We start from the raw sequence: 66,800 nt of genomic DNA on the forward strand, positions 1-66,800 counted from the left end.
AGACACCTTTCCCCTTAGAACATACGGGATGTTTTCTGTGGACTTCAGAGATGAGGCCACTTCGGAGTCACTTAATGCTGGCAAGGTGAAGGTCCATCTTGACTCGACCCAGGTCAAAATGCCAGAGCATGCGCGGACCATGAAACTCTGGTCGCTCAACCCAAACACGGGGCTGTGGGAAGAGGAAGGCGATTTCAAATTTGAAAGCCAGAGGAGGAACAAGAGGGAAGAGAGAACCTTCCTAGTGGGAAATATGGAGATCCGTGAGAGAAGGCTCTTTAACCTGGATGTCCCAGAAAGCAGAAGGTGCTTCATCAAGGTGAGGACTTATCGGAGTGAGAGGTTCCTGCCCAGTGAGCAAATCCAGGGGGTTGTAGTCTCAGTGATCAACCTGGAGCCCAGAACTGGCTTTTCATCTAACCCCAGGGCCTGGGGCCGATTTGACAGTGTCATCACAGGGCCCAATGGAGCCTGCCTGCCTGCCTTCTGTGACGATCAGTCCCCTGATGCCTACTCTGTCTATGTTTTGGCAAGCCTTTCTGGAGAAGAACTAGAGGCAGTTGAGTCTTCTCCTAAATTCAACCCAAATGCAATCGGTGTCCCTCAGCCTTACCTCAACAAACTTAAATACCGTCGGACAGACCATGAGGATCCACGGGTTAAAAAGACGGCTTTCCAAATCAGTATGGCCAAACCAAGGCCCAACTCAGCTGAGGAGAGCAATGGGCCCATCTATGCCTTTGAGAACCTTCGGGCATGCGAGGAGGCACCACCCAGTGCAGCTCACTTCCGGTTCTATCAGATTGAGGGGGATCGCTATGACTATAACACAGTTCCTTTCAATGAAGATGACCCTATGAGCTGGACTGAAGACTACCTGGCATGGTGGCCCAAGCCAATGGAGTTCAGAGCCTGCTACATCAAGGTAAAGATTGTGGGGCCACTTGAGGTGAATGTACGATCCCGTAACATGGGCGGCACCCACCGGCAGACTGTGGGGAAGCTCTATGGGATCCGGGATGTGAAAAGTACTCGGGACAGAGACCAACCTAATGTCTCATCTGCCTGTCTGGAGTTCAAGTGCAGTGGAATGCTGTATGACCAAGACCGTGTAGACCGCACATTAGTGAAGGTCATCCCCCAGGGCAGCTGCCATCGAGCCAGTGTTAACTCTATGCTGCACGAGTACCTGGTCAACCACCTTCCCCTGGCAGTCAACAATGACACCAGCGAGTATACCATGCTGGCACCCCTGGACCCTCTGGGCCACAATTACGGTATCTATACTGTCACTGACCAGGACCCTGGTACAGCTAAGGAGATTGCGCTTGGCCGGTGCTTTGACGGCACTTCTGATGGCTCCTCCAGAATCATGAAGAGCAACGTGGGAGTCGCCCTGACCTTTAACTGTGCAGAAAGGCAGGTAGGCCGCCAGAGCGCCTTCCAGTACCTCCAAAGCACCCCGGCCCGGTCCCCAGCTACAGGCACTGTCCAAGGAAGAGTACCCGCCATGAGGCAACAACGGGCAAGCAGGGGTGGCCTACGCCGGCGTGGAAGCATGGCCCCTCTGAGATTTTCTGGTGTCGCTCAACAACCTCTGAGCAACTAAGTCTTATGATTCTTTGTAGTCCTCTCTGTCCACTTCATGAGACAGCCATCGTGAGACTGATGCACACATTGTCACTTGTTAATTTAAACACATCTGGTTTAGTGCAGTTTTCTTCTTTGTGCCTTTACTTCCTGTCTCTGTCTTGTGATACTGATTGGCACAAGGCCCCCAAGATGACAAAACAGAGATCTCCTCTTAGAAAGAAACAAAAGGAATTGGTAAATGCCCGAGGCTTTGTCTGGAAACACTTCCTATTGGATGGTTTTGCCAACCTTCGCACCAATGATAATCTAATACCGAGGTGCAAGTGAGCAATAAAACATTTTTCTTGTCGGTGTTCACAAGATGTAGGCAGAGCCTCTGTCACAATCCATTATATAAAAATGGTGGTGAATAAGGAAATAAACAATGTTTTTATGTGAGACGCGTTTAACATTTATTTCTTTGGGGAATTTGGAACTCTGGTGCCCGTGCACATCTTTTGTTTTGTTTTGTTTTGAGGCATGGTTTCTCTATGTAGCCATGGCTGTTCTGGAACTTGGTTTGTAGACGAGGTTGGCCCTGAACTCGAAGTGATTCCCCTGGCTCTGCCTCCAGAATGCTGGGATCAAAGGTGTTTTTCCACCAAAGAATCTTTATTTTTAACGTGTGTGTGTGTGTGTGTGTGTGTGTGTGTGTGTGTGTGTGTGTTGTGTGTGTGTTTTGGTGTGTGTGTGTTGTGTGTGAATTTATTTTCATCACATGCATGCAGGTTCCCAAGGAGGCCAGAGGGCATCAGGACCCCTGGAACTGGGGTCAGAGGTGATTTTAAGCCATCTGATGTGGATTCTGGGAGCAGAACAAGGCTCTTCTGCAAGGGCAATAAGTGCTTTTTTTTTTTTTTTTTTTTTTTTGGTTCTTTTTTTCGGAGCTGGGGACCGAACCCCGGGCCTTGCGCTTCCTAGGTAAGCGCTCTACCACTGAGCTAAATCCCCAGCCCCGCAATAAGTGCTCTTAATTGCTGAGCCCTCTCTCCAGCCTATAAAGGTAGTGAATAGAAGGCAATCGTAGTTATCCTGACAATTCTGGGAAGAATATCTCCTAGTAACCACGATGCCTTTGGGTTGTTAATTGTGTATTTTCCTCTAGTAGTAAAGTCTGGTTTCAAACTCATTGTAAAGGTTAGGATGACCTTGAACTCCTGGTATTTCTGCCTTCATCTCCCAAGTGCTGCAACTGGGGACATACAGCATTGCATCTAGCTTTATGTAGTGCTTGGGGATGAAACCCAGGATTGTAATGCATGCTGGGCAAGCCCTCACTGTCGGACCCTTCTGGGCCTTGCTGCTGCTTGGGGAAGACTTTTGTTCCTAACAAAGGAACACCCTGACCTTTCTGTTTGTCCTGGGCGGTACACCTGGGTGGTATACCTGGGCACTAACACTGTTAAATTTGTTCCTGTTTTTTGTTCCTCTTTCTATGTTCCTGAGGGGTAAGCCTGTTTTTCCACTGTGCTTCCTGGATTTCTCCACTCAGTGAACTTGGGGTATATATTCAGTGAATCTCAGTAAAAGATTTGGCATTCACATAACAAAAATGACCCGAGTATGTGTTTTTTCTTAAACCTCACAGGCCTACAGCCAGTTCTTGGTACTGTGGCGACGCGGGCGCCAACACCTCCCCAAACTTAGCTACATCCCTCAGTTGTGTATGTGTGTTCCTTTCTATTTGATTTTGATTTTGCTAGAAGCCCAGCAAAGCCAGGGCAGATGTTCATAAATGCACACCCTGAGGCTGCCATTGCTGTTTGTCAACCTTTAAATTACGCCAGATGCTCTGAGCACAGGGGTTCTGGAAAAATGGGACCAAGGTGGTATGAGGTCCAGTGTCCCAAAGTTTCAGGGCTGGGTGCCCATTACATTTGTACATTTGTTCTCTTAGCTCATATTTTCCATTTTGAGAGATTCCTGGAGTTATGAGCCTGTTCTGGGCTCCTGAGCAAGGCTTAAAATATGTCCCAGTTTTTGTCTCTTTTTTCCAGCATGAAGGAGATTATACAATAGCTGGCCTAGGATTCTGGCCAAGTGGTCCTTTGGCTTCTTTCATTTCTGTTGTCTCCTCCAGCTGGTCTGGCTGACCTTGCTCCAAATGACAAGCTTTCTCTTTTTCTGCTTTCAAGCCTTCTACAGACACCCAGCTTTTCTAGACTGCAGACCTCTGCTGTGGGTAACACCTGACCCTGGAGTGAAACAAGTGGTCTATAGGGACAGGATTTACTTTTGGTTTAAAATAGTAAACCAAGGGCCAGTAGGTGGCGCCAGAGCAACCCTGACAGGGGAGGGGAGCAAGCGTGACAGCACACCAGTCTATACTGGATCTCAGCATTTGGGAGAAGGAGGCTGGAGAACCAGGAACTCAAGGACAGCCTAAGCTTTAAAGCAAGCTTGGAGCACATAAGCTCCTGCTTAAAAAAAACAAACAAAACCAACCAACCTACTAGGAGATGGGAAGCGGACTTGGGAAGGGATAGTTTTCTCTCTTTTTCCACCAACTACACCAAAACTGTCAGGAAACAGGTCAGGGAGGGCTGGAGGAAGATAGGGCACTGTTTATTATCAGAACAAAAATCTTGCCATGTTTCCCTGGTCAGTCTGAGCTCCTTTGACCACCACTGTGCTGTGTTGGATTTGCCCTCTCAGACCAGCATCTGCCTAGCTCCTGTGAGTATAGTTTATAATCAACTAGAAATGTCTCTGGCATGCACAAGGTCCCAGGTTCCTTCCCCAGCACAACAAAACAAACAAGAAAACACAGAACAACCACTGACTCATGGCTTGGTCCTCTCCACTTATTTTCTGCTTATTTTCTGGACCAAATAAATGTTCACCTCAGGGAAGCCCTCAGTTCCATTCTCAGCCAGTGCTGTACTGGCTGACTGCCTGGTACCGGACGAGAATTTTACCAGGATAAATGGTAATACTGTGGCATAGCAGTAGGAAAAAGCACAGGCGAGAAACCCCCAAAGAAGTCAAGAACAGAATCTATGGGGCCTACGAGGACTTAGGAGACAACACTCCACTTTATGCACTTGCTGGGGATCAAACCCAGAGCTCCGAGCCTGTTAGGCACCACACCCTAAGAGCTACACCCCAGCCCCTGTCTTTGAGTCATTTTGACTCAGTTCTCCTATATGGTAAAAGGATGAATCTCACTTCATTCTTTGGCACATGGGTATCCTGTTGACCTGGTGCCATTTGGTGAAAAACTCCGAACTGAAGCGTCTTGGCATCTCTGATGAAAATCGATTGATGGCAAACGACCTTACCTATGGATTCGCCAGTCTATTCTTTTGCTTTATCTGTCCATTACAATCCTGTTGCTCTTCCTCGTAGCTGCAGTTTTGAAAGCAGGAAGCTGTGAGTCCTCCAACTTCGTTTTTAGCTATTTGGAATGCTTCGTTTTGGTCCTCATGCTTGAAAGCATTTCCACCCAATATCCGTGCCCTTTAAAATTTGCAAAGCTGGGCAGTGATGGCACAGGCCTTTAATGCCAGCACTTGGGAAGCAGAGGCAGGCAGATCTTTGTGAGTTTGAGCCAGCCTAGTCTACAAGCTCCTTCCAGGACAACAAGAGATACACAAAGAAACTCTGTCTTGAAAAACCAAAAACCAAAACCAACCAACTAAACAACAAACAAACAAACAAACAATACCCCAAACAAAAATCAAACAAATGTTTCCTGGAACTATCAAGATTTGTGACACTGGGGGTTGGGGATTTAGCTCAGTGGTAGAGCGCTTGCCTAGCAAGCACAAGGCCCTGGGTTCAGTCCCCAGCTCCGAAAAAAAAAAAAAAGAAAAAAAAAAAAAAAAGATTTGTGACACTGGAGTTCCACTGGGTAAGCTTCAAGACCTACTTCCTCTCTCACAGACTCCAAGGGAAGTGTGGTAAGTTAGTGCCACCTGCTGACCATCTTTCTAAAAACAGCAGAATGATAGAGCCCCCCCCCCCCCCCCAGCCTCCCTTTCCGAAGTTATCTTCAGCCCAAAGCACTGCCACTGGAGGGTGGGGAGTGCTTCCTGCCATCTTCTTCATCTCCAACACAAAGGATGGACATTGATGCTGGTGGGAAAAAGCCTGAAGAGAGACCTTAGGAAACACAGGCTTGTACCACCATAGCGGAGACACACTTTACTGCAAATAAGCCTCAGCATTCCATAGTTCTAACAATAGGAGATAGATTCCTGGGGTTAGAAAGTTGCCTCAGCAGTTAAGAGTACTGACTGCTCTTCCAGAGGATCCAGGTTCAATTCCCAGCACCCGCATGACAGTTCACAACTGTCTGTGATTCTTGTTCTAGGGAATCTCACACCACCACACAGATATACATGCAGACAAAACATCAATGCACATAAAATAAAACTAAATAAAAATTCTTAGAAAACAGATTCCTAAGCTAGGGATGTAGTTCAGTTGGTACAGTGATTGCCTGACATGCATGAAGCCCTTGGTTCTATTCCCAGCATCAAGTAAACCAGACTTAGTAGTTATTGTCCGTATTGCAGTAGTTGGGAGGTAGAGGCAGGAAGGTCATCCCCCACTATATGTAGAGTTTGAGACCAGTTTGTGCTACGTAGGGCCCTGTCTCAAATAAATAAATAAAATTATTTCTTAGTCCTAGTCTAGAGTATTTATGAAAACACTTTGGGTCAGGGACTTAGGGTGTATTTAAACCAATCCTGTCACGTTTCTTCTCTTGATATGGGAGCTTGCTATGTGGTCCTGACTGACCTTAGACTTTCAGTCCTTTTGTCTCTGTTTAGCCAGTAGTGAGAGTACAGGTGTGTGTGTGTGTGTGTGTGTGTGTGTGTGTAACTGTATTCCAAGTGTGTATAGGTATCTTTAGAGGTCAGAGCAGGGTGCATGATCTCCTGGAGCTGAAGTTATAATAGGCAGCTGCAAGCTGACTGTCTGGATGCCGGAACTGAACTCAGAGCTTCTGAAGTAACAGGAATCACTTTTAATCACTGAGTCACGACCCCGGGGGGTAATTTTCAGAGAATAAAGACTGGTAGGTCACTGTCTTAATGGAACAGCGGAGTTTTAATCCATGAAGTGACATATTTCTGGGTAAGGGGTAGAGATTCTGCAAACCCTAAAACCTCACTATCATTTGAAGAGAGAAATAGGGAACTCACATGAAAGACTTACATCTGAGCCCTGGGTCAGTTAGCTTGAGCCAGTCAAACTCAGGTGCTAACAATTACAACGTATAGATGTGAAAATACTTTTACAGATGTGTGTGTGGTGTAGTGTGCATGTGTGTGCATGTTTATATAGGTGTAGATGCACATATAGGGACCCCCCTCCCATTGACATCATGAGTCTTCCTCAACTGCTTTTTTTAAAAAAAAAAATTTATTATATATAAGTACACTGTCGCTGTCTTCAGACACACCAGAAGGGGGAATCAGATCCCATTACAGATGGTTGTGAGCCACCATGTGATTGCTGGGAATTGAACTCAGGACCTCTGGAAGAGCAGTCAGTGCTCTTAACCACTGAGCCATCTCTCCAGCCCCTCAATTGTTTTTTTTACCTTGTTCATCGAGGCAGGGGTCCTCATTTGAACCCAGAGCTTTTTGATAAAGCTGGTCTGGCTAGCCAGTTTTAACTGCAGAGTTACCTCACTTGTTTTCCTGGAACACAACCTCACTCTTAGCCCAGGGTAGCCTGAACCCAGTATGTAGCCCAGGCTGGCTTCCGAGTATGGCAGTGCTTCCATCTCAGTCCCCCAAGTGCTTTGATTACAGGCAGGAACCACGACACCTGGCTGTAAAGGTTTTTAAAACTGTAAAGTTCTGAATGACGGTGGCTCACATCACCTACAGATGCAAATCTTATCTTTGTGTGTCTATGTTCACAAGGTGCAGCATATGCATGCCTGCACACTGGTGTGTTTGTGAAGGCTGAAGGCTGACTTCAGATGTCTTCCACACTTACCCTGCCACCTTATCTTTTTTTGTCTATAGGAGCTCTAATTGAACCTGAAGGTTCACTTAGGAATTTTGGGCAGTGGGGATGGCTCACTAGAGCCAGTTTTAATATAAAAACCCTGCTGTGACTGCTGTGCCTGCAATACCAGTGCTGGGAGATGGGAAAGGCCAAAGACAGAAGAATCACTTGGCCATGAGCCTAGGTCCCAGGTTCAATGATAGAGGCTGCCTCAAGGGAATATGGAGAATGACAAAGACGCCCAATATTATCCTCTGCATATGTGTGCATGTGCATATGTCATACACAACACATATCCCCCACACACATATTAAAAGGTTTTTATTTAAAAGACAACAGTGGTTCTAGAAGAGAATGTATGCTGCATAGTTTTATACCAACTTGATACAAGCTAACGTCATCTGAGAGGAGGGTGCCTCAACTGAGAAAATACCCCCCATGAGATCTGGCTATAATCAAACCTGTAGAGCATTTTCTTAATTAGTGATTGATTGGGGAGGGAGTAGTCCATTATGGGTGTGAACAAGCCCTGGGGAGCAAGGCAGTAAGCAGTGCCCCCTCCATGGCCTCTGTATCAGCTCCCCTCCCTCAGGTTCCTGTCCTGGCTTCCTTCAATGATGGACTGCAATGTGGAAGTGTAAGCCAAATAAACCCTCTCTTCCCCAACTTGCTTTGGTCATGGTGTTTCATCACAGCAATAGTAACCCTAAGACAGCAGTGGCTCTCTAAGAGGCAAGCAGAATTAGAATTTCTCGGGTAAGAGAAGAGGAAGGGGATTTAAAAACAGTATTTGTGTGCAGTGGGATGTATGGAGGTCAGAGCACATCTTTCAGGAGTCAGTTCTCGCCTTCTACAACGTGGGATCCAGGGACTGAACTCAATCCACCACCTGTCTTGGTAGCAAGTACCTTTACTCACTGAGACATCTTGCTTGCTCCGAGCAGTCCAGTTTTTTTTTTTTTCTTTTTTCTTTTTTTTTTTCCGGAGCTGGGGACCAAACCCAGGGCCTTGCGCTCGCTAGGCAAGCGCTCTACCACTGAGCTAAATCCCCAACCCCAGCAGTCCAGTTTTTAAACCAGAAGACTCGGGCTGTATTCTAGGACTCTTACTGAATCATCATACAATCCTGGTCAAATTTCTACCTTTTCTCATGAGTCTTTTTTTTTAAAAATATATTTATTTATTTTATGTATGTGAGTACACTGTAGCTTCAGACACACCAGAGGAGGGCATCAGGTTTCATTACAGATGGTTGTGAGCCACCATGTGGTTGCTGGGATTTGAACTCAGGACCTCTGGAAGAGCAGCCAGTGCTCTTAACCGCTGAGCCATCTCTCCAGCCTCAAATTTCTACCTTTTAAAGAACATTCATTTATTTATTCGTGTGCTTGCGTGGAGGTCAGGGCACAGCTCTTCAAGGACAGCACTGTCCTCTCCTTCCACGTGGCATGTGGGTGCCAGGGTTTGAAGTCAGGTGGTCAGGCTTTACTTACTTTCTAATCTGAAAAAACTCACTGTTGTTTTTTTGCTGACTTTAACCTATACAAACATTTTCTCACAGTCACTCATCGTATTCCCAATTCTGGGAGATGGAAATCTGAGTTTTTATGCAAGAAGACACACAGAGCTATGTCCCTTCTGCTACTTCAGCTACGTAGTTCACAGAAGATAAATAGCTCATAAGCTCAGCAGCTCCATTAAAACAATCTGAGCTGGAAAATCGCACTTGACTTTCTTTTATAAGCACCATTAACCTGTCAGAAAGGAGCGGAAGTAGATGTAATGTGGAGGAACGTTGTTTCAAAGAGCTGATAAGATGTGACCAACGCTATTTCCACCCATTTCCGGATAGAAAAAAAATCCGTTTTTATCGCAAGAAAGAACATCCTAAATGGCCCCGTGGTTAACAAAAACTTGAGAGGATTGACCTGGTGAGAACCTGACCAGAGGCTGTGATGTGCCAAGTGGGACAGAAGTCATGATAGGCCTCTGCGTCTCCATTACTCTCTCTTCAGACCCCAAGTTCTGCTTTCAGAGTTACTCAACCATAACCCCAGAGCAAGGGCCTGTCTCAATCTGTGCATATCAGGTCACAAAGTGTACATGTGTAAATGGAGCATGCACCTTTGTTAAACGGCTAACTAGTCCCTGAAGAACGATGCTGACAGTTTCCAACACTGAGGTTATTTCAAGCAGGATACCCATTGGTATTTTATGTGTATGAATATTTTGCCTGCATGTGCACTCTGTGAGTCCAGTGCCCATAGAAGGCAGGTGAATGCTCTGTAACTGGAGTTAGGGACAGCTGTGAATCATATGGGTGCTGGGAACCAAAATAGGTTCCGGAACGATACTGAAGAAAAGAAAGTGCTCCTAACTGCTGAGCTATCTCATCAGTGATCGCTCAGTCCCTTTCATTTTTATGACAGGGTTGCCTCACTGTAGCTCTGGCTGTCCTGGAACTCACTGTATAGACCAGATTGGACTAGAACTCACAGAGATCACAAGGCCCCTGGTGCTGGGGTTAAAGGCATTCCCCATCACATCAGTTATCCCCAGGTTGAGCACCATTTACAAGGTGTTGCATCTATAGCTCTATGAGATGTAACCAACGAAGAACTTTGTATGAAGTCAGTGTCTCAGACCAGGCTTCTTGGGTGCTGATCCCAATAGTCCAGGCCTTCTGACAGAGCAATTTTAGAGGACAAATTGAAATGTCCGAATTTGCTTTGCCATATGAGGAAACTTTCCCCGGCCTGATGCCAGACACCCATAACCCTTGTTCACATTGATGAGACAATTTAACCTGGATGGTGTGTTTTGTATTTTCTAGGGCAAAGTCTACACTATGCTAATTGGGCAACCACTGGGAATCCCTTCCTGGACACTAAAATTAACCGTTAGAAAAGTTTATAAAATTTGTCTCCTAACCTTCTCCTTCACCAAATCTAGCCCTAGCTGGAGTGGAACTTGGGGTTTTCTGTTTTCTACAAGTGCTGGGCTACAAGTGTGTATCACAGGAGCTTTTTGTTTGTTTCCAGATAGGGTCTCACTGTGTAGCTCTGGCTGATTGAAACTCACTGAGTAGACCAGGCTGGCCTCAAACTCACAGAGATCCACCTGCCTCTGCCTCCTGAGTGCTAGGACTACAGGTGTGCACCACCATAGCCAATGTCTTTTATTTACTTTGCATTAGTTTAAATCCAGGAAGGTACAGCACCGCGTGGAGTCTGTGTCCAATGGTCTTTTCAGGAAGTTTGCTTTGGAATTTGGCAGGAACCATATCATTGTTTCCATGGGCCGGATTTACTTTTCCCCAGATCATTCTGGTTTTGTTTGGTTTGCCTCCAGGAGTCACTGCATTGTTTTTTGCTTTGTACATATAAGCACATCTCTTGCCTAAGTAGAACTCAGTTTCATTTCGAGCATAAGCGCCTTCAATTTTAAGAGCTGTATGTTCTCTTTGGTTCTGGAGCCCTTGCTGTAGACAGCAAAAATGGCCTTGCACCACAGCCTTCCAGACATACTTGCCTTTTTTAAAAAACAAGTCCTGTTCCCAGCAGGCCCCAGAAATCTGCCCCCAAAGTTCAGCAGCAGAAACTCGGTTTGTGTTTTTTTGAGAATCAGTCTTAGGTAGTCTGGGCTGACCTTGAACTCCTGATCCTCCTGTTTCCACCCAAGTACTGAGATTATAGGTGTGGGCTATCCTGTCCATCCTGGTTCTTGGCCTTAAACATGATTATTTTATTTTTAATTATGTGTACGTGGCTATGTGCATGGGAGTGTAGGTGCTTTTGGAAGGCGGAGGCATGGAATCATCTGGAGCTAGAGTTATAGGTCATTGAAAACTGCTTGACATGGATGCTGGGAACCAAACTGAAGTCCTGCAGAGCCATCTCTCCAGCTCCATCATGTTCTTAATTTTTTAATTGCTACATTTATTATGTGTGTGGGGGAGGGTATGAGAGACATACTGTGGAGATCAGAGGCTGGCTTGTGAGAGCTGGTTCTTTCCACCATGTGGATCTTGGGTATCAAACTCAGATCATAAAGCTTGGTAGCAAATGTGATTACCCACTGAGCCATCTTAAAAGTCTGTGGTTCTTGTTTTTTAAGTTATTAAGTGAAAAAAAAAACTACAACCTTCTAATGAGAATGAAGTTTGACATATCAGTTTTGAAAGTTTTCAGAGATTTATTGGGATGTTCTTGTTTTGTACCCTAGTCCTGGCTACTTTGAGCAAATAAAAGGGCTTTTGTAGTTGTTTCCCCTATCAGAAAAATTTAGCAGAAAAGCTTCTGCTGAACATTAGAGATCTTTTTCTATTCATTACTTAAAACGTCGTGTGTGTAGATGTCCATGTGGGTGCACACATGTGTGCAGGTATGTGTGTGTATGTGCGTCTGAAGGCCAGGGGATAGCTTCAGGCATTGTTCATTAGGAGCACCCACCCTGTCTCCCAAGGCCTGGAGCTTGTGAGTCGGTGAGGCAGAGAATGCTGGCTTCTAATCGAATGCCACCACACCCAGCTGCTTTATTGGCTTGTTTCAGTGGATTCTGAGGCTTGAACTGAAGTCCTCTTGCTTGTGTAGCATGATGGCTAATGTTAATTATCACCTTGACAGAATCTACAAATGCTGGGAGACGGCCCATGAAAGCAAAAATTTAACAGTACCAACAAATCTCTACCCACACCAGGAGACCAGGTGAATCCTGGTTTGTTTTAAAGACGTAAGTGGTTCTTCCAGTGAGCCCTTCCTTTTCAGGAAGTTAATACCCATGTACTAATGAGCTATGATTCATGAATATCTCACTGGGCTCATGAAAATATAATATGGTAGAAATGTTGACAATTCAGGACCTGCTAGCACAAGTGGGTAAAGAAAATTTTGTAATATAAATTACTGACTTGCTTTTTCTGGGCTCAACTCAGTCCTTAATGTGGGCTTAATCTTTGCTGTTGTCTGGGTCGCTGGTTCAGCAGAAGCCTGGAGAATAACTTTTTTAGTAATTACGATGATGATGAGTAGTGGTCAATACTTTTATATCAAAAGGAGGAGGGATGGCTGTTCTTCCAGAGGACATGGGCTCTTTCCCAGTACCCACATACAAGGTGGCTCACAACTACTGGAACTCCAGTTCCAAAGGATTTGACAGTATCTTCTGGCCTCTTTGGACACTATATGCACATGGTACACAGACACACATGCAGGCAAAACACCCATATACATGACTTTTTTCTTTCTTTCTTTCTTTTTTATTTTGTTTTTCTTTGAGACAGGATTTCTCTGTGTAGCCTTGGCCGTCCTGAAACTCGCTCTGTAGACCATGCTGGGCTTGAACACAGAGCGATCCGCCTGCACCTTTAATCCCAAGCAATTAAAGGCATACCACCACCACCTGGCTTTGCTGTTTGTCCTTTTTAAAAAATATTTTTAGAACAGGAGAGATGACTCAGCACTTAGAGCATGGCTCTTGCAGAGCTCCCAGGTTCCCATCACCCACATGGTGGCTCACAACCATAATCCCAGGTCCAGGGGATCCAACAGGCACACATGGGACACACTCACACACACTCATGCAGGCAAAATATTCATACACACGAAGCAAAAATTAAAAAAAAAATGTGTGTGAGGAGAGTGTGTATCCTCTCCCCCTTCTCCCCCTGTCCCTCAAAGGCCAGGAGGATCTGAGGTTACAGGTAGCATGACCTGACCTTGGTCCTCCACAAGATAAGTGTTCTTAACCACTGAGCCATCTCGTCAGCCCCCGGAGCACGTTTTTTGGTGCTCACTAACCATCGACACACCCTAACAATCCACATGTTGGTAGTTGTCAGACCTCAGACTAGATCAGCCTGCCTGTGCTTCCAGAGTGCTGGTATAAAACGGCCCACCACCTCTGCTCAGGCTTGATTGTTTGCTGGTTTGTTTCGGTTTTGAGACAGTTTCTCTTTGTAGCCCTGGCTGTCCTAGGACTCTGCTGATCAAGCTGACCTCGAACTTGTCAAATATGCCCGAATCTGCCTCCTCAGTGCTGGGATTAAAGACGTGTAGTACCTCATGGGGTCAATGTTGCTGAAAGGAGACGTTTGTTCTAGAGTCATGTATTCCAAACACTGTCTTAAAGCAGAAAGACTATTTCCAAATAAAATCCTGATAAATAAAACAGATAAAAACATAACTGTTGGGCTTAAGGTGGTGGGTGGGAGAAGGCAGAGAAAGTCCACTTGGTTCCCTCACAGTAACCATGGAGGGGGAACTTCTGAGAGAGTCTAAGAAGACAGTTTGAAAGCAACGTACTGACAGAAGGTCAGTCTCTCTTCACAATTGTATTCGTGGATGCAGCTGAGGAAGGAGTGGGTCTTAGTGAGGAAAGTCAGGAATTCTCTTCTCTCTGCAACTACCATGAGGTGTTCCCAGGAGTCAGGTCCCAGGAAAGAATGCTGTAGTATGAACTACCCGGAATTCCCACCTGTGAGCTAGACCTGGGAAGCTGGAAGTCACTTTTCTGGCTGGAGACTGAGGCTGGTTGATATAAGTGACCTGGTGTTGATTCTGGCTTGATTCTCTTTCCTCACAGTTTCTATCTAAAAGTTCCAGCAGGAGGTGGTGCCACTCTGTAATCTCAATCATCTAGAGGTGAAAACACAAATATCAGCTGTTTAAAGCCATTTTCAGCTACATGGCAAGTTCTGGGCTACCTGGCAATTTGACATTTAGAGTTGATGAGATTCCTACACCAAACAAACAAACAAACGAAATAATTACTCTGGCATAAACCCCAAATAAAGCCCATACGGTGGCAGAGGCAGAACTCTTAAATTCAAGGTTAGCCTAGTCTACAGAGAAGTTCCAGGATAGTCAAGGTTATACAGAGAAACCCTGTCTCAGAAAAACAAAACAAACAAACAAAAAACCCACACAGACAGCTAGCAACAACTGAAAACTTTATCATCGTGAAGCTTGGAAGAGTAAGGAAAAGCTATTTAACAAGCTATTTAACTTGTTGCTGGGGGTGGGAACGGGATTAGGTGACCATTTTCATGCTGCAAGTGAAACGAAACAGAGAACATAAAGGAAACCAGGATGTAGAGTCCATAAAGGAAGGAACTTGCTGGAGTGCAAGCGCCTGGTGGTTACTGTCTGTTCATATTATGTGGGATTATGGCCTTTACCACTGAACTACTTTCTCAGTCTTCGAATCACTTAAAAAAGATCCTCACGTGTTTCGCTGTTATATCCCCTGCTCCTAAGAAGCTTAGGGACAACTCCTGACACGACACGTGTCTCTTTCGGGCTAAAACTTTTTAACATCAGAATAAAGGCACTTCCTGAGAAATTGAGCGACCGCAAAACTTTGGGTTCACTGCTTGCCGTAGCGCGCTCATTGGTGCCCAGGTTACCGCCCCATTCTCTGAACTCACGTTAGTCTTCACGCATGCGCAGCGTATACCCACGCCCCCTCCCGGGTCTAGGACGCAAGCGCGCGCACGCTCCCCGGTCGGGGTGGGCGGGGAATGGGGGAGAGTAGGAGGGAGGGGAGGAGGGGAGGTGCCTACTCCGGTGAGTAGAAGGCGGTGGGACGCTGCGATCTCCCGGGCCTGACTGCCTAGTGGGAAAAACGCTGCGCCAGCATAGAAGCGGCGGAACGGAGTGGTGCCAGTCAGCGTAACACTCGAGCGGCACAATCGGGCCGCTGAGCCCTCTCGATCATCAGGGCGCGAAGCCCCGGCCTAGGCCCCGCGGAGATGTCCAGTTGCGGCGCTTGTACCTGCGGCGCTGCGGCTGCCCGGCTTCTCACCACCTCGCTCACCTCCGCGCAGAGAGGTAACGAAGTAGTCCCGAGCCGGTGCCGGCTCTGGGCTCTCGGGGAGTGAAGCGGTAGGGACCCCGGGGAGGAAGGCATGAAGGCTGTGAGGCGCTGCGAGCCTCTGGAGTACCTGGCTTTTGGATTTGAAGAAAACCCAGTGGGCTATCGCCCGCCTGTGCGGTCTCAGGCCTTCCGAGTTTGGTGCTGGAACGGGGCCATCTCGCCTCAACTTAGGGAGAAGGACCGAGTGCGGCACTCACTCGTTAAAGTGACCCCCGTGCAGCCCTACTTGAGGCCTGTCACTTTTGGGGAGTCACTACGTGCCCTGTTGTCCGACTAGTTGCCTGGACCGGCACGCAAGGGTGTCACTGTCATTGTGCGGTCGGCGACGATAGGACGTAAACACAGCTCGCTGGCCTTCCAGACATTTGGCAAACTTGGGGTCCCAAGAAAGCAGCGGGGAGGCGGCGCGGAAGGAGGGGGGAGACGACCGCTGGAATTCCTCTAATACTTAAACATAGCAACAGTCGTTCACCCGCTTCCACAGTTTGACAGCTGGGATCAGCCTCTAAGAGTGGCTTTTGTTTACTTTGCTTCTCTAGTCATCAGGACCTGTGACAGAGTGCACACCTGCCAAGAGATTCCGGGAATGGAACCCATTTTTCTCTCCCTCAAGTTTATGCATATCAGATTGTGAGGCTAGGTCTTGTTAGACTCTGAACTTATAAATGTCTTTTTATGACGACCTTTGGCTCTATAAGAGCTATTTTCTTAATTTTTTTTGACTAATTCTAAAATTATCATTGTTTACTAAATTTATAATTGGTAATTTATTATACACACAAAATGGAGTAACATAGGCGGGAGCACTTAGTATTGACACGTAAATGTAAGATTTAATCTTAAAACATTGCCACACCTCAACAAGCAGATGTTCCAGAGGCTTGATTTGTAAACACTCAAAAGAAACATAATCTTAATGTATTATTTGACATATATTCATTGAGGTCTTAAGCTATTATTGTTTGGTAGTAGGGATATTAAATTCACCCTGTTTAAATTTGGTAAAGTGGACAACAGCATTAAAAAGGGTGATATGTTTTAGACGGGAAGGGTTCTTGATAAGATTTAGACAAAGAATTCCTAGAGTCAGCCCGGAGGTTATAGCACATGACTTTAGGTCTAGCAGTCTTTAGGCAGGGCCAAGCCAGGAACTGTAGACCAACCGGTCTTGGCCTTGGATTCAGATCCACCTGCCCAGCTGATGAGCCTACACCACCACGCCCATCGGATGTATATATGCTTTAAATGGACTTGGCAGATGTCTTGGAAAGATAGCTCAGCAATAAAAGTGTTTGCTGTCCAGTCTCACAACCTGACTTCAACCCTAGGTAAAATAGGGTAGAAATAGGGCAGAAAGAATAGAGTCCTGTGAGTAGTGAAGAGCAGACAGACAAACTTTAAATATGCTTGACATGTATAGGGTCACTTTGCATTTTAAGTATGTACATTCAGAGGAACTTCATTTAACTTCAGGTGACAGCACTGACCCTGACTTTGGGTGGGAGAATTGTAGGGTTGAAGTAATTTCTTTAATTTCTGACTTCCTTCAATTCAATCTTTGTACAAAGGATGTCACTTCAGCCAGGCTGTCATGACAGGTCTTTACTCCCAGCACCTAAGGTACAGGCAGGTGGCTCTCTTCAGTTCCAGGACAACCAGGGCTACATAGACACCCTGTCTTCAAAACCAAACCAACCAAACAAGAAAGACAAAGGGTGTCATTCCATAAAAAGGTCTGAATGAAGAGGTCAGATGTTGGCATCCACAGTTTTTATGATTATATAGTACACCTACCTTAATTTTTAGTTCTATTTCTCCTCCCTCCCTCCCTGGTAGTCAAATACAACAGATTAAATAGGGCAGAGTGAATAGTTGAAGCATTTTTTTTTTTTTTTTCGGAGCTGGGGACTGGACTCAGGGCCTTGTGCTTGCTAGGCAAGCACTCTACCACTGAGCTAAATCTCCAACCCCAGTTGAAGCATTTTTATTTCAGCAATTTTGCTGGGTAGACCAGGCTGCCTTGAACTTGGACAGATTACTCCTTCTCTTGCCAGTGAAGAGCTGGAATCACAGTCCTTAGAGGCAGGCCTGCTTTCTCAGACGGCTCTCTGTACTGAGGATTGAGTCCAGGGCCTTGACTGGGCCAGGCTGCTGCTTTCCCCTTGAGCCTTTTTTTTTTTTTTCTTTTTTTAGGAGCTGGGGACCGAACCCAGGGCCTTGTGCTTGCTAGGCGAGCGCTCTACCACTGAGCTAAATCCTCAACCCCTCCCCTTGAGCCTTTAAAGGCTTCTCTGGTCTTCAAAGAATTTAAGATTTCTTTTTTTCTTGGATAAGCAGAATGGACTTAGTTAAATGTTTTTAAACTTAAAAAGTTTTAAATATTACAGTACTGCTGTTACTTGTTCTTATTAAACAGTACTTAATACTCATGGAACAATAGTGCATAAAATAAAAATCTAAGTTTAATGTAGTAAACTTGTTGCAGGTTTTCTTAAAATATTTTTTCAATTTGTGTTAGAAGGTAGAGGCCAAACTAGTAAGAGGATTTAGCTTTATTTCTCACCAGTTACTGTACACACTGAAAATACTCTCACTAAAGCAGGTCATTTTCATCTTTTTTTGAGACTATACTCTGCTATTATTTATTCTTTCATGCTAATTAGATCTTTTTTTTAAAGTTAGATTATCTGTAAAGTTTTGTAGACTCGTTAGTTCAAAATGAAGACTCCAGGGAGGACCTGGGACTCAAACCCAACATCAACTGCATAGAGAATTCACACTAGTCTGGGTTACACGAAGAACTCTCAGAAAACAAAAAGTTAGGTATGGTGTTGGCTCATCCTAATAACCTTCACACCTTGGAGGGTTGCCATGGTATTTAAGCTGGGCTTAAAGTGAAAGCTTGTCCTCCAAAAGGGAAAAACATCATATATATATATATATATATATATCAAGAATACTGTTTAAAGGCTGAATAAGTTGTGGCTGGAGATACTGCTCCAGAGAGAACTGGCTGCTCTTCCAGAGGACCTAAGTGCAATTCCCAGCATCCATATGGTAACTCACACCATCTTAAGTACACTTCTAGGGATCCTAACACCTTCTTCTGGCCTTCATAGGCAACACACACACACATACACACACACAGATAAAACACCCATACACAATTTATAAAATTAAAAAAAATAAAAGTCAGTTACATTATTGTTTGAAGACAAAGTTTCACTATGTAGCTGATGCTCTTTTGGGACTCACTGTGTATTTGAGCTGCTGTGGATCAGAGGTGTACACCAAAATGCCTGGCTCTTAGGTTTCTTATTTGTTTTTGCCATAGTGGGTCATTGAAACCAAGGGCCTTACACATGCTAGGCAAGTGTTTGACCCTTTAAGAATATTTTGTTTTGAGACAATGCTTCATCAAGTTCTCTTTGTAACCGTTGCAGGCTTGAACTTGCCATCCTCCTGCCTCAGCCATCAAAGCAGCTAGGACTCAGTTCTGTGTCACCAGGCCTAGCTTTCTCCTACTTCTTAGCAGCCTTAAAATAGATGTTCCTTATGTTATTATTTGAGAAGGCAGCTACTCTGAAACTGGACAGGCTTTATCTGTATGACAGATGTTCATAGATGGTTTAACTTTTAACTGGTATTTATCATTACTGCCAAACCGTGTTGCAAAATGTACAGAAATATGTCCCTAGCTTTCAGGGGTTTTTCACCTGAACTTTACAGGTCCTTCAGGGGTCAATAGGTAGGATTCGGGTTTCCTAAACTTTATTTCCACTAATCTTTAACTGGAAAATGGCATTTTCTTTAGTTATCCAGAGGTCACAAGTCATCAGTCTTACAAGTGCCTGTAACTTTGTCACCAGTCAGAGTCACGCACTTTCACATTATAGTTTGGTCTGCCTTGGATCTCAAAATCTTGCTTTTCCACCCACCGTTTTCTTTTCAGTAATTACATTTTATTTATTTGAGTGTGTGCAGGGGTGTGCATGTGCACATATATCATCATACTGTGTTTATGGAGGCCAGAGACAGTTGTGGGCTTAGTTTTTCACCGTGTGCTTCCCAGAGATTGAACCTCACGAGCCATCTCACCTGCCCCTGCTTTAGCCTCTCGGGCGCTACCATAGGCCTAAGCCACCAAGCCTATATTTTTTTGATTCTCTTCCTTAGCATAGTATAGTGGTTTCTTTGTTGTGTATTTTATAGTATAACATTCAAAAAATTCCGAAATCTATTCAGAAATTTACCAGAGTATGTAGGTTTCACAGTACAAAGAGTTAAACTCCAATAGTGTGTACACTGATTCTGTTTTCTGAGGTGGTTTTGTGGTTCACGAGTGGCCACTACTCAGTACAGTTGTTCTTGAAGTGCAGGCCCGAGGCAGGAGCCTTGGCTGCAGCGTCAACACCAGCATCAACCTGGAACCTTGTTAGAAAGTCATTCCTGGGTCTTGCCTTCAGCCTTCTGCAGAACCAGGGAAGAGTGCCTGAGAGTAATACTGATACACACGTGAATTTGAGGACCATCAGTTTAGTGGCTTGGCATCTTGTTCATTGTCATAAATTGGTGTTAAAACAGAACTATAATGTCATGACAAAAGTTTCAGTAAAGAAATCCTCACCCTCAGAAATTTAAATGACACATAAATTATTTTTTTTCAGGTAATGTTTTTTGTTTTTCAAGACAGGGTTTCTTAATATAACCAGCCCTGGCTATCTGGACCCACTTGTAGACCAGGCTGGCATCAAACTCATAGAGATCCACCTGCCTCTGCTATCCAAGTGCTGGGGCGAAAGGCCTGCACCACCCTCCTGGCTCAGGTAGTGTTTTATCTAGTGTCTATATGGTTGCCTTGGTTTTTGTATTTAGAAACACCATGTACTTAAACATGCAAGTCTATCGTATCTTCTGACAGCCCTTTGGTAAACTGCTAGAAAGCCACCTTAAGGATTCATTACAGCCTCTTGGTTTATGTAAGGTTTTTAGCCCCATAGTAATGAAAGGCATAGAATTTTTAGTCAAAGGCCATTCACCTCTTTGTTCAGTCTTAGTTTGTTCCCTGAAACTCAGCTAAAGGCAGACGGAGGACTGCACAAAGTTGTCCTCTGACCTCCACATCCACACCATGGTGTAGGCACGTGCACATCATACACAGATATACAGTAATAATAAGTTAAGAAAAAAAGGGAAAAAAGCAGTCAGGTATGGTGGTGCATACCTTTAGTCCCAGGAATCAGGAGGCAAGGGGATCTCTGAGAGCCAAGTCAAGGTCAGCCTGGTTAACATACTGAGTTCCAGGTAAGTTAGAGCTACATAAGAAGACTGATCTTAGGAAAGAAAGCAAGGTAAAAGACAGCCCAAGAGCAGCTTAGCGTCCACCTAGAGACAGACAGATATACTCTAAGCCGGTGCAGGCTTTAATCCCAGCACGCAGGAGGCTGAAGTAGGTGGATCTCTGAGTTGGAGGCTAACCTGGTTTACAGAGCCAGTTCCAGGACAGCAAGGGCTACACAGAGAAACCTTGTCTTGAAAAAACAAAAACAATATTTTAAAAATAGTTCCTTTTTCTATAAGATGTATTTCAGTAAATATGCTTATTTATAATGGTTTTCTTTGTTTTTAAATCAGAAATGTTAGTCCAGGCTGGCTTTAAACTCAGTATGTAGCAGAGGATAAACTTGATCTTTCTGCCTCTATCTCCCAAGTGTGGAGAATGCCAGCACATGCTATCATTTTAGTTTTTGTTGGTTTTTTAAAAAAGATTTATGTTTATTTACTTTGGTTCTTTTTTTCGGAGCTGGGGACCGAACCCAGGGCCTTGCGCTTCCTAGGTAAGCGCTCTACCACTGAGCTAAATCCCCAGCCCCTAATTATTTACTTTTTTGTTTTTTATTTTTATTTTTATTTTGTTTGCATGCATGTCTGCATCATATGTATTCAGTATCCTTGATCACCAGAAGTTTCAGATCCCCTGTAATTGAAGTTACAAATGATCTTAGCTTTGAACTGGAAGTCCTCTGAAAATCAGTTAATGCTCTTAAGTCCCGAGGCATCTTTCCTCTCTTTCTTTTTAAAGTTCTCTTTCTCTGTCTCTGTCTCTCTCTCCCCTTCTCCCTCCCTCTCCCCTTCTCCCTCCCTCTCCCCTTCTCCCTCCCTCTCCCCTTCTCCCTCCCTCCCCCCTTCTCCTCCCCTCCCCCCTCCCTCCCTCCTTCTCTCTCCCTCCTTTCTTCCCTCCCTGTTTGTGTGTATGTATGTGTGTATGTGTCTGACTGTATACCTCATATATTGAGGTGCCCTCAAAGGCCAGAAAGAGGGTGTTAGATCTCCTGGAGTTATAGACAATTTTGAACTGTACTTTGGATCTTCTGGAAGAGGAACAAGTGCTCTTAACCACTGAGCCATTGCTCTCTAACCCTAGCCTTGTTTCTAGTTTTTTTGAATAGTCTTAATATAGCCAGGCTGACTTCAAGCACAGTGTGTGTCTGAGTGTGACCTTGGCCTGGTCCTCTTGCATCACCCAAGTCCTAGGATTACAAGCCGGCACCATGATTTTCGTCTTGTTTTATTTTTTTTCTCATTGTATAGCCCAGGCTAATTTCCAGCCAGGAGTTCTCCTGCTTTAATTTCTGCTACAGACATGTGCCACTTTGCCCTTGCCTGGTTTGGGGTGCTCGTGTGTGTGTGTGTGTGTGTGTGTGTGTGTGTGTGTGTGTGTGTGTGTTTCTTTGAGATGAGGTGTTAAAAGTAGCCCAAGTTGGCCTTGAACTAAGTGTCAGACTGGGATTAAAAGTGTGCAGCATTTAAAAATGTATACTCAGGTAATATTAAGTGTATACTAAATATTTTAATTATAATTTATACGTATCTTGGATGTGTACTTAGGGGTTTATATGCCATGGCCTGTGGAGGCCAGAGGACATCTTTGTAGAGTCAGCTCATTATTTATTTTTTGTTTTGAGATAGGTTACTTGCTTTGTAGCATATTGGCCTTGAACTTAACAGAAATCCACCTGCCTCTGCCTCTGCCTCTGCCTCTGCCTCCCTAGAGTCAATTTTCTTCTTTCATCATCTTGATGGAGGTTTTGGGAGCCAGCCTGAAACCTCCATTATTCAGGCTTGCACATCAAGTACCTTTCCCTGCTGAGCCATCTGGCCAGCTGTATGTCTTACAGTGTTAGTGTTGTTAAACCATCACCACCATCCATGTCTCTTTTGTAAATCTAAACCGCTGCCCAACCAAAACCGTCCATTCCTCCACCCTTAACAACCACCATTCTGATCACTGTGTCAGGTTCTCTACTGAGAAAGAACCCAACAACCATGTAAGTGGAGAAGTGTGCAATTTTTGAAAGAAGTGATACAACCTTCAGGTAACCAGAGAGACAAAAGTTGCCACAATACGCTTATCTTCAAGGTACAAATAGTACACAAAAAATTACAAATATAGCATGTGAAAGACCTTTTTAAAAAACTTGCAGGTACAGTATGTGTTTAAACTTGTGTCATTTTAAAAGAGCCACAGGTTATTATGACCTATGTGATCTTACTTTTAAAGACTTGATCTGCAAACAGTGTACTTGGATGGGATCATCCATCTGAGGCCATGCTTGTTTCTGGAAGCACTTTGCCCTTGGTGTGTGGCCTTTCTGGGAAAGCCAGCGAGTTTCAACCTTTCTGTGTTTAACTTGTATTCACTAGGACTTTGTTCATTTTAAGATTTTATTTTATGTGGGTAAACGTACTTAATTGAATGTATGTGTGCCATGTATATGTCTGGTACTTGATGAGGCCAGAAGAAGTCATTGGAACTCTTGGAATTGCTAGGACTCAAATACAGGTTCTCTGGAAGAGCAGCCAGTGCTCTTCACTGAGCCTCCTGGGAATTTATCGAGACATAACAGTATTCTGTATGAAAACTAATAGACTTCCTTCTCCCTCCAGGTATTTCTTGTGGGCGCATTCATGTGCCAGTTTTAGGAAGACTGGGGACCTTGGACACTCAGATTCTGCGCAGAGCTCCTCTTAGAACCTTTTCAGAAACACCAGCATACTTTGCCTCAAAAGATGGGACAAACAAGGATGGCTCCGGAGATGGAAATAAGGTTATTTCTGTCTTATTGGCATCTGTACATTCCTGTCTGTAAAGAGCTAAATAGAATAATAGTTATGTACTCTGTTTAAATGTGTTCTGTAGGAAATATGAATTACATAAAATGATCTGAAGAGTCTGAGTTCTTCTTATTTGGAATCTGTTGGTTAGTTTTGGTTGTTTGAAGCAGTTTCCTTGTGACTTAGCCTGTCCTGCAACTTGCTGTATAACCCAGGCAGCCCTGGAATGGGATCCTCTCACTTTAGGCTCCTGAGTGCCCACCCTGTCCAGCTTATTCACTGCTTGGCTTGTATGATACAATACTTGTATACTCATTGTACTTAGTAAGCAGAGAGTAAAGTCCTGATATCCTAAGCATAAACTGTCATTAAATAATGACATGATAAGTCGGATTGAGTGAGGAATATCCATTTTCATACACAAATCTAACCGCTCAAGTGTTTAAGAAATGACTGCTGGGTGGTGGTGGTGCACACCTTTAATCACAGCACTTGGGAAGTAGAGGCATGTGGATCTTTTAAAGTTTGAGGCCAGCTTAGAACTACAGAGTTCCAGGATAGCTAGGACAGAGAAACCCTGTCTCAGAAAACCAAAAAAAAAAAAAAAAAAAAGAAGAAAGAAGGGGTTGGGGAGGCTACTTTCCCACAGGCTTGAATGTCAATTCCCAGCACCCACATGGCAGCTCAGGCCTGTCTGTACCTCCAGTCCCAGGGATCTGATGTCCTCTTGGGCCTGCACAGGCACTGCACATACGTGGTGTGCAGACGTGCAAGCAGGTAAAAAAGCCAGTGCACATAAAATTTTAAAGATTTAAGCTGACTGGTGCTGTGTACATCTTCAATCCCAGCTCTTGGGAGGAAGAGGTAGGTGGTTCTCTGTGAGTTTGAAGCCAGCCTGGTTTATAGACTGAGTTTAAATATTTGTTAAGTCTTCTGATCCAATTTATTGAGCACTGAGATTATAGGTATGAACCACCAGCCTGGATTATTCCTATAAATAGCTTTTTTACATTCATTTAGAATGGGAATTACTAGCTGGGCAGTGGTGGTACACACCTTTAGTCCCAGCACATGGGGAGCAGGGGTAGGCGGATCTCTGATTTTGAGACCACCTTGCTCTACAAAGTGTGTTCTAGGACAGCTAGGGCTACACAGCAAAACCCTGTCTCCAAGAACCAAAGAAATATGTGTCTCTGTGTGTGTATATATATTTTTAAAAAATATGTATTTTTTAAAAAATGTCTTTAGATAAATACATAGTAGCTAGGACTGATTTGATTTTTTTTTTTTTTTTTTTTTGGTTCTTTTTTTCGGAGCTGGGGACCGAACCCAGGGCCTTGCGCTTCCTAGGTAAGCGCTCTACCACTGAGCTAAATCCCCAGCCCCCTGATTTGATTTTTTATGGTAGACCTTTTGACACCAGAACAATAAATACAAACCATACTAATATTTCCAGCATGGAAATCGTAAAAATTTTTTAAAGATTTATGTATGTATGTATGTATGTATGTATGTATGTATGTATGTGTATGTATGTATGTGTATGTATGCATGTGAGTACACTGTCACTGTCTTCACACACACCAGAAGAGGGCATCAGATTCCATTATAGAAGTTGTGAGCCACCATGTGGTTGCTGGGAATTGAACTCAGTGCTCTTAAGCACTGAGCAATCTTTCCAGCCCACAATTGTAAAACTGTAAGATTAATATGAATTGTTGTTTACAGCTAAGCTTCATGTAAATGATATCTGAAACAAATGGTTTACTACCCTTTTCTCTTTCATGAACATTGAACATTAGAAATCAGTGACTGAAGGAAGCAGCAAAAAATCAGGCTCTGGGAATTCCGGGAAAGGTGGAAACCAGCTTCGCTGTCCTAAATGTGGCGACTTGTGCACACACGTAGAGACCTTTGTGTGTAAGTATTTTGAGTTTTCTTTCCCCTTTTGATACAGGCCATTGGATGTATAGAAATTATATAAACCAGAATGAGTTTTGCCCTGATCTTGAGATCCTCTAAATGTTCTAAAAACACTAAAAGATTTCTAGGACTGGTAGCACTTTGCATTCTAAGAGGAAAAGAGAAAATATTTGTTTAATTTGCTTTAATATATTCATTTCAGATTTGGATTTTGTGAGTTTTTGTGAGTCTAGTCATTCATTGGTTTTAGGAAATCTAAACTTACACTTTACTATACTATACTATATTTTTACATTCTTCAAACACTTTCATCTTGAGCAGACACCATGACCAAGGCAAGTCTTAAAAAGGACAACATTTAATTGGGGCTGGCTTACAGGTTCAGAGGTTCAGTCCATTAGCATCAAGGTGGTAGCATGGCAGCATCTAGACAGGCATGGTACAGGCAGAGTTGAGAGTTCTACATCTTCATCTGAAGGCTGCTAGTGGAAGACTGGCTTCCAGGCAGCTAGGATGAGGGTCATAAGGCCAAGCCCACAGTGACACACCTACTCTAACAAGGCCGTACCACCTAATAATGCCACTCCTTGGGCCAAGCATATACAAACCATCGTAACTTTATTAAGTAGCTCATATGCCAGGATGATCAGTCATTCATGTATTAAGCTAATTTCTTCTGGGTACTGATATGCCAGAAGAGAGAAATCTCAATTTTGGGAAGTGTTTGATGATTATTAATGGTTCAGGCTACTCTGAACAGTAAGAACAAAGTGTATTACATCAAATGACTCATGCCTACGTGCCTTAGAGCTAATTATAATCAGGGGAAGATTGCACTGTACCACATGCCAGCCTTCCTGTGTCCCTGTCAGAAGGTTTCTTTTTTTGTTTTCCCCTCCCATCCCCTTCCTTTATTCCTCTTTCTTTTTTCGTTTCTTTTTTTTTTTTTTTTTTTTTTTTTTTTTGGTTCTTTTTTTCGGAGCTGGGGACCGAACCCAGGGCCTTGCACTTCCTAGGCAAGCGCTCTACCACTGAGCTAAATCCCCAACCCCTCTTTCTTTTTTCTTTTCTTTTCTCCCCGCCCCCCTTTTCTTCCTTTCTTTCCCCAAGCTTTGGGACAGTCTTGCTGTATAGCCAGCTAGCTTTGAACTCCATGATCTCATCCTCCTAAGTACAGGGATGGCAGTCATGCCTCAATACTTCAGTTACATTTTCATATTTACCATTTTTATAGTTTTGGGAAGCTTTTTTTGAGACAGAGTCTCTGCCTAGCTCCTGTTGTCCTGGAACTTACTATGTAGATCAGACTGGCCTCAAACACACAGATGTGCCTGCCTTTGCCTCTTGAGTACTGAGATTAAAGGCATGTATTGCATCACCTGCCCTGCTAATAAAATAATTTTAAAGTAGCTCTATTGGACAGTTTGACTCTAAGATGTGTTCTTCAGGGATTTAACTGGTAAAAGAAAAAATCAATTAGAATAAATCATAATTTGGATTGCCGTATAAGCTGAAAGTGGTGGACGTGAGCAATGATATTTTCTAGACAAATCCAACATGATGAAGTAAAAATCGTAGAGTCTGGGGATTTCTGTCACGTAGTCTGGAAGAGCACTGCCATTATGACTAATTATGTCATTTTAATTTGTGTTTTGCCAATGACCTGTATATAATGTCTAGTGTCATTTGGGCATTTGTGAGTGTTCTGTGGCTAGATGACTATTTGAAGACTTTGTTCATTTCTGATGAGGTATCCAATGTTGAAGAACTCCATTATGTATTCTAGGTACTAGACCCAGGTTCAGGTGCTTGTTTCACAGGTCTTTTAAACATAGCATAGCACAAGTCAGCAACATTTGCTGGAAAAGGCCAACCATAAATACTTCAGGGTTTGTGGACCATGTAGCCTCTGTTGCAGCTGTTGTACTCTGCATTGTGTCAGGTACTCTCCTTGTTTCTGTGACACTGCACTGACAGAACAACTTAAAAAAAGGAAGTATTTATTTTGGCTCATAGTTTCAGAGCATTACTTGGCCTTGTGTACTTGTACAAGAATACTGTGCCAATGGGAATGTGCAATGGAAAAAAGAACTGTTCCTTTCATGCCCCAGAAACAGAAAAGGAGGAGTGCCAGCAGTCTGTTGACATCCTTCCTTTCCCTCTTCCGTGTGTGTGTGTGTGTGTGTGTGTGTGTGTGTGTGTGTGTGTGTGTGTGTGTGTGTACGCATACAAAATCTCAAGGACGATGTGAAGGAGGTGGTTCTCTCCACTTTATGTGGCTTCAGGGATCAAACTCGGGTCATCAATCTTGGCAGCATGCACTTTTACCCTCTGAATCACCTCCCTGGCCCACTTTTCCCCCCATTTGCTTTGCCTAGGTCTTCAGTCTGTGGGATGTGTGGCCTGCTTTTAAGAGTTAAGAATTATGCCTTATAAATTCATGTCACCTCCATAGTATTTGAATAAGTAAAATTGAGTCATTGAATTTGAGTATATAGCAAACTTGCTTCACCATACACTTGTATTGCAAATCCAGTATTCAAGTTAAATGTAAGCAGCCCTTCAACTTGTTCAGATGAGACATAGTGGTGTTTAATCTCTTTCCCTTTGACCTAATTTCCATAGAGAAATATTTTGGTCTTCTGTTTTCAAGCCAGATTTTCCTGTCACACAGCCTGAACTAGATGAGAGGCATTTCTGCCCTTTAATCCTTGCCCTGTTTGCCATCAATAACAGCTGTGAACTTGTACCTCGTTATACAATAATGACGCTCACTGCTTTTCCTTCAGTGGGAAATGGCGGTTATATATTTGAACTTGTGTTAATGTTTGGATTTGATGGCTTGAATGTTTTGTAAGTGATTAGTAAATGCACAGCATATGTAAGTCAGTCCTTGTAGATTACAGCTTGCTGCTGGAACATCCGGAATATGTGTGTGTGTGTGTGTGTGTGTGTGTGTGTGTGTGTGTGTGTGTGTTTTCATGTGTGTTCATGCACATGTATATGCTTTATTGTTTTAATAGATTATCTTTTTAAAATTTTTTGAAGGTTCATTTTATATTTTGAAAATAATTTTTAAAAATTATTTTGTGTATGGATATTTTTGCCTCCATGTTTGTGTGCAGTCCCCACAGAAGCCTGAAGTGGGGGTCTTGAGTTCCCCCAGAACTCAGGAGCTACAGACATTTGTGAGCTACCATGTGGGTACTGGGAAATGGAACCTGGGTCCCCTAGAAGAGCAGGCAGTGCTGTTGATCATTGATTCATCTCTTTAGCCCCTTAAAATTTATTTTAATAATATGTAAGTGTGTATGTATCTCCATGTGGGTATTTGCCATGTCACATACATGGCATGGGTTGTGACATGGGTTGTGTGAGCAACATCAGTTCCAGTCTAAGACTAATATGTTCTCCTGTTCACTGACACATCTCTCCAGCTCCTAGAGGAACTTTTTTCTTTTTCTTTTTCTTTTCATGGAGAGGTTTAATGAGAGAAGGGGAGAGGAGAGAAAAGAAGGCTGGCCATGGGCACGTCGGGGGAAGTGAGGAATGGGAAGAGAAGGGACAGGGGAAGAGCAAGGAAAAGAAAAGAACAAAGAGAGAGCAAGAGAGCATAACTTTTTTCTTGGGTTTTTGTTTTTTTGGTTTTTTTTGTTTGTTTGTTTTGCTTTTTTTTTTTTTTTTTTTTTTTTTTTTTTTTGGAGCTGAGGACTGAACCCAGGGCCTTGCGCTTGCTAGCCAAGTGCTCTACCACTGAGCTAAATCCCCAACCCCAACTTTTTTCTTAATTAAAGCTATTTCTATAAAATTTGTTCCCCTTTTCTGGCTCCTCTCAGATTCTTATCTTTCTACCCACAAACGTTTTAAAACGTTCTTTGGAGAAAAAAAAAAATCAAGACACCTGTATCTCCCACTCCTAAAACCCCACAAAAACAAACAAACTAATAAGAAAAAAAATGCCAAAGCGAACAGAACAAAACAAAGAAAAGGCCATAAATATACTGTGGAGTTTGTTTTGTGATGGCCTTCAGAGGCAAGAGAAAACTGGTTTTCTTTTTCCCAGCAGGTATCAATTACTGGTAGCTCTTGGTTGGGGCAGGGCCATGTGCCTACTTCCTCTTACCCTTCTGATTAAATCTGCACAGGCCCTAGGCCTGCTACCACATGGCCTCTGAGTCACCTGAGCTTCAGTTCTCCTGTGGCTGGAAGACACTGTTTCCCTAGAGTTATCCAGGTTCCATTTCCCAGCGCCCACATGGTGGCTCACAAATGTCTGTAACTTTGAGGTCTAGGGGATCCAACGCCCTCTGCGGGCTTCTGTGAGGACTGTACACATGTAGTGTACAGATAAACATGCATGTACGTGGAACAATAATAAAGCAAGCATGTGCATCTGCCTCCCAAGTGCTGGGATTAACCTAACCAGTTAGTCCTTTGAAATGTTGACCGATCTCTTTGGCCTGTACTGTACAGGTATCTAAAGTTGTAGTGAATTCATAAGTACAGGGGTAGCTATGTCCCGTTCTAAAGACAGTCCTTTACAACACTTTCCTGTCATCTAGCTCCTAACATTCTTTCTGCCCCTTCTTATTCGATCCTTGTTTTGGGGCGGGAGGGGATTAGTGCTGAACACCCACTAGTCATTTGTTCTTAGCACTTTGACCGGTAACTGCTGATCATTGCAAAGAAGCGCTTCCCTGTGAAGGTTGAGGACATCAGTAACTATCTACAAACATAGACACTTAGAAAGCAGTTGGCCAACACATCCATTTAACAAGACAAAGTAGGTTCTACCTCACCTGCCTCAAGGCCTTGACCTCTGCAGTCATGGGGTTTGACCTGGTTTAGAGTTCCAGGCATGAGTTTCTAACTGTGGAGCAGGCTTAATCAGATCCAGAAGAGGTTGGTTATTACTATAACCTTTGAACCACTGTTGCACCAGTGGCTCCATGTTACCTGGCAGCAGATCAGGATTGTAGTGTTCAGAGTTTGGTCAGGCTGATAAGTAACCCAGTGGCCTACATAGTGCCTTCTGGGACTGTGAGAGCTAGCCAATAGGGAGGAAGACTTCGTGTCAGTTCCAGCTTGATTTCTCTATGTCTGCAACCAAGGGTGTTGTATTTTTTTTTTTTTTTTTTTTTTTTTTTGAGCTGGGGACTGAACCCAGGGCTTTGCGCTTCCTAGGTAAGCGCTCTACCACTGAGCTAAATCCCCAGCCCCGGGTGTTGTATTTTTAAACATTATGGTTTACACTCTTGTTTTCATGGTCATCCAAGAACAATGGCAATGGCATGTGTTATTTTGGGGTTTCTGGCCTCCCCCTGACCAACTCATAGTAGGAGATAACCCTCTACCTGGCATTGAGATACCCGTGTTCAAACTTTTTAAAAAATTATACTTAAGACTAAGATTTTAAAAAATTGTATATGTGTAAAAAAAGGGGGTAGGGGTGGGGAGATGGCTCAGTGGTTAAGAACACCAACTGCTCTTCCAGAGGTCCTGAGTTCAATTCCCAGCATCCACATGGTGGCTCAAAATCATCTGTAATGAGATCTGAAGCCTTCTTCTGGTGTGTCTGAAGATAGCTACAGTGTACTTATATATAATAAATAAATCTATAAAAAAGTCATATATGTGTGTGTATGCATGGGCTTATGTGTAACACTTGTATACATAAGTCCAGTAAAGTAAAAGAGAGTCTTAGGTCCCCTGGAAATTTGGTTCTAAACTGCTGTGAGCTGCCATGTAGGTGCTGCAACTGGAACATAGGTCGTTTGCAAGAGCAGTAAGCATTCTTAACCACCAAGCCACCTCTATAGCCTCTAAATCACATTTTTAAAATTAACTTACCAAGTAGAGGGTTTTTCATACATCTTTAGTTTGGGTTAACTTACCTCTCCTTTCTCTCATCATGTATTCTAAATTGGCTTGTGTTTAAAAACAGAAGCAGTAGGACTGGAGAGACAGCTCAGTGGTTAAGTAAACTTGCTATTGGGGCTGGGGATTTAGCTCAGTGGTAGAGTGCTTACCTAGGAAGCGCAAGGCCCTGGGTTCGGTCCCCAGCTCCGAAAAAAAGAACCAAAAAAAAAAAAAAAAAAAAAGAAAGCTTGCTATTCTTCCTGAGGATCCACACACAGATTCCAGCATCTATGTCGGGTGGCTTACAGCCAACCACCTGTAACTAGCTCTGGAGATCTGACCTTATCTTCTGCCCCACCCCCACAGCATGCCTCTACATGTGGCTGATGGGAAGCAGAGGCCCCAGATGTCTGAGTTCAAGACCAGCCTGTTCTACAGAGCAGTTCCACAACAGCCAGGGCTACACAGAGAAAACCTGTCAGGGGTTGGGAGGGAATGTATCTCTTACATATTTAGCAATTAAAATCACTCTAAATACTGAAAGTTTTCATTAAAAACAAAACAAAACAAAATCTACTCACAGTCTTGTCAGAGTTCATTCAAGTATTTCAGTAAAGTGATGATGGGCCTCTTCTCAAAGTGGCTCTAACGTCATCTCTAGTAAACGGGAAGCTGGGCCATAGCCAGGTCTCAGTGAGAAAGAATCCAGTGGCAACTAATAAAATGTTCTAATTGTTTTTTTTTTTTTTTTTTTCTTTTTTCGGAGCTGGGGACCGAACCCAGGGCCTTGTGCTCGCTAGGCAAGCGCTCTACCGCTGAGCTAAATCCCCAACCCCACTAATTGTTTTTAATATATTTATTTATATGTGTGCATGTGAGGAGATCAGAGGGTAATTTATTGGGAGTCTGTTCTCTCCTACCATGTGGATTCCAGGGATTGAACTGGGCTTAGACACACATACCTTACCCTATTGGCTGTCTCCCTGGCCTGGTTTTTCTGTGTTTTTTTTTTCCACTTGTTTTTGGTTTTTGGTACAAGGTCTTACTTTCTGACCTATGCTGGCCTGTGACTGTGCTCCTTATGACCTTGAGTGTTTTGTCCTTCTGCCTCAGCCTCACAAGGGCCCAGATTATAGCCATGTACTGCCACATCCAGTGGACAAAAAGTCAACTAGCTGAGGCACTGAGGCACTGAGGCACATCCCTCTGGGTAGGTCTGCCTACAGTGAGTTTTTAAGATGAATACTATTGAAATTATTTGTGAAGTTTTCCTCTCTTGACCTTTTTTTCAGCTTCCACGCGTTTTGTTAAGTGTGAAAAATGTCATCATTTTTTCGTTGTGCTGTCGGAAGCGGACTCAAAGAAAAGCATAATTAAAGAACCAGAGTCAGCCGCAGAGGCCGTGAAGTTGGCATTCCAGCAGAAACCACCTCCACCCCCAAAAAAGGTAGACGCCTTTTCTCCTGAAGACATTCCATTGCTTCACCCTTCTGGTTTGTACTAAACCGTGTGTCTAGACAAGCTCATCAGGTGTTTACCTTTTTTTTTTTTCTTTTTTCTTTTTCTTTTTTCTTTTTTTCGGAGCTGGAGACCGAACCCAGGGCCTTGCGCTTGCTAGGCAAGGTGTTTACCTTTTTTGTTGTTTTGGTTTTGTTATATTTTCCTGAGGCCCATGTCCCAAGTAGCCTGGATTAACCTTGAACTCCCCACATAGTTCAAGATGAACTTCTGATCCTCCAGCCTTCACCCTTAAAGTGCTGGTATTATGAGCATAAGCTACTGTGCCTAGCTATATAAGTTTTTAATTTTTAATTTAACTTAGTTTGTGTGTTTGTAAATGTGCACCTATATGTGCTCTTCGTATGTGTGTGGAGATCAGAAGAGAACTTCTAGGTCTGCTCTATGTGTGCCACCATGGCTTTTATGGTATGAACTCTGTGCATATGTTTCTGACACTGGGATTTGGTCCTGTGAAGGAATGAGAGTGTGCACTGGTTGCTCTGACTATGTAGTGTGTATTTTTTTTTTCCAATTGATAAGATATAATTGCCCACCTAAACATACAAAGCCCTGTACACATCCATCCCTTAAGAATATTCATAACAACCTGTAAAGGTACAGCGTGGACTCTTAACATCAGTTTCCATGTTGTCTCCACCACTTCTCTGTAGTGTGTATTTTTGAGAACCTAGAAGCCCATATTTGTTGGTCTTGCATCCTTTGTCCTGGCATGTACTGGTGGTCTGCACACTTGTCCTCCTCACTGTTTGTCTCCATGAATGCTGTGGCAAACTTAGTAATGCTGAGATGAACATGTGAGCAATGGGTAAGATTTGAAAATTTTATAATTTAAGGCTAAAGAAATGGTCATGAAAAATAATAGTAAGCTTTATATCTTTGTTAATTTGTATAGATTTGGGTCAAAGTCCTAGAAAATGCATAAGTGATTTAACATCTCAGGAATTGATCGATATTAATAGCTTCTGAGTGTGTGTGCATCTGTGTACATGGTTATTATAGAGACAAGGTGTTACTATGTCACTCAGGCTGGCATCCAACTTGAGATCCTCTTGCCTCTGTCTACCACATAATAGAATACAAACTTGTGGCACCACGTCCAGTTCCTTCTTTATTAAAAACTCGAGAAATTGATGCTGGTTCCAAACAGTTTACCAACTTTAATTTTTATTAACAAAGTGAGTTGAGGGTGTGGTTCAATGGCAGAACACAAAAGGTAGCATCCATGCCCTGGGTTTGATCCCAAGCACTGCCCTCCCCTACAGAAAAGAAGGAACGAGATTGTAAGTGCTGTTCAGGTAAATGAATAACTTTTTTTTTTTTTCTTTTTTTTTCGGAGCTGGGGACCGAACCCAGGGCCTTGCGCTTGCTAGGCAAGCGTACTACCACTGAGCTAAATCCCCAACCCAATGAATAACTTTTTAAAAAGATTTCTTTCTTTCTCTTTTATGTGTAAGTGTGCATGTGTCTGTACCTGTGTATGTTTGGGGGGTGGGTGCCTGCTCAGGCCAGAAGAGGGTATCAAATTCCCTGGAGGTGGAATTACAAGCAGTGCTGAGCTGCCTCTGTGGGTGCTGGGAACTCAACTCTAATCCTGTGCAGGAGTGCGAGCGCTCTTAGCCCCTGGGCCATCTCTCCAGCCGTAGACACTTCATTTATTTTTTTTTTTCCTTTTTTTTTTTTTTTTTTTCAGAGCTGGGGACCGAACCCAGGGCCTTGCGCTCGCTAGGCAAGCGCTCTACCACTGAGCTAAATCCCCAACCCCAAAATTAGGGCACCCATTAACCATTTCTGATCTTTTTTTTTTCTTTTTCTTTTTTTTTTTCTTTTTTTCTGTTTTTCCCGGAGCTAGGGACCGAACCCAGGGCCTTGCGCTCGGTAGGCAACCGCTCTACCGCTAAGCTAAATCCCCAACCCGACACTTCATTTTTAATGAGAACTTTTTCAGATTTGAAACTCTAAGAAAATGTGTTTTGGCTTGTAGTTTCGAAATGTGTTTGTTCTTGTGATGGCTCGTAGTGAATCGTTTATACCTAATCATTTTTCAGATCTATAACTACCTCGACAAGTATGTGGTTGGCCAGTCGTTTGCTAAGAAAGTGCTTTCAGTTGCCGTGTATAATCATTATAAGAGAATATATAATAATATTCCAGCTAATCTGAGACAGCAAGCAGAGGTTGAGAAGCAGACATCATTAACACCTAGAGGTCAGTGTTTTTGGTAATTGACCACAATGTAGATTACTATGCCTAATCTTTATTTGTAGCTCTTTTGGACATAATCTTACCATGTACAACATTTTAAATTACCTCACAGTGGACTATGAAATAAATCATTTTGGAGCCTTACCAGTGGCTTTATTTTTTTTATTAAGTAGGCAAGAATAAAAAATGCCAAAGTACATTAACTTTACTTAAGGTAAGTACTGTTTCTTAAAACTTGGAGTCACAGAATAAAGTGTGTTTGTTGAGGATCTCTTTAGGAAATGTGTGAGGAGCTCAGCTGTGGGGCCTCTGCTTGGCCCTCCCAGGCCTTTGCCTTTGCTAACAAGCACCACACAAACCAACAGAGACTTGCAGGCCGCTGCAATAGAGGTTGAGTGTCTTTGAATTCTTGAGATCACTGTGGACAGATCATTGCAGTGCTCAGACAACTCCAGCTTTTGTCTTTTGGGTTCAGGATACAGAATTTTATTTGCCTAAGTCAGAGATGATTACTTAACAGCCCTGTTAGCATTCTTTTTTTGGGAGTGGGGGCAGCTACAGAATGAGGTTAAGGGCAAATTTGTAAGTAATTTTCAGTATATTTCCTATTAATCTGAGATTGTAGTATATCATTGTACTATGTAATGTCAGCTCACTGTGGACAATAAATTATAGTAATAGAATTGACTTTTTAAATATACACTGCAATGCAAATAAAATGTAAATATTTAGATTTTCATTTTGTTGTCCAAGGAGCACTGATTTCTGATCCAGGTGTAAAATCAGCATTTTAGGTTCTTTTAGTCATTTTCATACAATTTGAGAATTATATTCTTTTAAGTAGCTACTAAATACATAACCGATTTAGTGAAGACACTGTTCACTTGTTGAGCTTTTTGTAAGATACTTATGTGGTAATATAGTTGACCTTCTTTTTAGAAAGTGGAAGTCATACTTCATGTGGACTTAGGACCTTCATTTTATAAGGTCCAAAGAGTGCACTTTCGTTGTACAGCAACTATTTTCTAGTTCTTTTCAGTCATTTATATCTAAATTGTAGGAGATGATAGAAGAGCAAAAGGTTTCAGATTTATAGTGTGAAGAACTTCAACTCATGATGCATAAATTATTATCCTTAGAATAGACAGTAGTTTTACTAGATAGTAATTTTAAAGTCTACGTATGTGACTATTAGTACCTGGACAACTGTCATTAAGCTTACTTTCAGTTGTTTTAACATAGAAAGGATGTTGCATAGAAATTATTTCATAACATGCAAAGTGGAAAGCTGAATACACCCTTTAAATGAATGGAAGAAGGCAGGAAGTAAGCATTCATTCTTGGCTGCTCCAAAGTAAACACATATATAATATTTCATATTTTATCTCCTTTCTCAGAGTTAGAAATAAGAAGACGGGAGGATGAGTACAGATTTACAAGTAAGTCGCCTCCCTCAGGCCCTGTCTGTACTCTCTGTTTCTGAGATGGCCTCAGTGATGCATCTCAGTTAGTGATGATCTGCTCGCCTGTGTGTTACCAAGAAGGCTTATTTCATTTAGGTTATTTAACTCTCTCTTGTGCATCATTTAAATGTCTCTTTTATATGTGATATGTAACTTTGGGACAAATTTTTAAAAAGATTTTATCAGGAGATGGTGGTGGTGCACACCTTTAATCCCAGCATTCGAGAGGCAGATGTAGGCTGATCTCTGAGTTCCAGGCCAGCCTGGTCTACAGAGTGAAGTTCAGATCAGGATTACACAGAAAAGCCTTGTCTCAGAGCAAACAAGCAAGCAAACAAACAAACAAACAACAAACAAGGTCAGGTGTCCATGAAAGCCTGGTGTGTTGGGTCCTCTGGAGCTGGAGTTCCAGGTTGTTGAGAACTGCCTGTTGTAGGTGCTGGGAATGAAACTCTAACTCTCGAGCCATCTCGCCAGGCCCTTATCTTTTGTGGACCAATGAGATGGCCAAGTGAGTAAAGACCCTTGATGTGCAAGCTTGGTGATCTGAGTCAGTACTCACATAGTGGTTCCACATCATGGAGGAAATGGACTCCCACAGTTGTCTTCTAACCTCAGCATGTGTATTGTAGCACGGAGGGAAAACAATCTAATAAAAAAATATCAACACGTCTAATTAATTTTTTGTTGATGTTTTTCAAGACAGGGTTAATCTGGGTAGCACTGGCTGTCCTAGAACTGGCTCTGTAGACTAGGCTGGCCTCTAATTCAGAGATCTGCCTGCCTCCCAAGTGCTGGATTTAAAGGTGTGCACCACTAACACCTGACTAAATTTAATTTTTTTTCTTTTTTCTTTTTTTCGGAGCTGGGGACCGAACCCAGGGCCTTGCGCTTGCTAGGCAAGCGCTCTACTACTGAGCTAAATCCCCAACCCAAATTTAAATTTTTTAAAGAGAAAATTATATTGTCTCTGGTATATGAGTGCATGGGTGTGTGCGTGTCTGTGCTTGATACAGTGGTCTAGTTGTGTAGCCAAGGTTGGCCTTGAATTGTAGAGTGTTGAAGTTACAGATGTGTGCCACCATACCTTGACCAAGCTATTTTTAAATTTATGGAAATACTGATTCTCTATAAATGACACAGTAAAAATAAGGCATCTTCTCAGTAGAGCTGGAGAGCTGGCTCAGTGGCTAAGAGCACTGGCTGCTCTTCAGCCGCAGTTCCCAACTGTCTGAAGCTCCAGTTCCAGGAGACCCAGTGCCCCTTTTGGCCTCCAGAGGCACTAAGCAGGCAAGTGGTACACAGATATACGTGCAGGGAAAATACTCGTACACATAAGGTTATTTTTTTTTTTAAAAAGACTCACAGTTAATGCAATAGAATTAAATTGTGTAGAAGAATATAAGATCTAAACCAAGCATGGTAGCACATGCTTGTAATCCAGGAGACAAAAGGATGTGAATTTAAGGCCACTTTGAGCTACAGTGAAAGTCTCAGGCTAGCCTGAATATACATAGAGAGACTCTCAAATCTAAAGATATAATCAAACATGCAATCAATACTAATACATTTGGGCTGATATCTAGTGAGATTAGTATAAGTTAGTAAAAGAAAGTCTATAGTGATTACTTTGAAATACCACTCATGGGGCTGGGGATTTAGCTCAGTGGTAGAGCGCTTACCTAGGAAGTGCAAGGCCCTGGGTTCGGTCCCCAGCTCCGAAAAAAAGAACCAAAAAAAAAAAAAAAAAAAAAAAAAAGAAATACCACTCATGTAATAATATATGTAACAATTTAATGTCATGGATGTTTTATGATAACAATAAGCTGTCTGTGAGACACCTAATATAATTTAAATTTTAACAAATAATTGTACTAAAGCCCTCAGTTAAAGCAGTTTATAATTGTATTGATTGACTTGTAAACAAACATTCAGATATTTAAGTGTAATTTATCATTATGTACTGTTTAATTATGTCCTGTGTAGAATTTTGAGTTCTAAGTTTAGGTCATTAGACCAAAGTCATGACTAATACATAATTCAGGAGTTTTTCTCAGGCTGACAAGATTGCTCGGGTAATAATGCATTTGATGTGTAAAACCTGATGACTTGAGTTCAGTTCTCAGAACCCTCATTGAGGAGGCAGGAAAGACCCGTGCTCCAGAGTTGTCCTCTGATCCACATTGACACAGTAGCATGTGGCTTAGGCATGAGGAATCACCCTGCCCCACCCCCTTCCCTGTCCTGGTGCTTGTCATATATACTAGACTGGCCTCTGCCTAGTCCTAGGGTTAAAGAAGTATACTACCTCATCCTACTAAGAAAATACATGTTTGAAAAGTATTTTTATGTTCCTTTAGAAGTTAGATATCTGCATAGAGCTCTTAGACATAAATGGGTTTTTCTCTACTTTTGGAACACAACACTGTTTCTTTCTTTTTGTGTTTTTCATTTTGTTTTTTGAGACAGAGTTTCTCTGTGTAGCCCTGGTTGTCCTGGAACTCACTCTGTAGACCAAACTTGCAAAGATTCTTTTTGCCACTGCTTCCCAAGTGCTGGAATTAAAAGCATGTACTATCAAGTCTGTATAACACTGTTTCTTAAATCAAGTGCCAGATAGAGTCCTTAGCTTGCCTTTATATTTTATGAATAATTCCTCTTTTTTTTTTTCTGGTGGAAGTGAAAATTGAACCTGGGCCCTCATGCACAATAAACATGTGCTCTGCCACTGAGCTAGATCCCTAGGCTGTGAGTGAATAATTAAGCTCCTGGAAAAGGGCAGTAGGCAGAGCCAGTGTTTCTATGATAGACCTTATCTTATAGGTGCTGTGCTGTTGTACGTGTCGTTAGGCTTTCCCAAAGTTGCAAGGCACAAGGCTTTTTCACCTCCATTTTATAGATGAGAAAACTGGAACACACAACTATTAAGCGTTTACCCATTGACACACAAACACATCTGTTGAGCTCCATGTCACTGACCATCACACAAACCTCTTTGCCCATAACCCTCTCTCGCTGTGGAGAACTGCTCACAGAGTGAGGCAAAGCAGGGATGGAGGGCTCCCTGTAAGTAGACTTATCCCAAAGTATAATCTAGGGCACAGCTCATAAAACAGAGTAATAATCAACAGTACATTTGTGTGTGGGCAACACAGCACATATGGAGGTCAGAGGAGAACTGCCACGAGTTGCACTTTGTTGATGCAGCATCTTTCTGGTTTCTGCTGCTGCACTGTGTGTACCAAGCCAGATTCCACATGCATTCCAGGGATCAAACTCAAGGTTGTCCGAGTTACCCAGCTAGTGCTTTCAGCCGCTGAACCACCTCCCTAGCTCACTGAGTAGATAAAACAACACATGTGTATCATGTAGCTTTACTGTGATTTAAAAAAAATTATCTAAATTGTTTTTCTCTATTGGACAGAGCTAAATCAAAGTCAAGACCTTACTTTATTACTATAGTTCCTAATTGGATTTCCCAGAAATTAAAAAGAAAATTTTGCCAATAGCAGCTAAATGCAGACATATAGTATGTTTTCTTCCCTAATGCGGATAATAATATTGTGAATTACTAACTCAGATGTTTACAATTCAAGTTCTGTGTATATTGCACTAGTAATCTTAATGACTAGAGTAGCCTTTATTTAACCTTAAGCGTAATTTTTTTAAAGTGATGATTGATGATAGACCAGGACAAATAATTATTGAATGACTGCTGAGCTGTTATTATTCTATTGGCTTGGTTAAAATGATCACTACACAGCTTAATTCATTTCTTAGAAGTAGCTTAAAAGTAAACCAAGGGCCTGAAGAGATGGCTCAGTGGTTTAGAACACTTGATGCTTTTGCAGAGGACCTAAATTCAATTCCTAGCACTCACATGATGGCTCACAACCATCTGTAACCCCTTCTTTTTGACCTTCAAGGACACAGGCACGCTCGTGGTACACATATGCAGGCAAAACATTCATTCACATAAAATATAGTACAAAATCCAAAGTTATGTACAAGTAAAATGTAGTCACAGGTACCTTAAGTGATGAGAACTGGGGACAATTTGTTGATTTACCAAGGTGGCAAATCGTTATAGACTCTGAGTTATTCTAGTCAAGAGGAAAAGAAAAGAATAAGCATTTGTTTTTATAAACTAATTAAATATCTTGTTTGTTGACAGGACTATAAGGGTCCTGTTGATACCCAGTAAATCAGTTATTCAGATAAGGACATTGAGAGTGAGATTACCACTTGGTTTCGTGCTACACTAAAAAAAAAAAAAAAACAGGAAGATGAGACTAGAAAAGGCCAGTGTCACAGCATTTTCATAATGTAGTTGAAGTCTGTCCAGTAAAGTCACGTAACTTTCCACGGCTTTATAAGCAGGAGGCAGCCAAATTGAGACTAGAACTATTTCCTACTTCCCTGTTTTCCTCTTCCTCCTCTTCCTCTTCCTCTTCCTCTCCTTCTTCCTCCTCCTCCTCCTCCATTCTTGTCTCCTTGTATAACTGGTTGGCCTGGACACCCACTATGTAGTCCAGACTTCCCTTAAAATCAGAGATTTGCCACCCTCTGCTTCCTGTACTTGAAAAGTGTGTTCTCCGGTACTTGTTTCATTGTTTTTGTCTATAGTGCAGCTTCTCATTTACACGGGAAGGAAGAAAGATAGACCTTAATTTTGCATAGTGTCTTGAAATCAATTATGCTTATTGTTCTAACATCCAGCTATGTGTTTGAAATGAATAGGACAGGTGATAATTAGATGTAGATAGGAAACACAGTCTCAACTGGTGCAGGGCTGTGCGGCTCTTTAGCAGCAAGGGAAGGCTGCAGCTGAAGCACTCTTCTGTTGTACTATACTCAGAAGAGCACACTTACACATTGATATAACTATGGAGGAGAGTTCTTTCCTAGTTCTTTCCTTCGAAGCGCATTGTTTTATAATTATGTATTTTGCAATTGCCACTAGTCAATCTGAAATTCTCTTTTTGGGGGGTAAAGCAGTGTTGAAATATTTGAGTTGTTTTCAGTAAGTGCTTCTTGTTTTTGGATATAGGATTATATGGAACATGAAAAGTAAATTCAGGTGCAGCTCTAGTAATTCCAGTGTTATTTTTCCCAGAGTTGCTTCAGATTGCTGGAATTAGCCCACATGGCAATGCCTTGGGAGCATCTATGCAGCAGCAGGGAAGTCAGCAAATGCCTCAGGAAAAACGAGGAGGCGAAGTACTAGATTCTCCTCACGATGATATAAAACTTGAAAAAAGTAATATTCTGCTGCTTGGACCAACTGGATCAGGTAAATAACATTTTGGGAAACTTGACTATGCATTTTTAAAAATAGAAGATGATATCGTAACCTATACCTTATAATAATAGTGGTTTTTGGCTCTCGTGCCTGTATATAATCCCAGCAGTTGGGAGGCTGATGCTAGAGGATTGCCACACATTTGAGGCCAGCCTGGTTTACAGCATGAGAACCTGTCTCAAAAAAACAAAATAAAATCTAAGATTGCTCCAGCAATATGATAATTGTTCACTGTTTAGACCGTAAACTGAATTTGAGATATTGGTGTGACCCTTTGGGCTAATTCCTAACCTTTTAGTTAACGTATTAATTATTTCAATCTGTAACTTTGTAAAAGGAATAATAAAATCAGATCTGAATACAGTAGAGAGCACATACAATGTTTCAAGTTGCATTATATACTTAAGATTTGTTGTTTTTGTTAAGAAAAATTATAAGAATATATTTTTAGTTACTATTTTTGTTTGTAGGTAAAACCCTGCTGGCACAAACTTTAGCTAAATGCCTTGATGTTCCTTTTGCTATCTGTGACTGTACAACTTTGACTCAGGCTGGATATGTAGGTGAAGATATTGAATCTGTGATTGCCAAACTACTCCAGGATGCCAATTACAATGTGGAGAAAGCACAACAAGGTATGTCGTAAGCGTAACTTGTCTGTCCCCAGATGAAGTGTCTTTGAGAAAGCAATCTAGTATTAAGGAATAGTATAATTCTCATCTAGTATTAAGGAATAGTATAATTCTCATCTAGTATTAAGGAATAGTATAATTCTCATTTTGAGTCAAGGTCTAACATTTTCTAATTACAGAAAAGCACACAATGTTACACACTTTCTAGCATGCTTGTTTCTTTGTCTTAAGGCTCCAAAGACAGCTGGTAGAGTAAAAACAGGCTGTTACTATTCATTTAGGTCTTAGTACTCCCAGTGGGCTTTTTGTTCTTACTCCTCTCCAGATTTCTAGTGTTGGTGGTAGGAAAAGGTTGGGGACAGGAACAGTGATAAGAGAGTTTAGAATGGATGAGTATAGAAAAATATAGCCTGTTGCTCCAAGAGTGTCATAGACTTTGGTATTTCCTTTCTCTGAGTACTTACATGAAGATCCTAATAGCTTCCTGATCAGATTTCTTTAAGGCAGTGGTTCTCAACCAGTGGGTGATGACCACTTTGGGTTCACATATCAGATATCATGCATATCAGATATTTACACTACGATTCATAACAGCAAAATTACAGTTATGAAATAACAATGGAAAAATGTTATAGTTGGGGTCCCTACAAGATGAGGAACTGTATTAAAGGGTCACAGCATTAGGATGTTGAGAAGCACTCACTGCTTTAAGAATAGTCTATTGGTGATAGGCCATCAAGGTGGGTCAGCAGACCAAAGCACTTGCCTCTGAGTCTGATGCCCTAAGTTCAATCCTTAGGGTTCATATAGTGGAAGAAGAGAACATTCTTCTAAGTTGTCCTCTGACCTCCACATGTGCCATGATCGTGTGTATACCTATAGACACGCAAACATGCACACACACACTGAATTCATAAATGTGTGTGTTGGGGGGACTAGATGTGTTGAAGAGTAAACTGAAGTTTCACCAGTTCTGGCAAATGCCCCATGCCCACATGTTCTATCTCACCTTACCATAAGAAAAAAGATTGAATACATTTTACTGGTATAGATAATTGTTGTCAGTGTTTGGTTATCATTCTCAAATTGTATGCTATAGACTCAGATCCATAATAGTTATATAAAAAAGAATAAGAAGATTATATTCTTAAATGACTAAGCCTTTACACGTTAAGTGTTAAGCATGTAATAACTTTGCTTTGTAGCTATCCAGTCTTTTAAAGCTAAGACGATCTTGTGCCTTTCTTTTTCATATTATAAATAGAATCCTCCTTAAATTATAGGAATTGTCTTTCTGGATGAAGTAGATAAGATTGGCAGTGTACCAGGCATTCATCAGTTACGGGATGTAGGTGGAGAAGGCGTTCAGCAAGTAAGCAGTTGAATATTTTGTTCAAGCCCACTAAAAGGAAGGGAATACATCAGCTTCCCAAGTATTGTACGTTTGGTTTCACATTCAATTAGATTCAGTTTTATTTCTCCCGCCCTAAACTTCATGTACCACTTTGTTTGTTTGTTTGTTTGTTTGTTTGTTTGTTTAATTTGGGATTTTTTGAGACAAGCTCTGTGTAGTCCAGGCTGTCCTTGAATTTGTGTATTCCTGCCTCAGTTTGCTGGAATTACAGGCTTGTGCCACCACACCTAGCTTCACAAACTGTTTAAAGAAATTACATTTCTTGGGGCTGGAGAAATGGCTCAGTGGTTAAGAGTACTTACTGTTCTTCCAGAGGTCCTGAGTTCAATTCCCAGCTCCATATGGCAGCTCACAACTGTCTGTAACTTCAGGATTCAAAACCTTCACACAGATATACATGCAAGCAAAACACCAATACACATAAAATAAAAATAAATGAATTTTTAAAAAGAAAGAAATTGTATTTCCTAGGAAATTTCAATGATTTTAATGTTTTATTTTTATTCCTCAAAATGTTTTATTCTTAAACATTTCTAGAAAGCTGGAAACTAGATACAAGTTCCCCAGGCATGTGTCTTCATATAGGATTAGCATAAGGACTCAGATATCGCTTGTGGCAAAGTGCTTGCTTGCCTTGTATGCTCAAAGCTCTGGATTCAATCCCTAGAACCAAAGGAAGTAGAGGAAGGAGAGTTGAAAAATAAAAAAGAAAAAGAAGGGCTGGAGAGATGGCTCAGCGGTTAAGAGCACCCGACTGCTCTTCCAGAGGTCCTGAGTTCAATTCCCAGCAACCACATGGTGGCTCACAACCATTTGTAAAGAGATCCGATGCCCTCTTCTGGTGTGTCTGAAGACAGCTGCAGTGTACTTATATATAATAAATGAATAAATAAATCTTTTTAAAAAAAAAAAAAAAGAAAGAAAGCAGACGTGGTGGCATACCTGTCGTCCCAGGGACTCTGTGGGACCAGAAGGAGGTTCAAAAGTTCATTGTTGTCACCTGAACAGTAAGCTTGAGATTAACCTAGGCTCCATGACACTCTGTCTCAAAAAGATGGCATGAAATAGCGTTTCATTTAACGCAGAATCATAGTCACAATGGTGTATTGACCACAGCAATAAACTTAATCTATAGTGGCGATTAGCTGTGACAAACCAAAATGCTGCTGCTTTCTTTTTTGACAAACATAGAGAATTATGTTTTTGCCATACTTAACAAATAATTTTTTGTGAAAGCATCTCAAAATATAATCTCAGAGTTGAACATAGACTTATGTTAGAATTATAGCATTCATGTGAAAGATTGACTATGTTTCAATTTTGAGCATTCTCACTGTTTCTTACCATTTTATAGAATCATTCTGTCTGCATTAAGAGTTTGCCCTCAAGCTAGGTATGGTGGCTCTCTCCTATAATCTAGCACTCAAGACCAGCCTGGGCTCCATAGCTAGAGGGGAGGTGGGAGAGGAGATAGGGTGGGGACAGGAAGGCTTTACCATCACACTCAACCTCCTTAGGTGACTGTTGACTGAATTACAATTAATTTATGAAGTACCAAACTGATAAATGCAGTTGATTTTACTTTGGTTTTAGAGAATGGGAGTTTTCATTAGTTACACTCATTGACCATAACCATGTATTATTTTCCCCCATTGAATACTATTATTTGATGTATAATAATGTCTTTATATATGGTAATGCTACAATTCATTTATTATCAGGGTTTACTGAAACTTCTAGAAGGCACAATAGTCAATGTTCCAGAAAAGAATTCTCGAAAGCTACGTGGAGAGACAGTTCAAGTCGATACAACAAATATCTTGTTTGTGGCATCTGGTGCCTTCAATGGCTTAGACAGAATCATCAGTAGGAGGAAAAATGAAAAGGTAAGTTTTCCTTGAAATTCTGCATGAGGCAATGTAAAATTGCCCATGATGGACACTTGGCTTCTGTTCACATGTCTACTGGTTGCCTACCAGTCACTGGATTTTTTAGAAAGATCCGATGTATGTCCCCAATTTGAGTTGTAGAGTAGCAAATAATAGGATTTCCAAATCCCTGTGAGTTAGCTATGCATGATGGCACAGGACTTCAATACTAGCAGTTGGGAGGCAAAAGCAGATCACTGAATTTGAGGCCAGCCTGATCTACACATTGAGTTCCAGGACAGCCAGAACGGCAGTAAGACACTGTGTCAATGTACCCATGGAGGAACTGTCTTGAAGTGTAACTTGATGAGTTTGATGTCTGTCTAAGGAGCTTCCATACTGTTTGCGATTAGCTGCAGGAGGAACAAATGGGTTAGAGCAGCAGTGCTCAGCAAGCATGCCATCTCACTGCCCTCACAACGTGCCATAGAACTGCTGGTTTTCCACCTAGGAGGAGGAACTCAGGAAAGGAGTAGGGAAAGGATTATGATTTTTCTGTTGGTTATGAAATATATACTGATGATATGTTTTATTATTGGTGGTTTTTAAATGTTTAAAAAAAGATTTATTAATGTAATTGATATATATGAGCACTGTATTTGCATGTGTGCCTGCATGGCAGAAAGAAGACATCAGGTCCCATTATAGCTGGTTGTGAGCCACCATGTGATTACTGGGAATTGAACTCAGGACCTCTGAAAGTACAGCCAGTCCTCTTTAACCACTGAGCCATCTCTCCCGCCCGCCCCCCTTTGTAAAATATTCTTATAAACCATGATTTTAATTGGGCCTTGGATTTTAGGGTGCACTTCCTGTACCAAGTGTTGATTGGTTACAATCAGATGTAATGATACCAGGGTAGTGAGAAACCTAAAACACCCTGTATTTGTCGTGCTTTTAGGTTTTATTATAAAACCAAATAGTAGCTACTATGACATTTTGTGGCATTTCTAAGTGAGTGTGTTATAATGAGCTTTCCCACAGTTTGCTTTAAGTTGTCCTTGAATTCTTGCCTTAATGTATTAATTTTAAGTAGTAATTTAGTAGTAGTTTCATAGCCTCCACCCTTGGTACAAATACTAAGTCATGTAATCAAGCCTGGATACAGCACAGTTCTTATTTTAGTTAATTTATTTCTTGCTGTTGAAATTCTACATAAGTGTTTTTTTAGTATCATTTTTATTTATATGAGTACACTGTAGCTATCTTCAGACATACGCAGAAGAGTACATCAGATTCCATTACAAATGGTTGTGAGCCACCATATGGTTGCTAGGAATTGAGCTCAGGACCTCTGGAAGAGCAGTCAGTGCTCTTAACCACTGAGCCCTCTCTCCAGCCCAAAATTCTACATAAGTTAACAGAGAGTCTTTTTTCCTTCATGTATGACACACATTGCAACAAATTAGCTTGTATTTAAGTTTCTGTAGCCAAAAGCAGGAAACTATGTTCTGATATTAGTAATTATTAGTGCTTCTTCAGACTTCCAAAAAAGGATTTGATGGTAAAGATATGTAAAATTAAAGGTAATGTTAAAGAATCAAGGACATGTCAAAAGAGGATTTGCCACATAATTTTAACCTATTGGAATTTAGGGCATTTCATTTAGTTGTAAACATAGCAGAAATCTAAGACCTGAATTCAGATCTTAGCTTTGCTACTTAGAAAAGCAAACCTTTGGTCAAAGTCCTTAACCCCTGCAAGTCTGTTTCACATGGGGCTTATAGGAGATGTAAAGCACTTTTGCAACATCTGTCTGTTATTTATAATCCCTGCCACTTCTCGCATAGTATCTTGGATTTGGAACACCATCTAACCTGGGGAAGGGCAGAAGGGCTGCAGCTGCTGCCGATCTTGCTAATCGAAGTGGAGAATCCAACACTCATCAGGACATTGAAGAGAAAGATCGGTTACTCCGCCATGTGGAAGCCAGAGATCTTATTGAGTTTGGCATGATACCGGAGTTTGTGGGACGGCTGCCTGTTGTGGTTCCTTTGCACAGCCTAGATGAAAAGACGCTTGTGCAGATACTGACTGAGCCACGGAATGCTGTGATTCCTCAATATCAGGCCTTATTCAGCATGGATAAGGTTAAACTTTAATTTTTCCTTCATGATTTTTTTTGATATCAGAATTCTATTTTAAGTTAGCCCATTATATTAAGAGAACCATGCCCATCTGGGATACTGGCCTAGGTATAGTTGTGGGAAGGCACAGTGTATTACATTCAGCATTTGTAAGTTGTCTTGCTTTTTCTGAGTTAAAATGAGCATAAAGTACAACTTTATGAGAAGTGTCAACCTAGTTGAGCCTTTCCAAGCCAAATGTATAGAATTGTTCTTTTAGCCTTGAAATTCTAAGTGCTTTTGCTGTTCGTATAAGTTTATAATATAGTTTTTCTTCTCGCATCCAAATGTGGAGGTCACTAGCCAGCACATCCAATCAGATAAAAGATTCTTTGAGTTTTATGAACTTGGCATCTCTCCGTACAGTTTTTCTCTTTGTTGACATGCAGTCACTTCACCACTGAGCCTCACTGAGCCAAGGAGCAAACTGACTCACAGCCATGATGCTCCCAGTGGTCAGTTGAGTAAAACATACTGCTTGAGGTTAACATTCGGAAGCACTGTGAAATGACAGACTTGTCTGAAGTTTTGCCTTTGCCTTTTTTTTTTTTTTTTTTTTTTTTTAATCTTTTTTTCGGAGCTGGGGACCGAACCCAGGGACTTGCGCTTGCTAGGCAAGCGCTCTACCACTGAGCTAAATCCCCAACCCCTTGCCTTTGCCTTTTAACTTTTTCTTATATATTGTGAGAATGTTAAACTCTTTAAAATGTACTTAGACACCTAGGGGCATAGCTCAGTGTTACTGTGCATGGCCCTGGGTTTAATCTACTGTAGCAAAAAGAGAATTTTAGGGTGCCAATGAAAGTCCTCTAAAGTCCTCTGTAATGAGGTCTAAGTGGTAAGACATAGTCTAGTCTGAAAAGGGTTAAAGTCTGTCAGGAGATAGAGACCACAGGAACCTCGCCTTTCTCTCTGGCTTTGTTCTTGAGTCTCAGTTTACTTTCTGGAACTCATTTATTTGTGAAATAGCTATTAGGCCCATTGTTTATAAGAATTTCTGGATCTGGAAAATTAATAATAGTTGTTACAGTTAGTAGCTGTATTAGGAAAAGATCACCAAGGACTTACTTAAGTTTTCATTTATCTTTTACTCATCTGTAGTGTGAATTGAATGTTACTGAGGATGCTTTGAAAGCCATAGCTAGATTGGCACTGGAAAGAAAAACAGGTGCACGAGGTCTTCGGTCGATAATGGTAAGATGGGTTAAAAAATTTAACAACCCTCCCCTCCCCCCATTGTTAGTATCCAAATGTGTTGTTTTGTTTTGCATTTGCCAGCATATGTATGCATGTATGTTTGTTCACATGCTTGCAAATGCACATGCTTGAAGGCCAGAGGTTGATGTCAGGTGTCTTCCTTTGGGGGACTGGGCAGATGAGATGTTGAGACAGGGTTTCCCTACGTAGCTCTGGTGTCCTAAAATTCACTCTGTAGACCAGGCTGGCCTCAGACTCACAGAGATGTGCCTGACTTTGCCTCACAAGTGCTGGGATTATTAGGTGTATGCCACCAGGTGTCTTCCTTATTTATTTCCCATTGTATTTACCAAAACTGGTCTGCTGAACCTAAAGCTTTCCAACTTGGTTAGTTTAGTTAGACAGCTTGTCTTAGGGCTCCGCTTTCTCTGTTTCTCAAGCACTAAGATTACAGATGGCTGTCACATCTACTGAACTTATGTGTTGGTGCTGGGGATCTGATCTCTGGTTCTCATATTTGCAAGTGAGTATTTTCTTCACTGAGCTCTCCCTCCTTAGACCCTTTGTCTAAGTCTTTTGAGACTATTAAACTTTTCTGTTTCTCTTTTGGACATTCTATCTAGAGATCTTCCCTAAAGCCTTTTTATTTCTATGGTTTCCTTTTATGGAGAATGGATAGAGTAGTCACAGATTTTATTTTGCTTCAGCTTCCAGAACAAGGTGTTTTGTCACTGGTGAGTGTGGTTTAATGGTGTGAATGTGTGCTGTCTTCAGTTTGTGAAACAGCACATACACTGATTCTGGGAAGATTAGTAAAGGTCATTGTAGTTAGTAGGTTAGTGACTGTCAGGAAAGATTACCCAGGACTGGCGTAAGTTTTCATTTATCTTTAGTCTATATCTGCAGTGTAAACTGAATGTTACTGAGGTGGTTTTGGAAGCCATAGCTAGAACATTGGAATGAAAAATAAGTGCACGAGGCTTCCATTGGAATCCTCATTGCAGGCTCCATGACACAGTCTCAAAGAAAGAAAACAAAACCAACCCAGAATTGTAAACAAAAAGCTCTTTAGACCTTAAAGATGAAGGTGTTTGCAACCCCAGGGCATACATGCTATGACAGAAGAAGTACATAGTCCGGGTCAGCCGGTGTGTGGTGCACATCCCTCCAGCAGTTGAGAGGCAGTTAGGCAGATCCCGGAATCTGAGGCTAGCGTGGTCCACATGGAGTTTACCAAGTCCAGGTCTCCTTCTCGGACCTGTTGAAATCCCCATTTTGCCTCTATGCTCTGTCAGTGTGCTATGAGGTTTTTCTTAGAGACCCTAGGTGTAGGACACAGGCTTCCTGGTCCTACCCACTCCTTTTAAAGTTGTCCCCCAGATCTGGCTAGGGTTACTACTTCACTGCCTTCTCCTAAAGCAAGTTGTCTTCCCTGTAAGGATTTCCTGTTGTCCCAGTCTTGAGTCAGTGTGATTTCAATTGTATAGCTATGCATTTACCACAAGCAGCTTGAGACTACCCTGCTTAGACTCTGGTGGTAAGGTATTACTAAGGACAGAAGGCAAACTGGAAGAACGGGTAAATTATTCAGTTGACAGTCCTGGAAATTTGATGTGTCAGCAATTTCCTTTAACCCCCGAGGGCCTATGGGAAAAACTGGTTTTTCCAGAGTTTTCTTCAGGCCTACTTACTGTTGCACTTGGAGCAAATATTCATTTGAATCACAGTTTGAAATTGAATAGCTGGGCAGAGGTGATTTTTAGATTAATTGACAGAAAAGTAAGGATTATTAGTTTAGGGTCTTGGCCATAGAAAAGATCAGGCACATTTTGGAGTAGCATCTGGGTGTGAAACTAGGATTTGCACATCTGTTGCCTAGATCGACAGGACAGTAGGCAGTTGACTTATTTATAAACTAGGATTTGTACGTCTGTTGCCTAGATCGACAGAATAATAGGCAGTTGACTTATTTATAAAATGACCTGAATGTAATGAGAAGCTGTTTTTATATACAGAATATGAAAGCTTTTACGCTGATTAAAATTGGAGTATTTTTTTTTTTTTTTTGGTTCTTTTTTTCGGAGCTGGGGACCGAACCCAGGGCCTTGCGCTTCCTAGGCAAGCGCTCTACCACTGAGCTAAATCCCCAGCCCCTTGGAGTATTTTTATATACTCAATTTTCCTAATTTATTACTTTCTTTTTCTTTCTAGGAAAAGCTGTTACTAGAACCAATGTTTGAAGTTCCTAATTCTGACATTGTATGTGTGGAGGTTGACAAAGAAGTAGTAGAAGGCAAAAAGGAACCAGGATACATTCGGTAAAACATGCTCTCAGGCCAGAATAGCCCTAAAGTTAAGGTCCCTGCTGCTTGAGTTTATTGGTCTGTCATTGAAATTCTTTTTTTTGTAAGGGAAGTAATAATTTGAATTTTTATAAGAAAAATTAAGTATGGTTTTATAAAGTAATTTTGTGAGTCATTTTGAATACTGATCTTCAAAATTAGCCCTACTTTTTCTCCAAAAAGCAGTATACAAAAGAGACATACCCCATGAGTGTAGTTTTAAAATCACAGTACCACTTTGCCCAGAAGCTGCCATGCTCTGGCCCCTCCCTTTTGTCCCACCGGACTTAGCTCCAGACGGGTCAAAACCAGAAACCAGCCCACTCCAGGCTTCCTTTTCTACCTGCCTTTGCTCCTAGAGGAGTCCCTTGAACCCTCGGATAGAAAACAGACAGCTCCATTACCTTTAGAATGATGGTGTCCACGTGTTGGATGAGAATCCACTATTATTTTTGGAAATGTAGGATTGCTCACACACTCTCAGTGACATAGTCTAGGAAGAGGGAAGAACTGGTTCTCAGGGAGAGGAGTGAGTCACATGGGGGCTCCAACTTGGGAACCTTAACCTAAGGCACTCAGGGGAGCCTCAGCTCATAGATGTTGGAATCGCCTGCTGTGAACTGGAGGAAGGCAGAGAAAGGCTGCTACCTCCAACAGCAGATAAAGGATAGAATGAACGGCAAATACTTTAGGAAAGATTTAAGGAAGTCTTACAGGGTTATTCAAATTCTTTGAACATGGGACCCACGGGAATTCTGGGCTCAGTATTTCTGGCATGACAGATTAGAGGAAGCCTGAAAATAGGCTTATACAGTAAGCAGAAGGTTTTGTTTTTGTTTTTTTTTTTTAAAGATTTATTTATTTATATATGAGTACACTGTCACTGTCTTCAGACACACCAGAAGAGGGCACCAGATCCCATTACAGATGGTTGTGAGCCACCATGTGGTTGCTGGGATTCGAACTCAGGACCTCTGGAAGAGCAGTCAGTGCTCTTAACCTCTGAGCCATCTCTCCAGCCCCAAGCAGAAGGTTTTTAAGGTAGAAGGGAGATTGAAAAAAAAAAAAAAGAGGTTTTTGTTTGTTTGTTTTAATTAGACAGAAAAGGTGAGGTGTAAGGGAAGGTTCTGTTCCCCAATTGATTCTTGACTTGTTGATAAAGAAGACCTGGGCAGAAGATACAGGTGGGACTTCAGGGTCCCAGGAGAATAAGGAGACTCGAGAAAGAGAGAAGATTTTCTGCCATACTTTGGAATGAGAAGAAAGCAGCAGTCATATAAGGTCTCAGGGCAGCGAGGGCCTACAGCCTCCGCTATGGGCAAGAGACAAAGATGTTGGCAGGGGCTAGCCGGTACAAGCCACTAAGCTTAGGGTGGAGGGAGAGACGTAGACAAACTGATCAGGGCACAGATTTCCAGGCAGGAGTTATCTGCACCTAGCAGTTGTGCCTAGAGGCAAGTTCTAAAATTAATGGAGCTGTGTGTGTGCCTTTTATCCACTGAATCAAGAGTCTTGAGAGTGGGCTGGTAACAAGACCCCTCCAGGAGCAAAGGTGGGTAGAAAAGAGAAGCTGGGTCAGTGCTGGTGCAACTGATCCTGGAGCTAAGCCGGGAGGAACAAAAGGGACCCGGGAGGGGCTGGTAACACAGCCTCCGCTACAGGCAAAGGCAGAGTGTGTTTTTAAAACTACACTCGGGCTGGAGAGGTGGCTCAGTGGTTAAGAGCACTGACTGCTCTTCCAGAAGTCCTGAGTTCAAATCCCAGCAACCACATCATGGTTCACAACCATCTGTAATGGGATCTGCTGCCCTCTTCTGGTGTGTCTGAAGACAGCTACAGCTATATACAGTACTTGTATATAATAAATAAACAAATCTTTAAAAAAAAAAAAAAACCTACACCCAGTATACACCCATTTGTGTATATTGGGAAGGGAAATACCCGCAAAAGGTTCAGGAGTTCATGGTTATCTTCAGCTCCATGAGTTTGAGGCCAGGCTCTGGACTATGAGACACTCTCAAAACAAAACCAAGGAGGCAGAGGCAGGCCTAACTACAACCTGGTCTCTACACAGTGCGTCCAGGACAGCCAGGGATACACAAGAGAACCCAAGAAGGGGTGGGTGTGGGTTGGAGAGAACAGGGAACAAATTACAGAGATTAAAATGAATTTTGATGTTGGTTTTCCAACTGATGGATAACTTTTTTATGGCTTGACTCTTTTTTTTTTTTTCTTTTGGAATATATGTTGGCCTTAAAGTTACTAAGTATCTGGGAATAGCCTTGAACTCCTAAATGCTGGGATCACTGGTATCCACCAGCTCATCAGCTCTTCTTAATGGCTTTTGTAAAAACAAAACTTTGTTTACAAAGTTGGTTTTTCCTCAGTACCATACCAGATGACAAATTTGACACAGTTACTGCTTTACTTATTGAATCAGCAAACTTCCTCATAAATGCTTCAGAGCCATACTGTATATACAGCAACTGCTCAAAACTGTCCCCAGCACAGAAGCAGCCATAGGCAACACATAAATGAAGGACCATTTCTGTATCCCAGGGAATCTGGTTTACAAAAGCAGACACTGGGCTGGATTTGGTTCATGATTAGCAGTTGGTTTCAGCAGTAGCTTCTTAGGGAAATCACTGGACTATTCTATAACTAAATCTCATATTCACCTCTAAGCAGTGCTGATATTAAAATATTCTTGTTTTGTGCTTTAGGAGGTTATTTAATTATAAAGTTTAGTTTACTGTTCTGAGTCCAATTTTGTTGAAAAATAAACAAACATGGCTTTGCATTGCAGGGCTCCATCGAAAGAGTCCTCGGAAGAGGACTATGACTCTGGAGTGGAGGAGGACGGATGGCCTCGCCAAGCCGATGCTGCAAATAGCTAAGCCATCAGACTCCCACCTGTGCATACAGCCTTCCCTCGTTCTCTAGGGTCATAACAGTTTCTGAGTCTGGCATTAAAGGCATTGAGTCTATCTTGGATATCATACATGGTCAGCAGCCTTTAAGATAAGAATCAGATCATGTATATTATTGTAACATCACATTGATTTATACAAAAGACAGTATATGGACTTTAATGACACAATGTTTAGAGATAAAAATGTACATTATTTTGGTTCTGTTTTTTAAAAATATGCTTTAACAAAATTCTTAGGAATACTTTTAAGCAATGCAGATGTTGCAATAACTGTGGACTTTACAATAATGTTATTCTAAAAATGGGAAAATAAATTCTTTAAAGTTGAGTATTGGGATCCCATTGTTTATCGTTACCTTTTTCTACCCACATTCCTTGGAAATATTAGAACTTTCATTTTAAAAGTTGGACCGGGTAGTTTTTAGTAAGAATACTCTGAAAACCCACGTTTTGATGTCATGTTTATATTTCTAGGCTTTTAAGCCAGTGGAGATACGTTGGTTTCCCAGCCGGTACCATAGCAACAGACATGCTCCCCTCATGACTTGTCTGACTTACTTGCATCTCTGAACCATTTTACCACCATCAGTGAGTGGATGGGATTAATAGTCTGACTAATCTTTACGTAGCTTGCTCTCAGCTATGTGCTAGACTAAATATAAAACATCTTAATAGTGTGTACTTTCTCCAAAGTTCTGAAATTGTTTTTTTATCTGTTGGTGCTGGATATCTGTCAAGTTTTTAACTCTACAAAACCGTTAGTATCTTCATTAACATATAAACTCCTACTTTGTATTCTACTATAAAACTAAGACTTAGGAGTGAGTTAGGTGGAAATGAAAATTGCATCTTTGTCCATAATTAAACTTCCTTTATGCTTTTCTTCTGACAAGTTTTTATAATATTCTTTCAGTTCAATCAGTATCTGTAAGGTTTTTTCCCCTTTTGTTACTTTTGGAGTGTTTTCACTCCTTTTCCCTTGAGTATACACATTACACTTTAAGTTCCATAGAAGACTGTCTATACTACAATGGATGTGAGGCTCCTTGGTATGGCCTAAGAAAGGGTGAGGCCAGACATTGAATTTTGCAGGTAGTTAACCCTGCTAGCTGTGGTAGGAAACAGAAACAGATGTTCCTGCTTTCCATAGTAATTGTTCTGGGTCTCATAAAGCCTTTGTACTATGAAAAGTACATATTTTATTATCCTTTCCTTATAATCACTAATTTGTTTTAGAAGTGAAAATGGCCATTTCTAAATAGTAAAACAATATTAGACTAGGAGACAAACCGTCACATACAGATCCGATTTACCTTGGAGCTTAGGTTTGGCACCTGGATAAAACAGACTAAATAAAGCTACCGAGGTGGTATGTCCGTGCTACAGTGGGGCAGCACTCTGCCTCGGCAGTGCCCAGGGAAGCCAGATTGGTCCTTTATTGAGACAGATTCACCATACATTGCTACACCCTGTCCTGGAACTCACTATATAGACCAGGCGGGCCTTGAACTCACAGAGATCTGCCTGCCTCTGCCTCCTGAGTACTGGGACTAAAGGAGTGTGCCGCCATGTCTGGCTATTGGTGTCATTATAAAGAGCACAGATGTCATATAAGCTGCTTTATTCCAGGATTGGTTAGCCCATGGCACTTCAGAGGCCCTCTAATGTTTCTAGTTGTTGATCCTACCAACCAAGCTTCACTAATATTGGTTAAATGTTAATGAAAATACCTAAATGTCCTGTTTGGAGCCTGAACTGAGGACATAGACTGAGCTTTTCAAGGAGCTTGTGAGCCTTCCAGGGAGCAGATAGAAACTTCAGTGAGTAAGTTAAACACAGGGTGTGGTAGCCCAGATGGGTTTGGAAGAACCCTTTAGGAATTAACCAGAGAAGAATGGGTATAAAATCAAAAGCTCCAAAGTAAGATAAAACTAGGGACCCTTGGGGTCAGGAGTAGGTAGTAATTTTGTCTGCCTGTTGCTGCTCTGCCCCGTCCTTTGTCACTTTTATTCAGAAGTAGTTTTCCCCCCTTGCTTTCAGTACCAGACATGGCAAGAAGTGACTTCAGCCAACTGTGATGAAAACATTTGTTCATAACATACACCCCCATTACCACAGACCCCACACTGGCTCATTCTTTAAAAAAATGCCGCAACCAAGACCAGGTGGGAGGAGCAAGAATTAAGATCCTGGAAGGGATGTGTCCAGGAGGTCAGGGAGGAATGTACGCCACAAATGACATGAGAAACGGGGACACAATCCCAAGCATGACTGAAGGTGGTCACTAGGTTAGATAACGTCACAGTGGAAGGCGTAAAGAGTTGAATTCATTGGTGCTGACAGTCTGCCTTTACCTTCCCTTAAATGGCCAACAGACGTGGAGAACAGCCTATGAGGCATCCATACCTCTTCCTCTATTTGGCTATCAAGTGTGTTGTAGAACACTTTGGAAAGGGGTGCCACAGTGGGCTGCTCTGTTACAGGCAGTGTTAAGTGTGACTGTCTCACTAAGCAGGAGGTGACTCCTGCATGGAATGCCAGCTTAGTTTATTTGGTGTTGAAATATGTATAGATTATAGTCAACCCAGCAATGGTTTTCCTTGGGGTGCCAGGCTGTGTGAAGGATTTCTTTTGGAAGTCTAGGCTGTCCACACTTATTTCATCCCTCACTTGCATGGACTTTACGTGACGTCAGCCTGGTTTTCCCCTCTCGGCCTCTATTTCTTAGAAAATGGAGATGATAATAGTTTTTGGTTTTTTGTCTGTTTTGTGTCTATGAATGTAAGCTTTATTAAATTAATGTACCTTCAATAGACATAAATCACAACAACCCCCTGCCCCAACAAGGAAGTTGAAAAAAACATTAACAAAAAGATCGTACTCTAGGAAGTCAGAAATCCTCTGACATACCAAGAAGAGCGTGTGAGACAATTCAAGGCTTCTGAAGCAGCACCGGAGACTCCAGGGTCATTTTGAGAAGACTCCTCAGCTTCTGCCTGGTGGTCTCTCTTGGTGTTGAGTGGTAACTGTACATTTCCCAATTCTTGCAGGCCTTAGACCACTGCCTGAGCTTCATCTCATGCGTTTTCTTGAAGAACCAAATCCTAATGTGTCCTTTTATCAGTCTGGGTTTGTCAGCCAAAGCCTCCAGAGTCTCCTCCTGAGGGTAGTGGTCGTTCTCGGAGTGTTTTTCGTTTTTGGGGGGGGTTTTTTGGTAAAGATTTTTTTATTTATTATATTTAAGTACACTATAGCTGTATGTCTTCAGACACGCCAGAAGAGGGCATCCGATCTCATTACAGATGGTTGTGAGCCACCATGTGGTTGCTGGGATTTGAACTCAGGACCTCTGGAAGAGCAGTCAGTGCTCTCAACCACTAGGCCATCTCTCCAGCCCTTGAGGTGCTTTTTTAGCTCCATTCCAGTGGGGCAGACTCAGAGTTGCCTCTCCACCTCAGTTACTTCTATCTTGGCTACAGCTCACTTGAGTTCCATTCTTCAGTTTGAGCTTTTTTTTTTTTTTAAGGCAGGATTTCACTGTAGTTCTGGCTGTCCTGCAACTCACATTGTAGACCAGGCTGGCCTTGAACTCACAGATTGCCTGCTTCCTTAGTGCTAGCCAACTTTAGTTTATCCAGTTACTTACACAAGACTTACCAGCAGATGACAGATACCTCCAAGGTTATGGAGAAGTTAAATGGAATGCTATAGACATAGATTTGTGGAGATTCAAGGAAGTAGTGATTTCATATGGTATGCATTCACCCTATATGAAGCAGATATTAAATTCATGGGCAACTCAGAACAGAATTATTCCCCAAATATAGAAAAATTTGGCAACAGCAATACTGGAAGTTGGTCCTCATTTATAATGGCGAAAATGGTTGAAAGAGGAAGCCAGGCCCATAGAACAACAAAATAGGGCTAGAGATATTATTCACCATGACCAGTTAGTAGGTGAAAGTCAGTGTTCTGAATGACAATGGCAGCTTGAATTTGATGATCACGCTTTGGTGCTATTCGGTTTAGCAGATTTAAATGCTTGGGACAATGTTGAAGAATCAGGAAAGGGGTCTGAGTCATTTACTAAAATTATACAAGGCCTAATAGTTAAATAGAATATCAGATTCAGAAGTAAGAAAAATACTAATTGCAACTGTGGCTTTTGAAAATGCTAATCAGAATGCAAAAGGGTGAATAGACCTTTGAAAGCAAGATCAGCATTGATAGGTGAATAGATTAAAAATATGGCTGATATTAGATCTCACAGGTATAATGCTACTCTGATAGAAGTAATTTCTAAAAGTTTCAATTCTACAAGACCTGAGCCCCTGCATGACCTCCTGGGCAAAAGTTTAAAAATAAATAGATACTCTGGAACTCTACTCATAACATGCAGAACAGTGGTTAGATTTAGATGAAACTTGGAGAGACTATATAAAATAGGTCTACCTTGCTTCTAACACCAATATCCAGCTTTTATTAATGTTCACATCCTGCTCATCAATCACATGCAAGAAAGTCAGATCCCTCACTTGACCAGTAATCCTCATAGCTTGACTTTGTACACAAGTACTCCATGAATATCCTGAGCCCAGTAAGAGCTTTCGTTTCTTCTACAGAAGCATCCTTTAAGTTCTTGGAATAAAAATAGTTTGGCTTTTCTTTTTTTGTTGTTTTTTAAATTTTTTTTTGTGGAAATATATGCTTACATTTATTTTAAGAAAACTGTGTATGTGTTTCAGAATATCACATGATACCACATAAATTCATGTACAAAGTTATATTGTCATATATTAAAATAAATTTCATTTGAATAAAGTAAAATTATGATGTTGAACAAACTAAGTCAGGTAGGCCTGCTTTTTTGTTTTTTGTACTGTTTTGAAGAGGTAGAAGGCAAAAAAATATATTACATATCAAAAACTTCGTAGAATTTCCAAGAGTTTCCAAGCCTGCTGGCACAATGTTGTCTCTCAGTTAAACTTTTTTTCCCACCTTTATTAACTTGAGTATTTCTTATTTACATTTCAAATGTTATTCCCTTTTCTGGTTTCCAGGTCAACATCCCCCTAACCCCTCCCCCTCCCCTTCTATATGGGTGTTTCCCTCCCCATCCTCCCCCAATTACTGCCCTACCCCCAAGAATCCCATTCATTGGGGGTTCAGTCTTAGCAGGACCAAGGTCTTCCCTTCCACTTACTAGGATATTGCCCTTCCTTCCCTTGCCCTTACTAGGATATTCATTGCTACCTATGAGGTCAGAGTCCAGGGTCAGTCCATGTCTAGTCTTTGGGTAGTGGCTTAGTCCCTGGAAGCTCTGGTTGGTTGGCATTGTTGTTCATATGGGGTCTCAAGCCCCTTCATCTCTTTCAGTCCTTTCTCTGATTCCTTCAACAGGGGTCATGTTCTCAGTTCAGTGGTTTGCTGCTGGCATCTGCCTATGTATTTGTTGTATTCTGGCTGTGTCTCTCAGGAGAGATCTACATCCAGTTCCTGTCAGCCTGCACTTCTTTGCTTTATCCATCTTATCTAGTTTGGTGACTGTATATGTATGGGCCACATGTAGGGCAGGCTCTGAATGGATGTTCCTTCAGCCTCTGTTCTAAACTTTGCCTCCCTATCCTCTCCCATGAGTATTCTTGTTCCCCTTTTAAAGAAGGAGTGAAGCATTCGCATTTTGGTCATCCTTCTTGAGTTTCATGTGTTCTAGGCATCTAGGGTAATTCAAGCATTTGGGCTAATACCCACTTATCCATGAGTGCATACCATGCGTGTTTTTCTGTGATTGGGTTACCTCACTCAGGATGATATTTTCCAGTTCCATCCATTTGCCTATGAATTTCATAAAGTCATTGTTTTTGATAGCTGAGTAGTATTCCATTGTGTAGCTGTACCACATTTTCTGTATCCATTCCTCTGTTGAAGGGCATCTGGGTTCTTTCCAGCTTCTGGCTATTATAAATAAGGCTGCTATGAACATAGTGGAGCACGTGTCTTTTTTATACGTTGGGGCATCTTTTGGGTATATGCCCAAGAGTGGTATAGCTGGGTCCTCAGGCAGTGCAATGTCCAATTTTCTGAGGAACCTCCAGACTGATTTCCAGAATGGTTGTACCAGTATCCAATCCCACCAACAATGGAGGAGTGTTCCTCTTTCTCCACATCCTCGCCAGCATCTGCTGTCGCTGGAGTTTTTGATCTTAGCCATTCTCACTGGTGTGAGGTGAAATCTCAGGGTTGTTTTGATTTGCATTTCCCTTATGACTAAAGATGTTGAACATTTCTTTAGGGGTTTCTCAGCCATTCGGCATTCCTCAGCTGTGAATTCTTTGTTTAGCTCTGAACCCCATTTTTTAATAGGGTTATTTGTCTCCCTGCTGTCTAATTTCGTGAGATCTTTGTATATTTTGGATATAAGCCCTCTATCAGTTGTAGGATTGGTAAAGATCTTTTCCCAATCTGTTGGTTGCCATTTTGTCCTAACAACAGTGTCCTTTGCCTTACAGAAGCTTTGTAGTTTTATGAGATCCCATTTGTAGATCCTTGAAGTTTTTTTTTTTTTTCTTTTTCTCTTTTTTGGAGCTGGGGACCGAACCCAGGGCCTTGCGCTTGCTAGGCAAGCGCTCTACCACTGAGCTAAATCCCCAACCCCATTTGTAGATTCTTTTTTTTTTTTTTTTTTGGTTCTTTTTTTTCGGAGCTGGGGATCGAACCCAGGGCCTTGCGCTTCCTAGGCAAGCGCTCTACCACTGAGCTAAATCCCCAGCCCCCTTCCTTATCTTTTTTGATGACTTTTGGTTGAAAATCAATTTTATTCGATATTAGAATGGCTACTCCAGCTTGCTTCTTCAAATATTTGCTTGGAAAGTTGTTTTATAGCCTTTCACTCTGAGGTAGTATCTGTCTTTGTCTCTGAGGTGTGTTTCCTGTAGGCAGCAAAATGCTGGGTCCTCATTACGTATCCAGTTTGTTAATCTGTGTCTTTTTATTGGGGAGTTGAGTCCATTGATGTTGTACCTTCATTTTTATTAAATTCTAGGAGAGATAAGGAATAGTGATTGTTGCTTCCTGTTATCTTTGTATTTGGAGGTGAGATTATGTTTGTGTGCTTGTCTTCTCTTTGTTTTGTTGCAAAATGATTGGTTACTTGCTTTTTCTAGAGTGTAGCTTGCCTCCTTGTGTTGGGCTTTACCATTTATTATCCTTTGAAGGGCTGGATGTGTAGAAAGATATTGTGCAAATTTGGTTTTGTGATAGAATATCTTGGTTTCTCCATCTATGTTAATTGAGAGTTTTGCTGGATACAGTAACCTGGGCTGGCATTTGTGTTCTCTTAGGGTCTGTATGACATCTGTCCAGGATCTTCTGGCTTTCATAGTCTCTGGCAAGAAGTCTGGTGTAATTCTGATAGGTCTACCTTTATATGTTACTTAACCTTTTTCCCTTACTGCTTTTAATATTCTTAGTTTTGTGCATTTGGTGTTTTGAGTATTATGTGATGGGAGGAGTTTCTTTTCTGGTCCAATCTACTTGGAGTTCTGTAGGCTTCTTGTATGCCTATGGGTATCTCTTTCTTTAGGTTAGGGAAGTTTTCTATGATTTTGTTGAAGATATTTACTGGTCCTTTGAGCTGGGAGTCTTCACTCTCTTCTATGCCTATTATCCTTAGGTTTGATCTTCTCATTGTGTCCTGAATTTCCTATATGTTTTGGGCCAGTAGCTTTTTCCATTATCTTTGACAGTTGAGTCAATGATTTCTATGGAATCTTCTGCTCCTGAGATTCTCTCTACTATCTCTTGTATTCTCTTGGTAATGCTTGTATCTATGGCCCCTTGTCTCTTCCTTTGGTTTTCTATATCCAGGGTTGTTTCCCTTTGTGCTTTCTTTATTTCTTCTATTTCCATTTTTAATTCCTTCACCTGCTTGATTGTGTTTTCCTGTAATTCTTTCAGGGATTTTTGTGTTTCCTCTCTAAGGGCTTCTACTTCTTTACTTGTGTTTTCCTGCATTTCTCTAAGGGAGTTCTTTATGTCTTTCTTAATGTCCTCCATCATCATGATCAAATGTGATTTTAAATCTAGACTTTGCTTTTCTGGTGTGTTTGGATATTCAGTGTTTGCTTTGGTGGGAGAATTAGGCTCTGATGCTTGGGTTCCTGCGCTTGCCTCTCGCCATCAGGTTGTCTCTGGTGTTACCTTGTTCTGCTATTTCTGACAGTGGCTAGACTGTCCTATAGGCCTGTGTGTCAGGAGTGCTGTAGACCTGTTTTCCTGTTTTCTTTTAGCCAGTTATGGGGACAGAGTGTTCTGCTTTCAGGCGTGTAGTCGTTCCTGTCCACTGGCTTTCAGCTGTTCCTGTGGGCATGTGTCCTGAGTCCACCAGGCAGGTCACTTGGAGCAGAAAAGTTGGTCTTACCTCTCGTCTCAGGCCTGAAGTCGCTCCTTGGGGCTGGGTTTCAGCTCTCTGTGAGGGCAGCAACCAGAAGGGCCTGCCCCTCCTTCTCCGGTAGCTTGGCTTTTCTGAATGCATTTGATGGGTATGTAAATTTGTCTTTTCTGTCAAATTCTGCCAGAAGGCATCCCTGATAAGCAAGGGGAGAACATCTGTTTTCATGCTACCTTCAGGGACATGACCTGGAATGCTCACTGGCCATTTATCATCCTCATTGAAGCTCAGATCCACATTTGGTCCATTTTTGGTGCCACAAAGTCCTAGTCCAACTTCATCATTCACACCAGCATCGCCTCCCCTACCATTGGTTGAGGGGCACTGGCATTGCCCCCTTTCTTCCAACACTCTGTCTTACATTTTCAGAGTCACCATTTTCATTTTCACTCAATGCTTCATCAACGTAATCATCCCTTAAATCAGGAAGAGAAAGATAATCCTTGCTAAATTGTCCTCGTCAGACTCAGAATATTGTAAAATATCCACCCCATGCTGAACTGAGTAGTGAGTTGTTTACTCATTGAAGTGCTTGGTTCCATTCATATTCAGTTTCCCCCGAAATCACTTCAAAACACAACCAAAACATAAGTTTGCAATAGGCAACCATTTTCAATCATCGTGCTAGCATGAGATTTAGCAGTGATTGGGTGTATTTTTAGCCCTTGGTAATGAGGCGCCTGCTATTCCTGCTATAGCAGGACCTTGGTATTATAGACGTTACATCATTCCTACTATAGCAGGAACTTGGTCTGTTAGGGCTGAGAAAAATCAAAATGTCAAAAATGTTTTAATTGTGGTAAGCACGGTCTTTTGAAAAGGGACTGTAGGCAAGGCATTCCTAGAAACAACGTTTCTTCCTAGAGATAACCCATAAAGATGGCTTAGCCTTCTGGAGTACACACAAGGTGTGGCAAAGGTCGGAATTGAACTAATGAATGCAGATCAACCAGGACAGGCTTTTGCCTTAAGGAAAAGCTCTCAGGCCCTGATAATCAAGTTTGATTCAATCATTTCAGCATCAGAGGAACTTATCCACAAAGCAATTAAAAGACTTAAGTTCTATTGTTAAAAGAAATACTGCTCTGGATATAATCAAGATCAGAATAACTGGTACATAAAACAAAAATTTAGGAGAGACCAGAAAACAAATATTTTGCCAAACTGCAATAATGATCTGAAACCAAAGCTAAAAATAGAAATAAATGGCATTGAAGTTGACTTAGTAAGCACAGGAGCAGATAGATATAACTATAATCTCACCAAAATCTTGGCGCCAGATTGGCCTCTGCAGGAGGTAAATATTCACTTTCTGTGGATTGAAACTTTATCTTAGGTGAAGCAAAATGCAAGAAGGGTCGAGTGTATAGGACCAGAAGCACAAATAGAAAAATTAAAGTCATTGTGGCTGATACAACCATGAATTTATGGGGATGTGATTTTTTGCAGCAATGGAAACAGATTAATATTTCTCCAATCTCAAAAACCATAAGATGAATGCTCCTGAGAAAATATTGGCTTTTCTTTTTTTTTTTTTTTTTTTTTGGTTCTTTTTTTCAGAGCTGGGGACCGAACCCAGGGCCTTGCGCTTCCTAGGTAAGCGCTCTACCACTGAGCTAAATCCCCAGCCCCTGGCTTTTCAAAAGTACCAAGTACCCATCCTTTAATATGACTAACTGATAAGCCTGTATGGGTGGACCAATTGTCTATGACAAAACAAAATTATAGGCTCTATGACAGCTGGTACAGGATCAGCTAAATGCTCAACACACTGAAGAATCTACCTGCCCATGGGATGCTGAATCATAGTTGTCCAATAAAGAGATAGCACTGGAAAGTTTTACCACAAGGAACGTGAAACAGCCCTACATGTGCCAATATTTTGTACAAGAGCCATTAGAAATAACTCATAAATAGTTTCCTCAATCTAAAATTTACTATTATACGGATGATACCTTAAAAATGTTTAACGAAGTAAAGAGAATTTTGCCTTACTGGGGACTAAAAATTGCTCTTGAAAAAATACAAGAAGAAATTGTGTTAATTATCTAGGATATGAGATAGGTCTACAGAAAACCTGATCAGAGAAAGTGTAAATCAAGAGACCTCAATTGGGGGCTGGAGAGATGGCTCAGAGGTTAAGAGCCCCTGCTCTTCCAGAGGTCCTGAGTTCAATTCCTAGCAACCACATGGTGGCTCACAACCATCTGTAATGGGATCTGATGTCCTCTTCTGGTGTTTCTTAAGACAGCTACAGTGTATTCATATACATAAAACAAATAAATTAAAAAAAAGAGAGAGCTCAATTATAAACTCTTAATGACTTTCAAAAATTGCTGGAAGATGTTAACTGGCTATGAACCAAAGTTGGATTCACTAATCAAGAGCTAAGTAATTTATTTCAAACTTATAAGGTGATAAAAGACTTAAATAATCCAAGAAAATTATTAGCTGAGGGTGAGAGAGAATTGGCTTTTGTTAAAAAGAAATTATAGGGGCTGGAGAGATGGCTCAGCGGTTAAGAGCACTGACTGCTCTTCCAGATGTCATGAGTTCAATTCCCAGCAACCACATGGTGGCTCACAGCCATCTGTAATGGGATCCTATGCCCTCTTCTAGTGTATCTGAAGGCAGCTACGTGTACTTATATATAATAAATGAATAAATCTTTAAAAAAAAAGAAATTACAGGACACACATGTAGATCAATTGAATCCAAAGCTCTATTGTATTTTGGTTATTTTGCTCTTTACACATTCTCCTACAGGAGTTTTTACAGAAAGAAGATATCATAGAGTGGATATTTTTAGCACACAAACAGAAAAAATTAAAGACCTATGTAGAGAAAGTTTCTGAATTGATTCTAAAAGGAAAAATGAATCTTTGTTATAAATGTATCTTGGGAGGGCGGTAATGGGGGGAGGGGGAGAGGGGAGGGGGGTGTTGGCCTGGAAACTGGGAAAGGGAATAACAATTGAAATGTAAATAAGAAATACCCAAATTAATAAAGATGGAGGAAAAATAAAATAAAATTCTAGAATTTCAAAAAAAAATGTATCTTACTCTCTGTATTTGTTGTAATTATTGTCTCTGAAGCTTACTGCTTCTGTTTGTTAACCTAGGCCTAGTCTTGGAAGCTTCTAGACTTCTAGGCCAAGAATGATTTTCAGACTCTCAGATTTACTGCTGAGTAAGCTCATCCTTTCTAGCTCTTTCTGATTTTTTTTGTTGGCTAGTTCAACTTAGCTGTTCTGGCCCAAACTCCTCTCCACACTGACGGATTCAGTCTGGCTTCTTTCTCTCTGCCTTTCCTGAGCTCTCTGCTTGGCCCCATGCTAACTTTGGCAATGTGTTCTAATCTTCTATCTCGTTCTCTGTTTATTCTGGCCACTCAATTAGACTTCATTTTGAAACTCGGGTGTGTCCTTCTACAAACTAACTTTACCTTCATTGTTTGGGATATCTGTATTCCAGACAGAGGTCATTAAAGGTGTGTGCTAAGAGCGGAGCCACACCACAACTAGAAACAAGTTTTTCTTTTTAGTAAATGAAACAATATCAGGTTCTCAGTGTGATCAAATATCCTGTAATAGTTGGTCAATTAGCAGGACTAGACGCAGTAGAAGTTGTGGTTCCTTTTACTAATGCTGGAATTGCCTCGTTATGGACAGAAAATGAACACTGGCAAAGAGCTTACAGTAATTTTTTTTTGTGGGGAGATATTAACAACAAATATTTATAAATAGTTTTTAAAAAGAACGAATTAGACTCTCCCTTGCATAGTAAATAGACACCAATTTCTGGACCCCCTACATTCTATGTTGATGCAAATGAATCAAAAAAGTCAGGTTATGTCAGGAAAAATAAGTAAAGTGCCTTAGAGCTGTATGACATTCTTATAATATTAGATTTTCCTGAA

General features: G+C 41.7%; 2 protein-coding genes across 15 annotated transcripts in view; both read left to right on the top strand.

Annotated features, from left to right (window-relative positions):
• Positions 1-2,041, top strand: part of Cilp (cartilage intermediate layer protein) — a 15,413-nt gene extending 13,372 nt beyond the window's left edge. For 7 of the 8 annotated variants that reach the window (XM_087562095.1, XM_087562093.1, XM_087562098.1 and 4 more), the window contains one exon: positions 1-2,031. This exon is cut by the window's left edge and continues 760 nt beyond it. In XM_087562095.1, coding sequence (XP_087418221.1) covers positions 1-1,609 — 1,609 coding nt within the window. In that variant the 3' untranslated portion in view covers positions 1,610-2,031. 8 annotated transcript variants of the gene reach the window in all.
• A 13,118-nt stretch (positions 2,042-15,159) lies between these two features.
• On the top strand, positions 15,160-54,761 carry Clpx (caseinolytic mitochondrial matrix peptidase chaperone subunit X). Of its 7 annotated transcripts, none has more exons than XR_015626463.1 (14): positions 15,160-15,431; positions 23,425-23,585; positions 25,395-25,512; positions 32,667-32,821; positions 34,941-35,100; positions 36,495-36,536; positions 41,677-41,853; positions 42,333-42,497; positions 43,778-43,932; positions 45,630-45,794; positions 47,627-47,926; positions 49,064-49,156; positions 51,371-51,477; positions 54,308-54,761. XR_015626463.1 is itself a non-coding variant. In NM_001007803.2 (14 exons), the coding sequence occupies exons 1-14, from the start codon at positions 15,353-15,355 to the stop codon at positions 54,396-54,398; spliced, it is 1,902 nt and encodes a 633-aa protein (NP_001007804.1). In that variant the 5' UTR covers positions 15,162-15,352; the 3' UTR covers positions 54,399-54,761. The 7 variants fall into 7 exon arrangements, 2 of the variants coding, with proteins under 2 accessions (XP_087417262.1, NP_001007804.1); NM_001007803.2 differs by having other exon boundaries at positions 15,162-15,431; positions 43,778-43,866; XR_015626465.1 differs by lacking the exon at positions 36,495-36,536.
• Positions 54,762-66,800: the final 12,039 nt, after the last annotated feature.

This window comes from Rattus norvegicus, chromosome 8 (genome assembly GCF_021556685.1).
Source record: "Rattus norvegicus strain SHRSP/BbbUtx chromosome 8, alternate assembly SHRSP_T2T, whole genome shotgun sequence".
Classification (NCBI taxonomy): domain Eukaryota; kingdom Metazoa; phylum Chordata; class Mammalia; order Rodentia; family Muridae; genus Rattus; species Rattus norvegicus.

Bases quoted from the DNA above. Each gene is read 5' to 3' on its own strand.
- Clpx (NM_001007803.2), top strand. From the start codon at position 15,353: ATGTCCAGTTGCGGCGCTTGTACCTGCGGCGCTGCGGCTGCCCGGCTT. The intron at 36,537-41,676 runs GTAAGTCGCCTC...TATTTTTCCCAG, and splicing joins GGATGAGTACAGATTTACAA to AGTTGCTTCAGATTGCTGGA. The intron at 43,867-45,629 runs GTAAGCAGTTGA...ATTTATTATCAG, and splicing joins GTGGAGAAGGCGTTCAGCAA to GGTTTACTGAAACTTCTAGA.